This window comes from Elephas maximus, chromosome 6 (genome assembly GCF_024166365.1).
Source record: "Elephas maximus indicus isolate mEleMax1 chromosome 6, mEleMax1 primary haplotype, whole genome shotgun sequence".
NCBI classification, from domain to species: domain Eukaryota; kingdom Metazoa; phylum Chordata; class Mammalia; order Proboscidea; family Elephantidae; genus Elephas; species Elephas maximus.
In genome coordinates this window covers 78,962,934-79,035,022 of record NC_064824.1, presented here as the reverse complement: position 1 = coordinate 79,035,022, position 72,089 = coordinate 78,962,934, and the positions used below count along the sequence as shown (strand labels likewise).

General features: G+C 37.6%; 1 pseudogene; it reads right to left on the bottom strand.

Annotated features, from left to right (window-relative positions):
* Positions 1-32,037: 32,037 nt before the first annotated feature.
* LOC126077853 (60S ribosomal protein L15-like) lies at positions 32,038-32,653 on the bottom strand (annotated as a pseudogene).
* Positions 32,654-72,089: the final 39,436 nt, after the last annotated feature.

Genomic DNA, 72,089 nt, shown 5'->3' with positions numbered 1-72,089 from the left:
TGTTCCTATTGTGAATAAGAATTTTTATTTGTTTTGCTTTCTTATTATGGCTATTATATATACTAAAACTACCAGTTTTCATATGATTTACCAGATAAACTTTCTGTTTTCTCTTATTGATTCTAGTAGCATTTCAGTTGATTTTCTAAAACTTTTTGGCCTGTTAATATATAAGAATAATGATGCTCTTGTTTTCTCTTGCATCATCTCATTGATTCAGACAGGACTTCTGTGTTTTGTTTGTTAAATCATAGTGGTGATAAAAAGTATATTTATTGTTTTTCTGACTTGATTGATATTGAGCCTCCAGGGGTTCAGTATTAAGTGTGATGCTTTTGTTGATTTAAGATTGATATTATTTATCACCTTAATAAAGAATCCTAATATTACCAGGCTAATAATATTTATTTTAAATCAGCAATAGATCAGGTATTTTAAAATCAAATTTAATAGTTTTTTTTTTTTTAATGTCATATGATGACAATGCATACCAAACCAAACAAAACCAAACGCACTGCCATCAAGTCGATCCCAACTTACTGCGACCCTATAGGACAGAGAAAAACTGCCCCATAGAGTTTCCAAGGAGCACCTGGGGGATTCGAACTGCGACCTTTTGGTTAGCAGCCATAGCTCTTAACCACTATGCCAACAGGGTTTCCAACAATGCATACAGATCTGGAGAATTCAAGCTCAAGATAATATATTCAATGTACATGCCTGACTTTCTCCCTCGTACAGACATAAAATATTTACTTTCATAAAATAATAAAATTATTATAGCAGAGGAAGCCAAAAAAATTCTATCAACTTCAACAATTCCTGGAAAACATATGCCCAAGATTAGCCCAATAGAGAATGCAGAGCAGAAAAAACAAAAAACTGTAACCTGACACCCAAGTGTAATTGTCTGACAGTGAGGTTTTGGAGGACGTTTCTAACTCAGAATCAACTAGACAAAAAAAAAAAAAAAAGGGAAGTGGGCATGGAAAATAGTGATAACAATTCATTAAATTTTTTTTTTTGCAGATTAGGTACAGAGGCACACATGCAGGGGAAGACAAATGCCATGTGAGGATTTCCAAGGAACAAGGAACTACAAGTCACCAAGAGCACCCTAGGGCTACCAACAAGGAAGGAATCCATATAGCTGTGATCCTGATTTGGGCTTTTTAACCTTCAGAACTGTGAGAAAATAAGTTTCTGTTCTTTAAAGCTAACCATTTTTGGCACAAAATACCATTTTCTATTTCTGCTGCAGCAATGCTAGAAAACTAAGACACCTTATTGTCCTTTATATGTCTAGAGGGTCTGTGGTGATCTATCCCATTTCATTTCTGATACTGATAATTTGTGTCTTTTTTTTTTTTTTTTCCTTTGTCAGTCTTGGTAGAGGCATGTCAATTTTATTTATCTTTAAAAAAAAACTGTTATTTCATTAATTTTCTCTATTGTTTTCGTTTTCACATGATGCTTTTAATTTATTTTTTAACATTTCAAAATAATTCAAATGTGTAAACTAGAATAATAAAATGAACACCTGTAAATCCATCACCTAGGTTTAACTAATGTCGTTTTGTCAGATTTGCTGATCTTTGACATTTAATCAAATGTACAGGTAAAGTTTCATACCATTCCAATCAAATCCACTCCCTCCTTCTATAGAAATAAACAATTTCCTTAAGGTATCCTTCCTATTCATGTTTTTGCAATTTGTATAAATACTTACAAATAGTATGTTGCATTATTTTATGTGTTATATAACTTTATATGAAAATCCTACTCCATATATCTTTTGATGGAGGCATAGTTATAGAAAAATACTTGTGCACTATAAGAAAACATCAACCAAAATGACAAAAAAAATGGCAGCTTACATTTGGCCTTCATGTTGGAGACATAAAAGGGAGAGATGGAGACCAAAGTGAATTGTAGTGCATGTACATCTTCACATTTATTAGATATTTTAAAATTGCTCCCAAAGCGGTTTAACTAATTTATGTTTCCAATACCAGTATATGAGAGTTCTGTTTTCCTTAATCTTTGACACACTTGGTTATCATAGTCTGGGTTCTCTAGAGGAGCAAAACCAGTGAAGTGTATATATAAATATGAATACACATATACATATATAAATATACACAAATATATATATACAGAGAAAGAGAGAGAGAGAGATGTTTGCAGCTGTTTCTTCTCATTTTGTGCCACTTGAAAGCTTTACTCCATCTACACCATTAAGGTTGATTCTACTTTGAGGAGGCAGCTCCTTTCCAGTTGTATTTTGAGTGCCTTCCAACCCGAAGGGCTTATCTCTCAGCACTGTATCAGACAATGTTCTGCTGTTATTCATAAAGTTTTCACTGGCCAATTTTTTTAGAAGTAGATCATCAGGTCCTTCTTCCTAGTCTGTCTTAGTCTGGAAGCTCTGCTGAAACCTGTCCCCCATGGGTGACCCTGCTGGTATTTGAAATACCAGTGGCATAGCTTCCAGCATCACAGCAACACGCAAGCCACCACAGTATGACAAACTGATAGGTGAGTGGTGGTTCTCCAGAGTAGTAAAACCAGTGAAGTGTATATGTATATGGGTGTATATATACATACATATAGAGGGAGAGATTGATATTTATCTCAAGGAAATGGCTCAAGAGACCAGCAAGTCCCAAGTCCGTGGGTTGGGCATCAGGCTTCTCCTGACTCATGTAGCTGCAGGTACTGATGAATCCCAAGATCGGCAGGCCAGATGGCATGCTGCTGGCTCATAGACTGTGGAGGCTGATGGAATCCCAAGATCTGTCTTGGAAGAAGTACAGCCAGAGTGCTCTTTTGAAGCGAAGATGGTGAGACTTCCTCTCCCGTACTTTGGACATGTTATCAAAAAGGACCAGTCCCTGGAGAAGGACATCATGCTTTGTAGAGTAGAGGGTCAGCTAAAAACAGGAAGATACTCAACAAGATGGATTGACACAGTGGCTGCAACAATGGGCTCAAACATAGCAATGATTGTAAGGGTGGTGCAGGACCAGGCAATGTTTCGTTCTGTTGTACACAGGGTTGCTATGAATTGAAACCAACTCAGTGGCATCTAACAACAACAACAAATATTTATCTATGTCGGTAGTTCTGATCCACCAGCTGTTTCTTAGAAACCCTATGGGGAAGTTCTACTCTGTCCTACAGGATTGCTATGGGGAAGTGCTACTCTCTCCTATAGGGTTACTATGAGGTGGAATCAACTCAATGGCAACAGGTTTGGTGTGTTTGGCTTTGTATAGAGAGAATGAGAGAGAGAGAGACAGTCAGAGATTTACTTCAAGGAAATGGCTCATGCAGTTACAGAGGCTGACAAGTCCCAAATTCATGGGTCAGATGCAGGATGAAGGCTTCTGTTGGCTCACATTGTTGCAAGGGCTGACAAACTCAAAATCTGCAGGTCAGGCGGTAGGCTGAAGTCTTTTGCTGACTCATGTCCCAAGAACCAGAGATCAGATGAGGAGAAGCATACAGGATCAACTGGGAGAGAGAAGAGAGGGAAAAGGGAGGGAGGGAAGGGGGAGAAAGGGGCTAGAGGGAGGGAGAAAGCTTTGCCAGAACATCCATTGATATACTTGAGACAGGACCCACCCCCCAAGGAAACTGCCCTTTCAACTGATTGGCTGTTCTCATCAGATCACAAAACAGAAGGTAATTACATAGTGTCTGCGAAACCACTGAAAATCATAGCCTAGCCAAGTTGTCACATAACATTAACGATCACATTGGTATTGCAAGGCTTTTAAAATGTTGCCACTCTCATGGTTAGAAAATAGTATCTCATTGTTTTAATATGCATTTTGCTGATTACTACAGAGGGTGAACAACTCTTTGCATGTTTATAGGCCATTCAATCATTTGTTATTTTTTTATGATTTAAAGGAGCTATTTATGGGTTCTAGGCACTGATCCTTTATCAGATATGTGCACTGTAATATCTTCTTCCATACTGTGGCTTGTCTTTTAATGTACCCTATAATGTGGTTTGCTTTTATTAAAATTTGAATGTAGATAAATATACAAATATTTTCTGTTATGGTCGTGATCTTTGTGTCTTGTTTAACAAATTCCTTCTTATCCCGATGTCTTCCAAAAGTTTTAGTTTTATTTCTCACATTCAGGGTTTATTTTTGTTATGTTATAGGTTGGTACCTATTTTTTTTTTTTTCTCCCATATAATGTAGTCAGTTATCAATTTGGTCATAAGCCAAATTTCTGCATGTGTCTAGGTTTATTTTCTGGGCTTTCTATTCTGTTCACTAGATTATTTTTCTAGCCTTGCCTCAGTAAATAGCATGCTGTTTTCTATATTATACTTTTATAAATCTTCATATCTGACAAGGCAAGTTTTCTCTTTTAATTTTCTACAAAATTATTCTGTCAATTCTTGGAACTTTATTCTTCCATGTGAGTTTCAGTTTGTCTATGTACATATAAAATCCTGTGGAATTTTTATTTAAATTGCATTAAATTTCTGGATTAACCAGTAGAAAATTAATGTTGTTACAATATTGAGTCACTCCATCAATGAACTTAGTACATCTTGACATTTAATCAGGTCTTCTTTTCTACCCTTCAACAATGGTTGCAATTTTCTCTATAAAAGTCATGCTCATCTTTTGCTACTTCCCTTTTGACTGTTGCTGCTATTATATTTTCTAATTGGTTTCTGCTGGTGTACTGGAAAGCTATTAATTATTGAATGTCAGTTTGCATCCAAGAACACTGCTGAACTCTCTTATTAATAAAAGTTAATTCATGAACTTCTTTTGAGTTTTCTCTACATTCAAGCACATTGCCTGAAAGCAAAAATTTTGCTTCTTTTATTCTAATCCTTATACTTTTTTTTCTTTGTCTTGTTGTTTTTGAAGGACATCCAGTACTGGACCTAACTGTCATAGTTATCTTGCCCTTGACTCTGATAAGACTGCTTCTAAAATTTCAGTACATATTATGGCACTTACTGTAGGTTTTTGTTATATACACTATGTAAGATTAAGGAAGTCCCTTCTATTTCCTGTTTACTAAGACCTCATTTTTTAATCATGGCTGTTTATTTTATCAAATATATATATATTTGCATCTCATGAAATGATAGCACAATTTTGTTCTCTTAATCTGTTAATATAATTAATTACATTGATATATCTTCTGACGGTTAACCATTTTTTTGTTCCAACCCTAAATCTTTCTAGGTCATGTGTTTTGTTTTATATACATGGTTGGAAATTAGAATGCTTTTAACTCAAGATTATGTAACATTTGATGTATTCTACAAGAGATATATTCATTTTTCTCTTGGAACTTCACTTTTTGATTGCTACAATTAGGTAAGACTATAAAATTTTCACTGTTATATGAGTGATTTGAATGTAAAGTGGTTTATTTATACCAATATAATTTAATGAAAAAATATTTTAATTCTGGCTTAGAACCAATTTTTCCCCCATTGCTAATACTTGGTTTCAAAATTACTCAATTAGGCTCTCTTTACATAGAGATTACATTAAACATACACACATACACACACACACTATATTTAAGTATAATAGGTTGTCAATTTACCATGTATCTTATCTTCTAAAATGACATTTAAATAACCAGAATCTCCAGGTCAACACTTAAATCGCATGTAAAAATGGGGCTCTTCTTTCCTGGGAGGGATACGATTTCAGTAACATTCCTGTCTTCCTACATTGGTCTCAAACGGCACTGAGGTTTCTCTAAACTGCTTGAGAACTGGAAACAAAACAAAACAAAAAACAGTTCAGAGTTTATCTAGTTATTTTTTAATTTTAATACAAATCCTTGCTATTAAAATCCCAAACAATACCTTCTTAAAGGTCCAAAAAGGGAGACTGTCCTCAGAAATTTGAAGAAATTAAAAGGAGAAAATACTTGCATTCTTTCTTAAGTTGAATGAAAGTATAATTTGATCTAAAAATATTAAAACAGTATTAATGTTAAGAAGTGATAAATGTCATATAAAGTCTCTCGATGGAAAATAATATTCTATTTTACCTTTATTTTATATCAGGACTTATGTATATTAAAATGCTTTTAAACCAATCATTATTACCATCCGTATGTCTCACCTGCCTATCACCAGAATGGACAGGAAAAAAGATGATGGGACAATTGCTAATTTAAACTTTCATTCTTGCTGAGTTAGATTCCTGATGATAGTGTGTTTAATCAATACATGAGTAACAACTAATGAATTAGGTCCAAGAAATGGAAATCATATAGCATTAAAAGAAATGAGTAAATATTTTTTTTCAGTCTGGAAAGCAAGGCATCCTAAGGTAAATTATCCTATTCTGATTTTTGTTGGGCTTTTGTCATAATGGAATTAAATTTTGAATTGATGATTTACCATTTATTTTCTATGGCTGCTTTTTTTCTCTGATTTTTTTATTGGCTATTTATTAATTTTCATTAATATTATAAATGATTCTCACTCAAAATCAAAACAATTTTAAGAAATCTTGAAAACCAATAAGACCCATCTCACGTAGTTTAATCTAAGAAAAAGTAGAGAACATTTTATGTACTTAAAGGTAAATGTGGAGCAGATTGAAATTCTGCTCAATATATTAGGAATACCCAGTTTATTGTCTTTTATAATATATGTTCAATCTCATATTGCTTAAACTTTTCAAAAGATCAAATTTATGGTTAGCATTTGAAAAGAGAAAGAAGCATGACCAACACCTCGGAAGTCTAGAACATCACTGTCCAATAGAATTTTCTGCAGTGATGGAAATGTTCTGTATCTTCACAGTTCAACATGATTTCAATACAGTGGTCACCAGCATGAGGCTATTGAGCACCAGAAATGTGGCTAGTGTGATAGACTTACTAAATTTTAATTTAATTTAAAGTGCAAACATATACAAGTAGCTACCATATTGAACACTGCAGTTCAGAATCTTGGGTTGTTCAAACTTGCTATTAAAGCTATCAACTTTTATTAGAATTTTGACATAACTCTTGCATCTATAAAATGGATATATCAACCTTGAAGTTCTAATATGCATTATTAAAATCTGTCAGGTAACTATTTCACATATACGGATCAATTTAACCTTATAAACAGCAGATTGTCCTAAACTAGAAAGACTCTTGGTAGAGCAAATAGTCAAGATTTCTGTAATATGAAATGAGAGCAGATAAAGATCTAGTGTGTATGGCAAATATGCTTCTACCAGTTTCCATGCCAACAGAATTTTAATTATGATATTTGATGGTTATTAATATAATGAAATAAATATAGAATATCCATTGCAAAAGTATTTTTATTTTCTGATAATGTGAAAAATCTTCAACTAAGATTGCTTGCTAGTAACTTTCCCCAAGTAAAATTTCTCACAAGGCCTAGATATTATGGAACTCAGAGGAACAGAAAAATAACTTAATATCTGAGACATATTAATTTCTTTTTAATTTGGACCTTTCACCGAGGTTCATATTTTCAAGGGAAATTAAACTGTCCTATAAAATTACATGACAATGTATTACATTAACAGTTTAAAGACTTGAAATAATAAGAAACCACATTTTTACACTGCAAAATGTCTGTTATAAAAGCTTTTATGTAAATCTCTTTTCTGCTTAGTATTCAAATTATAAATTAAAAATTGATGAACAATTGTTATATACATTTTGGGGAATAAGAGAACAAGAAATAATGTACTCAGACCCCAAGCTTCAAAGCTAGATTCTACATTTAGGTTTATTTAAAAAAAAAAAAAAAACTTCAATAAGTCATTTTATTTCAGGATAAAAAACAGTACATTCCCTGGTGGTGCAATGGTTAAAACACTCAGCTGCTAACCAAAAGGTAGGTGGTTCGAACCCACCCAGTGGCTCCATAGGAGAAAAGACCTGGCGATCAGCTCCCATAAATATTACAGCCTTGGAAACCCTATGGGGCAGTTCTACTCTGTCCTACAGGGTTGCCATGAGTCAGAATTGACTCGATGGCACACACCACCACCACCACAATGTACTATGTTTAGCAGCTTTTTGGCAACTAAATTTCAGACATTTATCATTGCTTAGACTTTTTACAATACTTCCTAATATTCCAAATACATATATACACAAAATATATGTACATATATAAAAAAACATATAAATAAATCCAACACATAAACACTTTATAAATACTGCTTGTATAATAATATTTTTAGTCATTTCATGCACACACAGATCCACATACACAAATGCTAAAATATTTTGGAATGTCAAAATATAATTTATAAAAATGACTCTCATACAAATATAAAATGAACACATACATGTCAAAGACTATTTTGAGCCATTAAAGGGGAAATGAGCAAAACAATAAATCTGATTAAGAGGAGACTTTTAGGAATAGCAGTTTCTATCATCACTGAGGAATGAAATGCTGAAACAAGTCTGCTAAGTTAGACACAAAATTGGCTAATATCCTATAAACAAAACAAAACAAAAAAATCATTGCTGTCTAGTCGATTCCAACTTATAGCAACTCTATAGGACAAAGTAGAACTGCCCCATAAGGTTTCCAAGGAGCCACTGGTGGATTTGAACTACTGACCTTTTGGTTAGCAGCTGAGTTCTTAACCACTGTGCCACCATGGCACCTAATAAAACTATCATTTTTGGGGGGTATCTTTTCCCAGAAAAGAAATAATTAGCACCTCCATTGGGCAAAAATCTACAATATAACATGAAACTTACCGGAGTTTGGGCCCTAATCAGTAGTGAATAATGTCAAACAAAGTACATCCCCTACAGAATTTAGTAGTCCTTGAGAATCAGACACTCAAAATATGTGTACCCATTCTTTTTCTTATTTTCAAGTTTATGATCAATTTTTTTTTAACTGGAAGGAAGTATTATACTTCAGAATTTTTTTTTCACTACAATAGTTTTTTATGAGAACACTGTATGATAATAGAGAGCCATAGATTATTTCTTTAGAAGCCCTTGGGAGAAGAATAATTTATTTTATAATTTATAAGCCAAGTTTTTCCAATGCTGATTATTTTGGAAAACATAAATTTATATATTTCAACATGGTAACATAGGATTCAAGAATAGTTTCATTAATAATTGTTGATGAAACTAGTAGTCAAGTTTGTATCCATGAAAATATAGAATGTGATCCTTCTAGTTTTCTGCCAGTGAGATACAACTACAATCGTAGGGACCACGCTGCTGCCATGTGTCAGACTAAGACTCTCTAAAAACTATAATATTATATGGTAAATCTCTATTTCCTGGGTATAAAAACTAAAACTGTAATGTGGCCAGGATACTGGAAGATTTCTCCTTCTCTCTCCTTTTTTCCTTCCTCTTTCCCTTCCTTCTTTCTTCTCATCCTTCCTCACTGAACATTCACACTACAGGAATTCTGGTAAACGGCCAGTAAACACAGGTATATAATAACTCCCCTGTACCTCCTCTTCTATTCAGGAATCCCAGACAAATGACCCACAGAATAAAAAAAACTGGAGAAAATCTATGCATTAATTTCCTACTGCTGTCATAACAAATTATCTCAAGTGGCTTAAAAACAACAAATTTATTATCTACAGTTTTGTAGGTCAGAAGTCTGACACAGGTCTCACTGGACTACAAGAAAGGTATCAGCAGGCTACATTCTTTTCTGGAGGCTCTTTGGTCCAGTCCATTTCCTTTGGGCAAATCTTTTTCATTTTTTGGCTTGTGGGTCCCCTCCTCCATCTTCCAAGCATCTCTGACTCAAACCACAAGAAAGTGTAACATCTGGTCACCTCTCCCTCTGAACACAGTTGGGAAAGATTCCAACTCATAGTTTACCCTATAGGGCAGAATAGAACTGCCTAATAGGGTTTCCTAGGCTGTAATCTTTATGGGAGCAGATTGCTACATCTTTTCTCCAGCTGAGCAGCTGGTGGGCTTAACCACTGACCTTCTGTTTTGCAGGTAAGTGCCTAACCACTATGCGACCAGGGCTCTTATTATATCGAACATACCTGGATAATCCATTATAAACTCCCTACCTCAAGTCCCTTAACTAAATCACATCTGCAAAGTCCCTTTTACCATGCAAGGTAACATACTTACAAGTTCTGGGAATAAGGACATGGCCATCTTTGGAAAAAAAAAAAAAAAAGACAGTGCCATCGAGTCTTTTCTTTTGAAAATCTTTTCTTTGGAAAGGGGGGATTATTCTGCTCACCACAACCAGAGTACGTATTGTAAACTTTGAAAGTAACTCTCCACAGACCCCAAGCTTCATTGACATTCTGCTGGAACTACTACACACAGGACCTAGGTTAAACGTGTATGTTCTCCCTCCTGTGAAAGTGCGGGGAGCCTGGGAAGTAAGTGGAAGAAAACTGAATAGCTCAAATTTGGTGAGGTAATGGTAGGATCTTTGAGCAGGATATAGGGACCCATAATAAGCAATCCATGAATCAGGTAAAAAAATAAAACCCAATGGCAGGTTCTGCTCCAAGAAGAAAGCCTGCACAGGTTGAGGTTCTTTCTAAAGTGGGCAGCAGAGGCAACAGCACACCCAGGCTAAGCCTTTTTTCTGTATTGAATGGTGGCACAAAGTTCTTCTCCCAATTGCCCAGAGATGCAAGGCAATTCTATCAAATGTAATGAGAGGGTGTTTGCAATATTAGGTATTAAAACATATTGTAAATGTGCAATAGTGAAAACAACGGCACTGAGGAAAGAATAGGCAGAAGGTCTTATCACTGACAAGAATTCATCATAAAAGTGATATTTAAAAACAAAGCTAATACAATTAAGATTTTGGGTTATTTTTATTTTCTTCCTTTATGATTGTTTCTCTTTTTTAGATTTTTAAGAACAAATCTGAATTATATATAATAAAACATGTATAGCATATTTTATCAAAGTGCAAATCATATGGTAACCATATTACACACACTTGCTCACAGAAATACACATACGCAAACATTATGCCTCACACTTTTATTAAATTGAAGAATTTGGGTAGGGTTTTCTTTGATCTCACTTGTTGAAATTAAAGAATAACGAGGCATGTATAACAAAAAAGAAGGCAAGAAACAAAGTCTCCCATTGTTAAGAAGACTGGACTGTAGGAAGAGTGCTTTACCATATACTGCCCAACATTTTAGGTTTTTCTGTATTAAGTCAAAGCAGATCTGGCAGAGAAACACATGTTTTCATTTTGCTCCATGAAAAGATAATCTTCACTTTAGTATGCATTATGCACAATGTATGCAAAATGAAACGAGCCAACTGACTCACACTTTGGTGTCATGCAAATAAAACCTAAACACAAGAAAGTGTAACATTTAGTCAAATGTGCATAAAACCACAAAGGCTAAGATAAGAAAATGGATAGCTAAGAAATGCAATTAGCACATTCACTGAGGGCAACCAGTACGATCTGGAGATGAGCCATACAAATACAATTATGTGCTTTTGGCTAAGAATAATGTTACATTTATAGGCAAATATAGGCTTGTATTTGCAGAGCAGTTTCTGCATTCCAATTAAAAAAAAAAAAAAAGTGAAAGCTCTATGAAGATAGGTGGGAGGCAGGCACATCAAAAAACCAAAACCAAACCCAGTGCCTTCAAGTCGATTCCGACTCATAGTGACCCTATAGGACAGAGTAGAACTGCCCCATAGAGTTTCCAAGGAGCGCCTGGCAGATTCGAACTGCCAACACTTTGGTTAGAAGCCATAGCGCTTAACCGCTACACCACCGGGGTTTCCAAAAAAAATTTGATCTTCCAGAAAAAAGATGGGTGCATAAACTGCAATGCTGCTTGATTTTTCCTGATGCTACAAATGGTGTCCGTGTTCTTTTCTAACATTTGAGAAAATATTATGCACTCATTCAACATTTAATCATTTAGACAAGAAACAGGCTTTCTTCATAAAGATTTTTTCCCCCAGAAAGTTGGAAAAAATATATGTATATATAGTTACTTGTGAATTGATTATTTTTGTAGCATGGACGGGTAGGCTTCTTTCAATCAACAGCAGTATCTAAGCATACAATATCAGTTTGAATGTTTTGTTCATTTGACAATTTAGAATTGATTATGAAACCCATAAACCTCAGATATTTTTTAATACTATCAGACCAACACTCGTCTGTCAGTTTGCCATACTGTGGTGGCTGGCATGTTGCTGTAATGCTGGAAGCTATGTCACCAGTATTTTAAACACCAGCAGGGTCACCCATGGTGGACAGGTTTCAGCAGAGCTTCCAGACTAAGACAGACTAGGAAGAAGGACCCGATGATCTGCTTCAAAAAAACAAATCTGTATCGTGAGCAAATAATCTGAGAAACTGGACTATATGAAGAAGAATGTGGCATCAGGATTGGAGGACGACTCATTAACAACCTTCATGCGATATGCTGACACAGTCTTGCTTGCTGAAAACCAAGAGGACTTGAAGCACTTACTGATAAAGATCAAAGAGTACAGCCTTCAGTATGGATTATACCTCAACATAAAGGAAACAAAAATCCTCACAAGTGGACCAATAAGCAACATCATGATAAACGGAGAAAAGATTGACGTCAAGGATTTCATTTTACTTGGATCCATAATCATTGCCCATGGATGCATTAGTCAAGAAATCAAATGACATAATTGCATTGGGTAAATCTGCTGCAAAAGGACCTCTTTAAAGTGTTCAAAAAACAAAGATGTCACTTTGAAGACTAAGGTATGCCTGAACCAAGCCATGGTATTTTCAATTTCCTCATATGCATGTGAAAGCTCAAGCACGAATAGGAATATTGAAGAAGAATTGATGCCCTTGAATTATGGTGTTGGTGAAGCATATTGAATATACCATGAATCTCCAGAAGAACGAACAAATCTGTCTTGGAATAAATACAGCCAAAATGGTCCTTAGAAGCGAGGATGACGAGACTTTGTCTCATATACTTTGGACATGCTATCAGGAAGGACCAGTTCCCAGAGAAGGACATCATGTTTGGTAAAGTAGAAGGTCAGGGAAAAAGAGGAAGACCCTCAGGGAGATGGACTGACACTGTGGCTGCAACAATGGGCTCAAGCATAACGATTGTAAGCATGGCACAGGATGTGGCAGTGTTTTGTTCTGTTTGTAGGGTTGCTTTGAGTCAGAGCTGACTCAATGGCACCTAACAACAATAATGATATCAGACTATCAAGTAGTCAATTATTTCCAGTGTCAAGTTGTTTTGAGTTGTTGAGATACAGTTAGAAAATACTATGGCAACATACGATTACTATCCAATGGGTCAGACTGAAGTATGGTAAAATAGTGGGGCCATGGACAATTACGGAAAGAAGGCATGGTTATCCAGAATATAAGAAAGTCACTGGAAGAAAATGGATGGAAGAATTCACCCCCCCCCAAAACTCACCCCTATAAGCGAATTTCAAAAGTAGCCATTCTATTTCAATGGTTCCCGAATTTTCTGAATTTGAGTTACCACCTATATTGACTACCACATGCTCACATTAACAGTATGACAGCATCTCACAAAATCTATAACAGCAGCCATAATCATCCCTGGATTAAGCGGATGCCCTTTAGCACTGGGTCTCTGTTGAGAATAACTGATTATTTTCCAGCTAAATGCTTTCTTAAAGACTCATGAGTCAAAGAACCCTCCGTGTTACTTTGAAGCCAGCTTGAAAATACACCATCTAGCTTTTACTTCTTTCTCTGAGCAAGTGCTAACCTGCTCCAGAGTGAATCACAGGACCCCTTTTGCTCTGTATTCCATCTGACATGCATTGCAATGACCATATGTATCTTTAGTTGTAACCAAAATACATTTTACACATTGCTCGAAATTTGGCAGCACACCCAGAAAACATTTGTGGTATATCCCCATATGCCCCAGCATGCCAGTGGAGGGCAACCGATTCATTTGCTCATTTCAGTCATATAAAAGGCAAACAAAAATGCTTGACAAACATGACCTGCCACATAGTCAAAAACAAGTGAACGAGTAACCCCTAGTTGACACTGGTTTGGAGGAGGAAAAGGTGTTTGTGAGGAGAAGAATAGAAGATGATTTTGAATTGCAAATGCTCTTGTTGAGTTCTCTTTTCTGTATTTTCTTTTAATTGACACTGGAGCATATCCAAATGTTTGTTGTTGATGCGTGTTTATGTGGTAGAAGGGTGCAATCTGTGAGCTATGAGAGGATCGTGACAGCTGGTAATTTATTTCTAGTTTATTAATATTTTCTAAGTATATTCTTTGAAATTATCAGTTCAGGAGGAGTTGAGAAGTTGGATAAAATTTCCCATTTTTTAGCTTTGTAGTCAATATGAGTTTGAATTCCAATTCTTCAAGGGAGTAGTTTTACAGCCTTACACATGGTACTTAATCTAGGTCTTAGGTTTAATATTTGCAAAATGTAGATTAGTGATAAGGTTATTGAGAGGGTGAAGTAAAATAATAAGTATAAATATAGCACTTGGCACAGTGCCTACAAATAGGAAGTGTTCAATAAATGTAACTTGTCACTATGATTCAGCCTAGTTGACTACATCCAGGTATTTAAACACTCAGGGGTAAAGCAAATGTAAATATACCCCTGAGATCATACTATAACTAAAATCAGAAAATCACAGATCCTGAAAAGATTAAATTATCAGGATAATGGTGAATAACGTGCAGAAAACAGTCTGAAAAAAGGACATGTAAACAATAATCATTCTGTATAAAAGATACCTATCATGTTATCTAGGATTTATGAAAGCCTAGTCATATAATTTTTTTTCTTCAGTTCTTCTGTGAAATGTTTCCATACATTGTAAGCATTGAGCAGAGACACAAGGCCATGGGAGTCTCCTGATTACGTGAAAGAAAATGAAGAGTATCAGTTAGAATGATGAGTGCTTTTCATTATTGAGTAATGATTTCTGAATCCATTTGGGAAGCATCTATTTCCTGTATTTGGTATTCTACCAGAGGTATCCAGAAAGTAGATCCACAAGTGACACATTATACATGAAAGAGTTTGGGAACACAGGCTTATTCCCAAAGAAGAACAAAGAAGGTCAAGGGTTATTTTACTAAGAGATTGAAAAACAAACCAAGAATTTGTAATATTTAAGAATACAAATTAGGATGAACAGGTACTTGCTAAGAGAAGCGAGGCTAGGATCCAGAAAGCTGTAAGAGCAACACAACAGAGAGCAGTCTCTGCTAAAGCCATTGGATTTAGCAGGTGTCAGAGTGTTGGAAGGCCGAGCTTCCCTTAGGATCTAAGCTGAATTCTCTCTCAAGCTATTGAATGCTAGCTTGGGTTTGTTTTTTACTTATCCATCTTCTACTTACAGGTTATGGGAAAACATCAACCTCAAGGTTGTTTTCTGGGGGAAGATTGAAAGTTAGAAAATAAAAGGCCACAGTCTTCCATGATCAGTGACAACACCTTTCGAAAGATGAGTTCTCTTTAGCTGGGTAACGGCCTGCTGTGCTTGTAGCTTCCTAAATAGTGTGATTTTTTTTTTTTTTTTTGTGAATAAAATCAAAGTTCAGAAACCTGGAAGGCATAGTTCTCCTTCGTTTTAAAAATGAGTCTAATTTAAGAATAATAAAATTCATGTATTTCTGATTAATTTACATAAAGGGACTCAGAGCCATTTAAATTTTAAAGGTTTTTATGGGCCTTTTAATAATTTTCATACCCTTTTTTGTATTGTACAGGCCATTTCATCCTATAAATTAGTCCAATTTAACCTTAGCTATCCCCCCAAAGAGCTATCTTATCAACCAACTATGCTGTTTTCAGGTTCAGCTCCTTGCCCTCTAATAAATGAATAGTGATTCAACATAATTAGCAAGCTTCTTCAAGTTGAAACATGACTGTGTTCTTTCCTATATTAATATTACAAATCATTGTAGTAAATGCCCCAATATGGACATTTAAGTTAAAAACATAAAATAAAATAGATATAACATTCAGTCTTTCTGAATTTCCATCCTGTCCTAAGTGAGAAATTATCTTTAAAGCACCGTTACCTGAAAGTAGCCTAAAGGTAATCCAAATGCAAACAAAGAAATCGAAGAGTCAGGCGTATTCTAGCTTCTAGGATCCAGAAGCAAATCTTCTCCTGGGATTTTAATAGTAATACTAGTAACAGCTGTCAATAATTTTTGGTAGTTAGAATCACAGAAATCAAAATTTTGGAGTTAGATTCCTTAAAAAACACTCCCAAACTCACATCAACAACAACGAAAAACTGAAAATAAATAACTCTCTTAAGCTCCATCAGAGCATTGAGGTAACAGGGCACAGTCCTCCCCAAACTGGAGATATAGGCACATACAACAAATGACCACTTACCAGGAGCAGAACAGTCACAGAAGAAACCAGCATTGAGTAGGAATACATAAAGGTTAATTAAGTAATTGCTAGAGACTAAGTGTGTACTAGTTAGAGAGAAAAAAAATTTCTGGAGACTCATCCTTAGGTGGATCCCTACACTTACTGAGTTTTTCCTCCAGGAGCCCCATAAGGTTCTCAATGTGAAGACTGGAAAAAAAATCCCTTTGTGCTTCCATGCTCAAACAAAAAACGAAACCCGTTGCCGTGGAATCAATTCTGACTCACAGCGACCGTATAGGACAGAGCAGAACTGCCCCATTCAGTTTCCAAGGAGCAGCTGGTGGATTTGAACTGTCAACCTTTTGGTTATCAGCCATAGCTCTTAACCACTGCACCACCAGGGGTCCACCCAGAGTGCTCAGTTTTCCTTGAAAAACACTAAATGCAACCCTGCTCCCATTATAAGTGAGATAACAGAACTGTGGAGGGCCAAAGAAGACTCTAGGATCTCTCTATTCTGTCCATGCTGCTATCGTTTATTTACTTTTATTTCAAAATTTCCCAAAATGTAATTAATGATTAAGTATGAATAACATCATGAAAGTTATATTCTATTTAAAATAATGCACTACAATTAGAAATTGAAAAAAAAAAAAAATACATGGGAAACTTTATCCAAGACAAAGGAGAGGAAAAAGAGAGCTTGAGCTTTTCAGGGCTAAATTTATTTGATCATATTACCAACACTTTGGTAGCCAAGCTGTTTGGACCTTGTTATCTGACTTTCCTTCATGCCACAGTCAGTATGATCTACACCTGGACCAAACCGCAAGTAGAATATTGACTCATTTGTTTTTAAGAATGATTTTGCCAAGAAAGGTAGATTAGCAGACCCGTGCCATGGATTGATCAATAACATAAGAGTAAATTGAAAGCCTGTAGATATACAAGGCCAGGCGTAAGTAATTAAAATGATTTAAAATAAATTGATTTGTCAGGGGAAAAAAGAAAGCATTTCTGAATCTAGACCAGATTTCTAACTCAACCCTATAGTTACATGGTCTTAGGTTGGATTCCCCTGGAACTCTGAGACAAGCAATCATAGAAAGCACCAAGAAGGAAACAGAGAAGTGAGACAAGGAAAGGAAGACAATATATAATGTATTCAACAAGCAAATTAACACTGTGGGCAACTGTGCCTCAGTCCACTGGGAACCCCTGGGAGATGATGTAAAATAAACTTCAGGGCTGTCATATCTGGAGTCGCAAGGCTGGAGTTTGTCATTGGTTGCAGGCAGCTCCCAGAGGTGTTAATTCTCTAGCCTTCTGGTCTGACTTGTTTTTTGCTGTAGCTAGAAAAAAAATCCTTAGGCAGAGATTCACAGGTGCTTGTTGTAAGAAGCAACTCAGCTGCACAGGAATGGTAAATGCCTAAGGGATATGGGTGGGGCTTGCACAGCTGTAGTGCATGTGTACATGTGTGGTAGTGTCTAACTGATTAACTGACACCTCTAGACAAGTGGTGATGCAAGGGAAAAGGCGGAATTTACTGGATTCTACCTGTAGCCAGCAAAATAAAACAAAATATTCTGAAAATGTAAGAATCAGATGATTCTTAGAGAATTAAATTATGGAAAATAATTTTATAGATAGGCAATAATAGATTTCTCCAATCTATCTATTAGGGTGTAGCTTTAGGTGAAATCTGCCAGTAATATCATGTCTAACATTATATCTGTCTTAGTTTCCTACTGCTGCTGTAATAGAAATACCACAACGGGTGATTTTAAAGAACAGAAATTTATTTTCTCACAGTTCTGGAGGCTAAAGTCCAAATCGAGGTGCTGAAGTGTCAGTTGCTTCCTTGTTGGCAACTCCAGGTAGCCTTGGTTCTTATTGATCCCCTCATGATATGTCTTCCCCAGTATGCATGCCTCTGTGTCTAATCCGCTTTTTTTTAAAACTCAGAGGTGATTAGTTTAGGACACACCCTACGTTGGTATGACCTCATTAACATAACAAAGAAACAATATTTTGAAACAGGATTACATCCACTGGAATAGGGGTTACGGTTCCAACACACGCTTTGCAGGGGCACAGCACAGCTCAATTCATAACAATGTCTAAATCAGATTACACTGCATTACCATAGCTAAAGGAGAATGGATTTAGTCCAAAGGAGGTCTCTGGCAACAAACATGGAAGAACAGCATGAGAAGAGAAGCACTTGGCAGTGCTCATGTGACTCTCCACCATGGCCTAGGCTTGACTGCAAAAAGGCATGACCCTCTTTGGAGTTTGGTGGATCAGGCTCCCAGAACCTGATTTTGTTGTTGGTGTATACTGTGGAGTTGATTCTGACTCATAGTGGCCCTCTTGGACAGAGTAGAATTGCCTCATAGGGTTTCCAAGGCTGCGAGTTTTAGGAAAGTAGATTGCCACGTCTTTCTTCTAAGGAGCGGTTGGTGGGTTTGAACCACCGACCTTTTGATTAGCAGCCCAGCACTTAATCGCTTAACCACTGCACCACCAGGGCTCTTCAGAGCCTGATAGAATACCATTAATCACATAGGTCATGTTGCTAGTTTCTTTTGGTCAGATTCATGCTCACCAAATAACCTTTTGGTTTCTATTTGGCTTCCCAGTGAGACTGACCTATGAGGAAAAGATGTCCTAGGCACAGGATATGGATGTCTGGTCCACTTTGATAATTTTATTTTTCTTTGTAAATTAGTAAAAAATTTTAAACTAATCTGAGTTTATAACTGGGGAATTGATGTTATGATATGGGTCGTGATGAAGTCAAGATTTTACAAGGTTTTAGTCCTAGATCCTGGTGACTTCACCAATAAACTATGAGACCACATGATAATGTGTCTTTGTGACTATCTGGTCAACCTTTCTCTGGCACAACCCCTACAACCCTCAGCAACGGAAAGCTGAGTTTCAGGAACTGGAGTATAGCAGCATCTCTACTTGCATTTTGCTAGACCCTTTATTCACTTGTATAAAGTCAGATTTCAACAGTGGCCACTGTAGCAATGTCTGGTATAGAATGTGCAACTCAGTTTAAGTCTAAATCAGTTGGGAAGACATTCAGTTACCTCAGTGCTCCTCAGAACCCTTAGTCCCTCAATGTGTTTTGTGAAAGAGTTTCTAGGTTAAAAAACTCTGGAAAACTTTGCATCCTCTATTTCTATTTGGAGATTAAGAATGCATATTAGCTTTTAAAGATTTGAGACTTCTTGAGTGTATCTGTTTAACTTTTACTCAGCATTTTTCCTTCCTTCCCCACCCCCTCCCCTTTGTTTAACCAAACATTTATTAATATCCCTTAGAACACATTTGTGGGTTATCATTACCATCAATCTCTTATCCAGTTTCATATTTTCAAAGTCATCTAATATTATTAAGGTTTGTAATTGGGAAAACTAATCTGTTTTTACACATTTATAAAGGTTGAATGTATCATGATTATTTACTTTGCCTTGCAATAATATTCAAATCAATTTCTGCTTATCTCCCTTTTACATGAGGTTTGTCCCCTTAATAAGATTTAGTTTACCAAATACGGCAAAAATGCATTTTCCTTTTTCACGTACTAGAAAATCCTTGCAGTATCTGGGTAAATAATTTTCCTCCTGCATTTCCTAGTGTACATCTATTTGCACTGCTCTGTCAATATGCTTGAATTGCAAACGTAAACATTGAAATGATCCGAATTTTCCTCTAACGGAGAGGTTTCTACCACTGATATTCACTTCTTATTGTATGTTTTGCTGTGTGAACAATTCCTTTCTTTGTTCATACATTAAGGCTTTGCCAGTGGCAGACGTTTGTGGCGTTAATATATAGAATGCTATGTGTATCTCTTTCATTACCTAGAAGGAGAGCAGATAAAAAACAGCACTGAACTCTAAAGGCATAAGCACATATAAAAGATTTCAAAGACCGACTGCTAGCTGAGGTTTCCTTCGAGCTCAGCATATAGTTATCTAACATTGGGGTGGTGTGTGTGTGTTTATGTGTGTGTGTGGTGTGTGACAGAGAGGGAGAGAAAGAGTAAAAAGTTTGCCTCTCAGCCTTATTTCAAATGGTACCCTTCTCCCGGCCTTTAAAAAGAATTTTGTAACATATTTACTAATACATTATAGCTTTGAGATATCACAGTGAGTCCATCATTACAGATACAAGAGTTTTTAAAGTAAGGAGATAGTTTATATTTGAGGAAAAAATATGAAACCTTGAGTTGCATACAACTACCTTTGTGAAAATCCTAAATGAAATTTGAGGGCATGCTTAGAGGAAGCAGAGGAAACCGAAAGAGGCATCCCTATCATTTGACTCTCCCAGAGGCTGTATGATTGAGTGGATTAGGCACTTTCACTAATGAGACTCAAGCTTAATCTAGGCCTTGAAAGGGACTTGTGGAATTTGTAATAACTCTCCCTAATGTCCACAGCACTATCTTCCCCCATTTAGCTTTCTTTTCATTAGGCTTGACTATGATGAACATTGATACTTGCCACATAATTTTTATTTAGGCACATCTCTGAGGAGCTCAGGACTGGGTAGATATTTTCAGCCTCCATTATTAATCACATTTATCAGTAAGAAGTAGGGAGCAGCCAGGAAACATCCCCATTTTATAGACAGGAGAATAGAACTGGTTTGCTCAGGTTCACAAAAGGCACCTGGAGTCTATGCCTGGGGATAAACTAAATTCCCTGCCTTTATTTTTATTAGTCCAAAGCTAACTAGTGCATCTTGAAAGCCTGGAGGCTGGAAAGTAAGCCAATGTTGTGTCCTTGGGTACTAAAGGCAGAAAAAAGGGAATGTAAGGAGTAATCTCCCTCTGATACGGTAGCACTGCCACGCAGCAAGGTAGTCCCTGCGCATATCTTAACTATGCATTCTGGAAATGAAGTATATCGCAGAAGGACCGAGAGTGAATAAGCAGAGCCAACCCAACAAGCAGGTTGGCTTAACTTGGAAGATAATTTGCTTACCACACACTCCTCCTGAAACTAGGACAGACTTTCCCACCTGGTCATTAAATTATAGGATGATGGAAAGTCAGGAGGAGGCACAAGGATGCTTTCTGCTTCTCTATACCAAATGAAAGCTGTAAAGGGCAAAGAGGGAATTAGCTATTGCTACATTAAAACAAATGAGGTGCCCAGAAAAACTAGATGGTGCCCGGATACCACCACCTACCACTCTGTCAGGGATCACAGTAGAGGGTCCCAGACAAAGTGGGAGAAAACTGTAGAACAAAATCCAAATTCGCATGCATAAAAAAAAAGACCTGACTTACTGGTCTGACAGAGACTGGAGGAACCCCCGAGATTATGGTCCCTGGACACTCTGCTAACTCAGAACTAAAGCACTCCTGAAGTCTGCCTTTCAATCACAAAATAGATAGGCCTATAAAACAATGTCTTAATCCCTGAAACCTGTGAACATGTATGTTACACGGCAACAGGGAATTAAAGCTGTAGATGGAAATAAAGTTGCTAATCATCTGACCTTAAAACTAGGAGGTTAATCTGGATTTTCTGGGTGGGCACAATGTAACCACGAGGATCTTTAAAAATGTGAGGACCATGCTTCTTCGTTTAATCAAGCATATGAGACCAAATGGGCAGCGCCTGTCCAAACGCAAAGACGAGAAGGCAGGAAGGGACAGGAAAACTGGAGGAATAGACATGGGGAACCCTGGATAGAAAGGGGGAGAGTATTGACACATTGTGGGGATTGCAACCAATCTCAGAAAACAATTTGTGCATAAAATTCTGAATAAGGAACTAATTTGAGCTGTAAACTTTCACCTAAAGTACAATTGAAAAAAAAAGAAAATGAGGTGCCAAGTGAAAACCTCCTAATCTCATTTTTCCAACCGTAAGAAGCTTCAGTTCAGGGCTCAAGCTAACAAACAAATCGCACATCATGTAAAATTCGTGGCCCATGTCACAGAATAGCACCATTGATGCTCCTGAAACCACTGAGACAATCATAATCAGAGGAGTCTACATTTTATGAGTTTCTGTCCAGAGAATTCTCTGCTCTACAAGCAGTCAAATAGCCCAAACAAGGTAGCCAGAAAGACACCAGATATTAAGAAAAAGATTAAGTCCAGTTGTATTCCATTTTTGACATTTCTGTGAATTGTTGGGAGTCACTTTATCATATGACAGGGAATTTATTGCTTCTGTCTGCTAGTCAGCACTTGTATAAGCTTCCTATTGCTGCCGTAACAAATTACCACAGGCTTTATGGCTTAAACAACACAAACCTATTAATTTATAGTTGTGCAGGTCAAAGTTTTAAAATGAATCTCACTGGTCTAAAATCAAGGTGTCAGCAGGGCTTTGTTCCTTTCTGGAGGTTCTAGTGGTGAATCTGTTCCCTTGCTTTTTCCAGCATCTAGAGGCCACCTGCATTCCTTGGCAGCACTGTGAACAGTGGCAGTTTAAGTCCACGTGTCGCATCACCCTGACCCCTGCTTCAGTCCTCACATACCCTTCTCTGACTCTTCTGCCCCTTTCTTCCATTTTTTAAGATCCTTGTGGTTAGATTGGGCCCACCTAGAAAACCCAGATTAATCTCCTGATTTTAAGGTTAGGTGATTAGCAACTTTATTTCCATCTGCAATCTTAATTCCCCTTTGCCATGTAACATACATGTTCACAGGTTTCTAGGATTACAACATGGACAGCTTTGAGGAACCGTTATTGTGCCTAACACAGCTCTATTGCAGCCCGTAGCCTCACCCCTTACCATTCTGCCTCTATATAATTATGCTGTTTATACTATGTGCAAGTTAATTCATGCCTTGGTTTAGTCTTGCCTTTTCACACTTATCAATCATTTTCATACATATTGCCTGTCTGAATTCTTAAAAAAATATAACAAAGCCCCATTTTGCTGATGGAAAGCGATACAAAGAGGGGCTAAATGACTTTGCCATTATTGCATATGGAACTGGTGGGAGAGCTATTATTGAAGTCCAGTTTGAATGTCTCCAGGTTTGATGTTACTTTTGCTATGTAACTCTGCCTCTCATATATACATATACACACACACATATATATACACTCTCATATACATGTATATGTATGTGCACATATATAATAATCCATACTTGCAGAGTAGAACTGTGCTCCATAGAGTTTTCAATGGCTATGATCTTTCCGAATTGTATTGTCAGGCCTTTCTTCCAAGTTGCCGCTGGGTGGATTCAAACGGTCAACCATTCGGTTAGTAGCCCAGCACTTAACCATTTCCACCACCCAGAGACTCCTAAGGCTTACTATATAATTATGGTAATAAAAAGGCTGTACGACATTGGTGGAGGGATAGACATACAGATCAATGCAACAAAATAGAGAACCCAGAAATAAACTCACACAAATATGGCTAACTGATTTTAAACTTCTCAAGAACTTGTGCTGGGGCAATTGGACACTCATAGACAAAAAAAGTGAACCTCAACCTAAGTCTCACACTTTACACAAAATTAACTCAAAATGTATCAAGAATTGAAATATAAAAAATGAAACTGTGGAACTTTTAGAAAAAAAAATAAAACAAAGCTTTTGGCATCTAGGGCCAGGCAAAGAGTTCTTTAGACTTGACACCAACAGCATAATCCATAAAAGAAAAACTGATAAATTAAACCTCAGCAAAATTAAAAACTTTAGTTCTGTGAAAATCCATGTGAAGAGAATGAAAAGGCAAGCTGCAAACTGGGAGAAATTATTTGCAAACCACATAGCTAAGAAAGGACTAGTGTCTAGAATATATAAAGAAATATGAAAACTCAACATTGAAAAAGCAAACAATCCAATTAGTACATGGGCAAAAGACATGAATAGACTTACCAGCAAAGAGCATATACAGAAGGCAATCAAGCACATGAAAACATGGTCAACACCATTAGCCACCAGGGACATGTAAATTACAACTACAGTGAGATACTACTACAAACTTATCAGAATGGCTAAAATAAAAAATATTGGCAACACCAAATGTTGACAAGGATGCAGAGAAATCAGGTCACTAATGCATTGCTGGCGGGAATGTAATGTGGTGTAGCCACTCTGGAAAACAGTTTGGCAGTTACTTCTAAAACCAAACATGCTATTACCATAAGCCAAAACCAAACCCATTGCCATCCAGTGGATCCTGACTTGCAATTATCATACAACCCAGCAATTGCACTCTTGGGCATTTATCCCACAGGAATGAAAACTTATGTTCCTACAAAAACCGGTACACAGATGTTCATAGTCCGCAATGTAATAACTGAAATCAACCCAGATGTCCTTCAACATGTCAATAGTCAGACAAACCGTGGTACATATATACCAATGAACAGTAATCAGCTATAAAAAGGACAGCACTGCTGATACACACAACAATTTGGATGAATCTTCAGGGAATTATGCTGAATGAAAGCCAATCCTAGAAGGTTACATACTATATGACTCCATTTATATAACATTTTTAAAATGACAAAGTTTTAGAAATGGAGGACAGATCAGTATTTGCGAGGGTTAGGATGCGGCAGGATGGAGGTGGGTATAAAAGCTTATAAAAGGGTAATCTGAGGAATCCTTGTGGGGATGGAACTGTTCAGTATCTTGACTCTGGTTATGGACACATGAACCTACATGTGATAAAACCGCGCAGAACTAAATACACACCACATAACCACCCCCCCACATACATATGTACAAATGAGTACAAGTAAAACTGGGGAATTATGAATAAGATAGGTAGATTGTATCAATGGCAATATCCTGATAGCATACTATAGTTTTATTCACCTTTTACCACTGGAAGAAACTGGATCAAGTATAAATGGGATCTCTTACAACTGTATGTGAACCTATAACTATCTCAATAAAATTTGCAGACCTCATTTTAAACAAAAGAAACAAAAAGAATTTAGAAGAAAACATTTTAGGTGATAAACATCACTCTGGCCTCAGATTTTACTTTTCCAACTTAAATGCTGCAAGAGGAAGTCTTCTGTACTTAGTCAGGGAAGAAAAGAAAGTATGTTCCTAATCTGAATTCTTACAGAAAATACACATATTCATTCATGTGCTACACACACACACACACACACACACACACACACACCTACCCCTGTATGCAGAAGATGGAAAAATAAAAGGATATGCGTGAAAATCTAAATTAGTGGTGGTGTCTCTGGATAGTAGAATTATATATGGTCCTAGTCTCCTATTTTTAAATATATTTTCCACAATGTGCCTAAATTAATATTTAGATCCAGAAAAAAAGTAAAAGAAAGTAATCTGAAGGGAGATACATGCATTAGCACTTATCCTAAGTAATTTTACTCATCTCTTTTGTGTATCCTGTAAATTATGTCACATATCAATATAAACAATTTGATAATAACTCTCAGAAACATTAAACTATTCTTACAGGTCATTTCCCACAAATTTATGTCTTTTAAAAAGCATTCTAAAGGACAACGTGTGAGATGTTGGACTGAAACCGCTTTGTGACTGACCACCGAGCCATGCTTAACCAGATTGTAAAACGGATTGAAGTTGACATATTGAAAAAAAATGATACAATTTCACAACAGTGAACTATTGCGGTCAAGTCCTATGGAATTACCCTTTTAAAACATACCTTAAAAACGCCAACTTCCCATTATCACAAATTAGGTGCTTTCCGTAGATAGATGCTATTATGAAAATATAATGGCCAGGAATCAGATGTAATTACAGTGAAAGCCCCATGGCTTAGATCTGCTGCTGATTTCTTAAATAATCAATCTGAGAAACTGGACTATTGAGGGTCGGGGCATCTTTGCCAAACAGAAAATTACATTTCCATTAATAATGTATCAATTTCTATTTTAAACGGGCATTAATGAATCAAGCATGTATTTAATGTCATAGCACAGAGTCCCAGATCTCCTTCTTTGCTGGTTAGTGTTTTGTGTATTGTCAAACAACCCAAGTCCCCATTTTAAAACCTGGAGATGTGACTTGTATTCTTTGAATGAAAAAAAGAGAATACAGAGGCTAGTAGAACAATAACTCTGTCTTTCTTTTGTGGCTCTTACAGGAAGTACACACATCCACATCTGGAGTGTGGCATTAACGGTTATCTCCATTTATCCGCAACGGAGGGGAAGCTGGAGAAGCCGGGGTGCTCTAAGAGATCTGAGGGGTGGTAAATCAGGCACGATGTGGGAAAGACACCAAAAGTGCCAGGTTCCCAGAGACAGGAGGCACAGCATACCACGCCACAGGACCACACAGGGGTTGCCCTTGGGGACAAGGTACCAACAAACCAGAATTGTAGGAGAGAGCTTCTGTATGGCAGGCAAGGTAAGGCTAGCTAGGTTAGGCAGACTTCCTGGGGACTGGGAATTCTGAATGATTCCGCAGGCTCAAGGGGGCAGAGGGGCCTTCAAGGAGCAGAAGTCACAGGATTTAGTGACCTTTTTCAATCGGATTTAAAAACAGAGCCTTAATTTGTTGTTTTGAAGCTAATCTTTAAGAAACATTGGGCTAAGTGCTTTAAATAATTAGTTTCATTTAATCTTTACCTAAATCCTATCATATGGTGCTATTGTTAAGTTTTTCTACGGCCAATATGTTAATGAACAATATATAATTTTCTGCCTACACAAAACCAAAGCTCTTTTAAGGCAAGGAAAGGTTTGAATAAAAGCATCTGACTGATGTCTCAAAAATGACCCTCTGCCTCTAGGTAAGTTTTTATCACAACAAGCCTATAAGATTCCAATCTCTGTTACTTCTTCAGAGAACTGACTTCTTGGTTCTGGTTCTGGCGCCGTTCCTGTTCGGGTTATTCAACATTGCTTACTGCTCAACTCTCGTTCCATCTGTTTCTCCTGACTTTGTCTTTAACTCGGATTCCATTCTTATTACTCAGCTGAATTTAGTTTCTCAACACCTGTTCCAACCTTCCTCCTGTTTGTTACCACCCCATTCCAGTACGTGACCCGATTTCCCTATATTCCAGTTGCAACCTGGGCCAACTACCCTCAGATATTCTGGAATTTCCTTTGGTCAGTATTTACAAGGTGACGCCACCACAGCTCACAATCAGGCCCGAGTTAAACCCATTAGCCCTTCTGGGTCGTTAAGTATAAGTGGGATACTGCAGGATGAGAAGATGCAGCAAAGGCAAGAATCTTTAGACTCTAGGACCCACCAGTATAGTATTGGAGAATTTTTTTCCTCAATGTACGATAACTGTAGCTCTATGCTGTAACAGTGTATTAGGAAGATCAGATTGTGCTGAACCTCTGAAGTGATGAAGTTAAGTTAGAGAAAGCCTCCCAGCAATTTCAGGAAAGTAGCCATTTGTTTTAGACAGCCACAGGAGAGAGGTTATTTAGAGTACTTATGTTTGTTTTGGTAATGAAAATGTGCAGGACTCTTTTTTTAAAAAAAAGTAACCAAAATATCATTATTAAACCTAAAAAGGAAAATTCAGTAATCCAATATCCAGTTAGTATTCACATTGCTCTGATTATGATCTTATAAATGGCTTTTTTTGTTCTTTACATTTTGTTTATTTGAATTGAGATACAAGTAAGCCCATGTATTGCATTTTTGGACATATTTTTATAATGTCTTTAAATCTATAGATTCTGCCTCTTTTTTTTTTTTCTTAATATTTTTGTTTGTTTGTTTAAAAAAGCCAGGTAGTTTTTCTTACAGAATTCCCACAGTGTGGATTCTGCTGATTGTATCCCTGTGGTGTCCCCTAAATTTCCTGTATATTGGATGTTAGGTCTAAACCCATTACCAGGCTGGTTCCGTGGTGGTGGTGTGTACTTCAGGGGTTATATGATATCAGATGGTAACTACAGCCGCTGATGATCACTGCCCAAATCCGTTAATTCATTAGAGATTGCATAACGGTAATACTTTAACTGTAACAAAATTTCTTCATTCATTAGTTGGAACAGTCCCATAAAGAGAAGCTTCCCACCATGAACTAATTGCTTATCCTGAGATATACAGGTAATTTAGGAAAGGCAGGATAAATGCTTGATTTCCCCCTCACTGTTATTAATTTTCACAATAATAATTTGGTTTCCTAGCATTTTCCAAAGGCACAGAATGAGGTTTTTTTTTTTTTTTTTTTTTTGGTATCATTACAAACTCATAGATTTTAAACTTATTTGAATTGTTTCAATCAATCTCATCTATTGCTATTTTTATTTTTGACCAGTGGGAGCCAATTTTGGTTGTCTTCTGAGTCTGTTTGACAAGATCCTGGTAGACTTTGATAGCTTTTTTGCTTTCCGTTATAGCAAGAAATTCCAGGGTGGTTGTGGACTTTTCCTGCCCTAGACTTGGAGTCATCTATTTCTCTAAGTATTCCTGGCTCTTTTCATTTAGTGACCACAAAGTGAGCACTAGGGATGCCCATAGCTACTGAATTGTTCATTGTCCATCTTCAGTGGACAGAGTCAGGAAATATGTTTGTTTATTTGTAAAGATATAATACATCATGAGTTCATGCTGGCACTTCCAATTCAAATTCAGGGCTACTGAATATTTACTAAACCTATTGACCTTTTTCTTCTTTTCTCCTGGTTCTTAATGACGCCAATGTCATTATTTGTTTGCTTTACTCTGAAGTATACGCAAAACTATCTCAGAACGATAGCAACAGTACCAACAATAATATCATTAATGAAAACAGTTTAAGACATGTTTGTAGTTCTAGGGAAGTACAGTCAAATTATTGCATTTTTATTTTATTCAAAATAGCTTCTGTATGGTTATATACTGACTGAATACACATTTACGTTTATTTATACATTTTATTTCACCTCCGATTTTTAGGGATTGCTTTATTTGTTAATTTTTTAAACATTTAAAAAGTATTTACGTGTTTTCAAAGTTAGATTGACAAAACAAATATATTCAAATAAACTTCTATCTCAGGCTTTTCCACTTTTACTCATTTCTTCCTGCCTGTCCTCTCTACCTTTTTTCCCATCCATCCCCTATATGACCATATAATTTTGGCCCAACTTGGAACACTTTCAAGAGTGAAAGGGGAATCAATTAATAATTATACCCAGAAAATAGTAAACTAAGATTGTCAAAGGCAAAGTCAAGTTGTATATTAGCCCTACCTAGGAGACACCATGTAAAAATTTTATCCTTTCACTATTAAAAATGTAAAATAATACATGTACAGAAACACATGAAAATGCCAATATTGGACTGCTTTTTAGCCTAAAATTGTCAATTTCACATGCTCAATCTAAATATTCATGCCTGTTCCTTCTTAGATAAATGATAGCATACTATCCTCATTTTTCCCCACTTTGATTTTTCACTTAACTATGTACTGGAGGAGCCCTGGTGGCACAGTAGTTATGAGCTTGGCTGCCAACCAAAAGATTGGCGGTTCAAATCCACCAGCTGCTCCTTGGAAACCTTATGAGACAGCTCTACTCTTTCCTGTCACTATGAGTTGGAATCAACTTGATGGCAATGGGTTTTAAATTTTTTTTTTTAAGAATCTGAAGATATTCTATAGTAGTATATAAAGACAGCCCACCTTCTTTTTACAATGTAGAATCTATATTATATGGATGGATCAGACTTTATTCAGTCAGTTCCCATCTGATCAGAAGTTAGTTTTTTTTTTTCTCTTCATATTTTTGGCTTTAAAAATAGTGCTACAATCAATACTGTTGTACATAATGTCTTTCACATGGTCTATTTTAAGATAGATTCCTAGACATGGAGTCAAACAATAATGTGTACACAATTTTGCTATATATCACCAAATTCTCTATAGGGGCTGTACTTTATGTCCTCCCACTGACAATGTATAGAGGGTCAGTGAAAAAGAGGAAAACCCTCAATGAGTTGGATTGACACAGAGGCTGCAACAATGGGCTCAAAGACAGCAATGATTTTGAGGATGGTGCAGGACTGGGCAGTGTTTCATTCTGTTGCACACAGGGTCACTATGAGTCAGAACCATCTCGTCAGTACCTAATAACAACACCTGACCATGTGTAAGTATGCCTATATTCCCACAGCCTTGCCAACAGAGTTTGGATCAAACTTTGTTATTTGTTCATTTGATATACACCATGCTGTTTTATTTCCCTGAGACTCTGTACACGGTATGCTCTATTTTAGAGCACCTTCACCTTTTCTCTACACCTAACACATATGGGGTTGCCCTGAGTCGGGGGCTAACTCAAGGGCAGCTAACAACAAACTTCTACTCACTGGTGGACAAGATCTCTTGAGGGTGCTTCCCAGAAGGGTGGCCTGATTAAAGATGTGCACATGGAATTTGTATTGATATGCAACACCAGTAGGCCCAAATTTCTTTCTGGAACTTGGTCCAGCGACTTGTATTGGGTCTTACTTCTTGCCCCAACCTCATAAAACTATTCTTTAAGATTCTAATCAAAGATTTCTTCCTCTACAAAGCGCTCCCCAACTCTCTTCTCTGTTTCCATAGCATTTGAAGATACTTCTATTGTAAAAATTATCAAAATTTATTTAACCACCTGTAAGTCAGCCTTCCCTTATTATATGGATTTCTTGAAATTAGAAACCATATGTCTTTTATTTTCCTATCACTAGTGCTCAGCTAAATCTCTAGCACAAGTAAATATTTATTTTTGAAAGAAGAGAGAAGGTATTAGCTGCTGGAAGACTTTGACAGCTACAGTGAAAAGTTATTGATCTTGAGAGAAACAGGGATCCATGAGAATTTTTTTCTTTTATATGTTGATGGATATATGTGTTTTCGGATTGAGAGAATAAATTCTATTTGAGGTAGTATTTATTTTATGGCTGAATAAAGCATTTTCCAATTTTCATATTCATATTTTTCCCACTCACTGTTTCTCTATTGCTTTTATTGTTTTAATTTAAACAGCATGTTATAAAATATATGATCTTTCAAGATTTTGTTTTGTGTGTGTATGTGTACTTTGCATATGTAACTGCTCATGTCTATTGAAAACACTCTTAAATTGAATTATACTACATATAAGTGTCATATATTTAAGCTGACCATTATAGCTATATCTATATATCTATTTTTCAGGGGCAGTTCTACTCTGCCCTATAGGGTCGCTATGAGTCGGAATTGACTCGATGGCAGTGGGTTTTTATATATCTATATGCATATATGTATGTGTGTATATATATATATGCATCAGCTCTTCAGTCTTCCTTATTCATGGTCCAGTTTTCACATGCATTTGAGGCAACTGAAAACACCATGGCTTGGGTCAGGTGAACTTTAGTTCTCAAGGTGACATTTTTGTTTTTCAACACTTTCTTTTTTTTCCTCTTTTACACAATTTATTTTACACCTATTATACCACACACCTCATCTTAAACACCGACATGTAACTGCCTAACAAGATAAAGCAAAGACAAGTGTTTACCTTATTAGAAACAAGATAACACTATCACTTACTGTCTTCAAGCATTATTGCACTTTCGCTTTCAAAATTTGACAATGCATTCATGAAACAATCTGCAGACATCTACTGTTTTAACAGACAAATTAAAGAACACTTTTAAGTCGAGATTACTGTCCTAAATTGTTTATTAGGTATGAATTTTACAAACATGTGTTAGCGGTAACGGTGGAGCTGGAGAGTATTGCGCAGTCTCCAAGTGGCACGGTGAGAGCCACCAATAGTGCGGAGGAACTCGTGGCCCTTCCAGAGGCCACGGCTCTTCCGGCCTGCAGACGTCAGCCAGCACATCTCCCTGTGCTTGTGGACTGGCTTAGTGATCCACTGGGTGTCAGGGTTTCTTCAGATAGCTTTACGGAATGGATCGATGAGGATAACTTCCAAGAATTTGTATGTGGAATCTTCACCAACCCAGTAAGAATTCAGGACCCCCAGAGCCCCACAGTGGCGTCCAGCTCGCGCCTCTGCAACAGACTGAAGGCTTCTGGCAAACTTCAGCTGGTTGACACCATGATTGACAGGCTTGCCATAGGTTGCACCCTTAGGCACCGGGCGTTTGCGGCCACCCCGGCGTACATGAATCCGAGAGATGACATAACCTTGCTTGGCCTTGTACCCCAGTCTGCGCGCCTTATTGGGCCGGGTGGGGCGGGGGGGCCCTGTGCAGCCCAGAGAGCTGGCGGTACTGCCAGCAGCGGACTCGCAAGAGAAAGCGCATCACATTGGACTGCTTCTTCCTCCACAGCTCCTGGATATACCTGTATGCACCCATCTTGGCTTACCTGATGGGTGCCGCCAGACGGAAAAAAAAAAAAAAAAAAAAAAGCTGTTTTTCAACACTTTAAAGAGGGCTTTTGCGGCAGATTTGCCCAGTGCAGTGCATCTTTTGATTTCTTGACTGCTGCTTCCATGGGTATTGACTGTGGACCAAAATAAAACGAAATCCTTGACAACTTCAGTCTTTTCTCCTCTTGTCATGATGCTGTTTATTGGTCCACTTGTGAGGATTTTTGTTATCTTTATGTTGAAGTGTAATCCATACCAAAGGCTGTGGTCTTTGATTTTCATCAGTAAGTGCTTCAAGTCCTCTTCACATTCAGCAAAGTTTCATCATCTGCCTATCAAAGGTTGTTAACGAATCTTCCTCCAATCCTGATGCCCCATTCTTCATATAGTTCAGCTTCTTGGATTATTTGCTGAGCATACAAATTGATTAAGTATGGTGAAATGATACAGGCCTGATGCACACCTTTCCTGACTTTAAGCCATGCAGCATCCCCTTGTTCCATTTGAACAACTGCCTCTTGATCTATGTACAATTTCCTCATGAGCACAATTAAGTGTTCTGGAAATCCCATTCTTGATGTTACCTGTAATTCGTTATGACTCACACGGTTGAATGCCTTTGCATAGTCAATAAAACACAAGTAAACATCTTTCTGCTATTCTCTGCTTTCAGCCAGGATCCACCTGACATCAGCAACGATATCCCTGGTTCCACGTGCTCTTCTGAATCCAGCTTGAATTTCTGACAGTTCCCTGTTGATATACTGCTGTGGCTGCTTTCGAATGATCTTCAGCAAAATTTTACTTGCGTGTGATATTAATGATATTGTTTGATAATTTCTGGATCTGGTTGGATCACTTTTCTTGGGAGTAGGCATAAATAAGGATCTTTTCTAGTCGGTTCGCCAGGTAGCAGTCTCTCAAATTTCTTGGCATAGACGAGTGAGCACTTCCAGTGCTGCACCTATTTGTTGAAACATCTCAATTGGTATTCAATTCCTGGAGACTTGTTTTTTCCCAGTGCCTTCAGTGCAGCCTGGACTTCTTCCTTCATTACCACTGGTTCCTGATCATATGCTACCTCCTGAAATGGTTGAATGTCAACCAATTCTTTTTGGTAGAGTGACTCTGTATTCCTTCCATCTTCTTTTGATGCTTCCTGTGTTGTTTAATATTTTCCCCGTAGAATCCTTCACTAGTGCAACTGGACGCTTAATTTTTTTCTTCCGTTCTTTCAGGTTGAGAAATGCCGAGTGTGTTCTTCCCTTTTGGTTTTCTATCTCCAGGCCTTTCCACATGTCATTATAATACTTTATCTTCTCGACCCACCCTTTGAAATCTTCTGTTCATTTCTTTTACTTCATCATTTCTTCCCTTTGCTTTAGCTGCTTGACATTCAAGGCAAGTTTCAGAGTCTCTTCTGACATCCATTTTGGTCTTTTCCTTCTTTCTTGTCTTTTTAATGACCTCTCGCTTTCTTCATGGATGATGTCCTTGATGTCATTCCACAACTCGTCTGCTCTTCAGTCATTAGGGTTCAACACATTAAATCTATGCTTGAGATGGTCTCTAAATTCAGGTGGGATATACTCAAGGTTGTACTTTGGCTCTCATGGACTTCTAATTTTCTTCAGTTTCAACTTGAAGTTACATGTGAGCAATTGATGGTCTGTTCCACAGTCAGTTCCTGGCCTTGTTCTGACTGGTGAGCTTTTCCATTGTCTCCTTCCATAGATGTAGTCGATTTGATTCCTGTGTATTTCATCTAGTGAGATCCATGTGTATAGCCATCACTTATGTGGGTGAAAAAAGATATCCGCAATGAAGAAGTCGTTGGTCTTGCAAAATTCTATCATGCGATCTCTGGCTTCATTTCCATCACCAAGGTAATATTTCCCAACTATAAATCCTTCTTTGTCTCCAACTTTCACATTGCAATCACCAGTAATTATCAATGCATCCTGATTGCATGTTTTGATCAATTTCAGACTGCAAAAGTTGGTAAAAGTCTTCAACTTCTTCATCTTTGGCCTTAGTGGTTGGTTGGTAAATTTGAATAATAGTTGTATTAACAGGTCTTTCTTGTAGGCCTATGAATGTTACCCCATCACTGACAGCATTGTACTTCAGGATAGATTTTGAAATGTTCTTTTTGTTGATGAATGCAATGCCATCCCTCTTCAATTTGTCATTCTCAGTATGATAGGCCATATGATTGTCCGATTCAAAATGGTCAATGCCAGTTCACTTCTGCTCACTAATGCCTAGGATATTGATGTTTATGGGTTCCATTTCATTTTTCCACTGCAGGCTTTCTTTTTTTGTGCATTGTGTGTGTGCTTTAGGTGAATGTTTACAGCTCAAGTTAGTTTCTCATACAAAAATTTAGACACACATTGTTATGTGACCCTAATTGCTATCCCTATAACGTGACTACACATTTCTCCTTTCCATCCTGGATTCCTAGTATCCATTCAACCAGCTTCTATCCCTTTCTGCCTTCTCAACTCTCCTCCAGGCAGGAGCTGCCTGTTTAGTCTCATGTATCTACTTCAACTAGGAAATACACTCTTTGTTAGTATCATTTTATGTCTTATAGTCCAGTCTATTATTTGTCTGAAGAGTTGGCTTCAGGAATGATTTTAGTTCTGGGTTAACAGAGAGTCCAGGGCCCATGTCTTCTGGGGTTCCTTCAGTCTCATTCAGACCATTAAGTCTGGTCTTTTTATTACAACGTGAGTTCTGCATCCCACTTTTCTCCTGCTCTGTCAGGAACTTTCTGTTGTGTTCCCTGTCAGGGCAGTCATTGGTGGTAGCTGGGCACCAACTAGTTCTTCTGGTCTTAGGCTGACGGAGTCTCTGGTTTATGTGGCCCCTTTTCTCTCTTGGGCTAATATTTTCCTTGCGTCTTTGATGTTCTCCATTCTCCTTAGCTGCATATGGTTTAGAACCAATTGATGCATCTTGGATGGCTGGTTGCTAGCTTCTAAGATGCCAGATGCCTCTTACCAAAGTGGGATGCAGAACATTTTCTTAATAAACTTTGTTATGCCAATAGACCTATGTTGCCTGAAACCATGGTCCCCAGACCCCTGCCCCTGCTACACTATCCCTTTAAGTATTTGGTTGTGTTCAGGAAACTTCTTGGCTTTTGGTTTAGTCCAGTAGCACTCACTTCCCCTGTAATGTGTTGTTCTTCCCTTCACCTAAAATAACTCTTGTCTACTATCTAGTTAATGAATTCCCTTCCTACCCTCTTAATCATCAAAGAATGTTTTCTTCTGTGTTTAAACCTTTTCTTGAGTTCTTATAATAGTGGTCTCATTCAATATTTGTCCTTTTGCAACTAATTTCACTCAGCATAATACCTCCCAAATTCATCCACGTTATGAGATGTTTCGAGGATTCATCATTGTTCTTTATCATTGTGTAGTATTTGGTTGTGTTATGTGAATATACCATAATTTGTTTATCCATTTGTCCATTGATGGGCACCTAGGTGGTTTCCATGTTTTTTGTTATTGTGAACAGTGCTGCAATGAACATGGGTGTGCATGTATGTACTCATGTGAAGGCTCTAATGACTCTAGGTTATATTCCAAGGAGTGGGATTACTGGATCATATAGTACTTCTATTTGTAGTTTTTTAAGGAGTTACCAAATTGATTTCCAAAGTGGTTGTACCATTTGACATTCCCACCAGCAGCGTATAAGTGTTCCAGTCTCTCCACAAACTCTCCAACATTTATTATTTCGTGTTTTTTGGATTAATGCTAGCCTTGTTGGGGTGAGATGGAATCTCATTGTAGTTTTGATCTGCATTTCTCTAATGGCTAATGATAGTGAGCATTTTCTCATGTGCTTGTTCTAGTAGTTTTCTTGTGGGTTCTTTGGGGTTTTCTGAGTATAAGATCATATCATCTGCAAATAGGGATACTTTCATTTCTTCCTTACCATTTGGATGCCCTTTATTTCTTTTTCTAGCCTAATAGCTCTGGCTAGAACCTCCAGCACAGTGTTGAATAAGAGTGGTGATAGAGAGCATCTTTGTTTGGTTCCTGTTCTTAAGGGGAATACTTTCAGACTCTCTTCGTTTGGGACGATGTTGGCTGTTGGCTTTGTAGAAATGCCCTTTATTATGTCAAAGAATTTCCCTTCTATTGCTATTTTGCTAAGAGTTTTTTTTATCATGAATGCCTGTTGGACTTTGTCAAATGCCTTTTCTGCATGGATTGATAAGATCATGTGGTTCTTGTCTTTTGTTTTATTTATGTGATGGATTATATTGGGTGTTCACACCTGGTATGAATCCCACTTGGTCACGATGAATTATTTTTTTGATATGTTGTTGAATTCTATTGGCTAGAATTTTTGTTGAGGATTTTTGCATCTATGTTCATGAGGGATTTTGGTCTGTAATTTCCTTTTTTTGTGGTATCTTTACCTGGTTTTGGTATCAGGTTTATGCTGGCTTCATAGAATGTGTTTGGGGGTATTCCATTCTTTTCTAGTCTCTGAAATAAATACCTTTAGTAGTAGTGGTGTTAACTCTTCTGCGAAAGTTTGGTAGAATTCTCCAGCCACTCCTGTTCTTATCTGATTGTTGTTTGCTTGATATAATTTTTTCCATCCTTCGAGTTTTAGTTTGTTTGTGTTTTTAAGTCTAAGATGTGTCTTCTGTAGGCAGCATATAGATGGATTGTGTGTGTGTGTGTTTTTTATCCATTCTGCAACTCTCCGTCTCTTTATCAGTACATTCAGTCCATTTACATTTAGAGTAATTATTGATAGCTATGAGTTTTTTTTTTTTATGAGTTTAGTGCTGTGATTTTGATGTATTTTTTTGTGTTGTTGACAGCTATTTTGTTCCACTTAATTTTCTGCTGAGTCATTTTCTTTTCATCTTTTTCACCGTTGATTTTGTATTTGCTGGGTCTTATGTTTTTCTTGTTTTTTTATTTTGATGTGTAAGAGTGTTAGTTTCCTGCGTGGTTACCTGAATATTCCTATTTTTCTAAGTTTAAACTAATCTTTTATTTCTTTATATCACCTTGACTTTGTCTCCATATAAAAAAAATCTATGAATACATTTTTTAGTCCCTCTTTTTTGTTTTAATGTTGTCATCTTTTACATATTGATGTCTCTGTTTCCTTATTTTCAGTGTTTTAGCTTTGATTTATTTTTGTGACTTCCCTGTCTGTGTTGATATCTGGTTGCTCTGTCTTTTGTTCTAGTCTTGGGTTGTTATCTGATGTTATTGATTTTCTAACCAGAGGACTCCCTTTAGTGTTTCTTGTAATTTTGGTTTGGATTTTACAAATTCCCTAATCTTCTGTTTATCTGGAGATGTCCTAATTTTGCCATCATATTTCAGAGGCTGTTTTGCTGGATATATAATTCTTGGCTGGCAATATTTTTCCTTCAAGGCTTTGTATATGTCATCCCGTTGCCTTCTTGCCTGCATGGTTTCTGCTGAGTAGTCTGAGCTTATTCTTATTGACTCTCCTTTGTTGGTGACTTTTCTTTTATCCCTAATTGCTGTTTAAATTCTCTTTTTATCTTTAGTTTTGGCAAGTTTGATTATAATATGCCTTCGTGACTTTCTTTTGGGATCTACCGTGTGTGATGTTTGATGAGCCTCTTGGATAAATATCTTCTTGTGTGTCATGATATCAGGGAAGTTTTCTGCCAACAAATCTTCAACAATTCTCCCTGTATTCTCTGTTATTCCCCCCTGTTCTGGTACTCCAATCACTTGTAGGTTATTCCTCTTGATAGAAAAAGAGTCCCACATAATTCTTAGGGTTTCTTCCTTTTTAAAAAAATTCTTTTATCTGATTTTTCCTCAAATAATTTGGTGTCAATTGCTTTATCTTCAATCTCACTAATTCTGACTCTCATTGCCTCAATTCTGCTCCTATGACTTTCTAATGAGTTGTCTAATTCTGAAATTTTATTATTATTCTTTTGTATTTCTGTTTGCTGTCTCTCTATGGATTCTTGCCACCTGTTAAATTTGTCATGATGCTCTTGTATAATCTTCTTAAGTTCCTCTATTGCTTTGTCTGTGTGTTCCTTGGCTTGTTCCGTGTTTTGCCTGATTTCCTTCCTGTTCTCTTGAAGAGTTCTGTATATTGGTCTTTTGAATTCTACCTCTGGTAATTCCAAGAAGTTTTCCGCCTCTGGAAGGTTTCTTGTGTCTTTGTTTTGGTGGCTTGCTGAAGCCATGTTGATCTGCCTGTTTATGTGATTTGATATTGACTGTTGTCTCTAAGCCATCGATAAGTTATTGTATTTATTTATTTTATGTTTGCTTACTGTGTCTTAGCTTCGTGTTTTGTTTTGTTTTGATATGTCCAAATAGGCTGGTCATGTTAGCTAGTTTGATTATTGGCATTTTTGAAGATTTCACATCCTGTCTCCAGGTGGCTAGAGTTGTTACTAGGTATGTGAGCCCAGCAGTCCCTTCACTTTTCTTGTATCATTCAGTTCAGGTGTCCAGGTAGTCAGTCACCAAGTGTGTAGTGCCGGCTCTCACCTACAGTCCTAGATGATAAGGAGTGATTGGTGTAGGCACATGTATCTGGCTGCAGTAGGGGGTCATGCACTAATCAAGGCAGGGGGTTGACTGCTTGCTGCCCCTGAGTGTCTGTGTAGAAGGTATTTCCCTGTTCCCTACAGCACATAGGTAAGTGGGTTTTGCAGCTGGACTACAGGCACCCAATACTGTTGGCTGTAAGGACTGGGAGTTACCACTTATTCTTAGACCCCTGTTGCGGGTGGCTCTGTGGAGTGGGTAGAGCCACCAGTCCTAAGGCCCCTGGTGTGGGTAAGTGAGGGCCCCGCTTGATGGGCAGGGCAGTGTCAAATGTCACAAATCTGCCACTTCCCATTATAGCAGATACAAATGAGAACAGGCTTCAGTAATCTGAGTTGGGTAGAGGCCAGATTACTCCAGGTTTTGTAAACCAGAGTAAGAAGTTTCGATTTAACTTTAAATATAATATCAAGAGTTTTCAAATTTATTCTAAGTGAAACTGGGACATGGCATGAATAAATTATGTTGTAAAAGAATATTCTATTTGCTGTGTGGAGAATGGCTTAGGAGGACACTGTAAATGGAACCTGGGAGAGCAGTTAGGAAGCTGTAGGTGGTGGCTAGGGCAGGGGTAGAGACAGTGGATACAGAGAGAAGTGGATGGATTTAAAATATATATAAGGGATGGAACTATCAGAACTTGCTGACAGATTGAACGCGGAAAATGAAGACAAGGGAAAACTGAGGGATAATTCCTAGCTCTCTGGCTTAAACAGCTGGGTGGATAGTGATGGCATTTACTGAGATGGGGAAGAGGAAGAAGGGCAAATTTGAAGGGGAAATCAAGAGCTTCACTTTTGGATATGTGAAATCTGAGATGCTTTTGAGACATCTAATGTCAACGGTCTATAGGATTTTAAACTCAGAGAAGAGATGTGAGCCCGAGATAAAAATTGGAAGCTAGCTATTACCATGTAGAGAATAAATAAGGTGACCTAGGGAGACAATGTAGGTAGGGAAGAGAAGAGTGGGCAAGGAATAACATTTGTGCTACAAAAGGTCCCTATTACCTGAAATGTAATATTTCAGAAGACATCTGTGTCCATGCATTACATAATTATGTTATAATAAGCTTGATTGTATTAGCAAAATATTTAGTACTGGCAAATGAACAAGTAAAAATGTGAGCAGGAAAAGTATCTTTTAGATCATAATCAATGATGGAGAGATTGCAAGCTATAAAAAGTCAAAAACCTTTTTGTTTTGTTTCATTTAAAAAGACTAACTGAAATATGTTTTCATTTTAAAGTGAATTAGTGTGAGGATGGCCGGCATGATTCCTTTTTTGGATGTTTAAGTTTGAAGCCTATAATACTGCAGAATTTATTTTATCCCACCAATAAAATGACTAATATGGAGAATAAAACCGCAGTTCCTTGATAAAGGAGCCCTAGTGGCACAGTGGTTAAAGCACTCATTTCCTAACTAAAAGGTTGGCAGTTCGAGCCCACCAGTCATTCTGCAGAAGATAGTCAAGGCAGTCTGCTGTAAAGATTTACAACCTTGAAACCCTGGGTGGGGGGGGGGGGCGTGGTGCAATTCTGCTTTGTCCTATAGGGTTGCTATGAATTGGAATTGACTCGACAGCCGTGGGTTTTATAGTCAGATTAAAGAAAGTTTTGAACAACAGATAGGCTTTCCAATTGCAGAATCCAAGTTGTAATTTTATAGACATATAGGCTCTCAAATCTGCAAGGGGAAATGTAGAAAAATAAAAACTTACTGAAGTAAAGCAATGTGCATCCTACATTATTATGGCAACAAATCAATAATGGTATTACAATAAAATCTGGTATAATCACATTTTCCTTTTTAAGTATTGCAGCATTAATCTTTGCCTTGAAAAAAATTTTTTTTTTTTTTTTGGGAGATGGGATGGGTCACAGGCTATGTAATGGGATACAGAATATTTTGCCTGTTAACAGCCAAGGCAGTGGAACCAGTAATTACTGAAAGTTTTTATTACTAACAGTTGCTTGTTGCTCTTTTCAGCCTTTTTAATACCTTAACTATTCACACCTCAGAGTTCACTAGTCCCATACCACGGCTACTAATATTACACATTTTAAGAAAATTTTCTTCATTCTCTCCCTCCCCCTTCCCCCACTACTAACTAAAAGGCTTGGAACATACACGCATGGCTTTGAAGCTGAAAGAACAGCACAAACAAAAACTGGTACAGCCTGAGTGCCACACTGAGGGACAAAAAGTGAGCTGGGCATTACCTATTGTCACCTTGTTCAAAGTGTGGCAAACAGAAGCACAGACACTTGTTTTCCCCAGCCCTGTTTCTTCTACACCCAGGAAAGTATCCGTTAATCTGAAAAGGACTAAAGGGCACATAGCTTTTTTAAAAAGTTAAATTTTATTTTAATTTTCTACCTGCCCTGGATAAACTTAGTAGTTCATGTTATGATATTAAATTTATTATTCTCTATACAGTCTATTGGCTACTAACCAAAAGGTTGCCAGTTCAAATCCACCAGGCATTCCTTGGAAACCCTATGAGGCAGTTTTACTTTATAGTAGGAATGGACTTGATGGCAATGGGTTTAGGTTTTTTTTGGTTTTGGTTTACATATAGTCTATAGCATGAATTGCCCATTTCCTCTTGAAAAAAAAATTGTTGACTGAACTTGGCAGAGATAGTGGCCCTAAACATGCGAAGATCTTTATGAACAAATACTGCACCAGAAACAAATATACCTGAAAGGTACATATAATGCACTGTCACTGCACACACATTTATTTGTATTATGGGTATATTTCAATTCCATGTTCAAAAACACATTACTAAAATGAGGTTGCATAACCATGGAAGTAAACGATTACATGGTAATCAGCACAGACATCCACTATGGGGAAACATGCAAAGCATTTTGCAAATGAATTTTCAAGCTGAGAACTGACAAAAGGAGTTATACTGCTAGGCATTCAAGTAGTAGTCAGTTCTTACCAACAAACAATTTTGTGACTCTAGGAAAGAGTAAAGAATACCTGGAAAGAATTTAAACTGCCAAATGATACCAAATAATCACATGAATAATGATACCTTATTTCTGGAGAACCAGGTGAGCAGTTAGTATAACATCCACTCTAAGCCTTCTGTAAACAATATCTGTAATCTTTCCTGAACCTGCTTCCACAGCATTCATTAGTATTCTTTTGCTGTCAGGTACTTGGTGCCTCTGTGATAGATATTAAATATCTTAAGGGAGGCAGGCCCCACTAGTATGCAGCAAGCAGATGTGGTGGCTCACGGAAGCCAAAGCTCTGTTGAGAAGCCTGTGAGGCAAAGCCTCAAAGAGTGACGGATCACAGCTGCTAGTCCCAGGATAGACACTTGGTGAAGTAAGGCCCAGCATACAAGTCTTTTCATCCCCGCTCAAACACACTGGCCACACAATCCTTAAGATGACAAAGTTAGATCCTCAAAGTGCTTCTACTAACTCCAAACGGGAGTCAGAAGTTGTCAGTGCCTGGCACATTTTAAATGCTTAGGCTACTTTTTTTTTTTTTTTAATATCGAAGTAACCACATGCAGGGTGCTACAGATGATACATGAATGAAGGGACAGTATTCATTTGCCCACTCAAGAAATTTACTATTAGTTATTGAAATGCTACTATGTAACTCACCATCTCATTCCCAAATTACTGCACAGTCAATAGGACTTCCGAATTTTTAGGTTTTTAAACTTTGATTGGGTGGGGAGCTACAACTGCGATGGCATTCAAAGCCTTGCCATTGAATACAAAGCTAGAATAAACTACATTTTATAACCCTGGGAAAACTTTGGAAATTCTCAGCATACTAATAAGGAATATGCAGTTTTGGCTTCCTGGAAAAAAAGGTTTAGTCGTTTATCTGAGGATGAAAGGCGAGTTACCTCACATTTCTTTTAATTTATTCTAGGATGTTCTCTGTGAGACGCACAGTTGTGTGTGTGTGTTTTTGCTATCAAGAGTGCCTACTTTGAGCTCTTTACATGTGAAAGTTAATATTCAGGATGCTTTGATGGTGGTAAAACACCAAAGCAATTGTTCTGCTTGAGATGCAACTTGGGACTCTTGCATTAATCAAATCCTTTAAAGTATAATTTATATACTTGTGTATTAATAAATCAGTGTACTTGTATACTGACAAAGCATAAATTTTACATTAATAAGTTGTATATTATATTGTACATAACAGCTCCAAAGAATGCAGAAATTGAGCTACCTAGTGACCTGCTCCCATAAAGATTATGGCCTAGACAACTCTAAGGGGCAGTTCTACTTTATCCTATAGGGTCACCAGGAGTCAAAAAATTGACTCAATGGCACATGATAACAACAACCACCTTACAGCTGAAATAGAGCATGAAGGGAAGAGCCAGGGAAACTTGGCACAAACTGGCCTCAGGGTGTACCAGAAGCCATACGTAGAGAGGTACTTTATGAGGGGCACTTGGCTGTGAAACTGTCTGAGGGGGCTCTGGGGGAAGTTGCTATTCACTGGGTGCTGAGAAGGTGTGTTCACTGCAAGAGCCTGGCAAGAGTGGCACAGCAGAGGCAGGAAAAGAGAAACCCCTGCCTCCTTCAGTGCCCCTCCAGCTCCCTCTGTTGACAAAGTTTACCTTGTGTCATTTTGCAAAGGAAAAATATTTAAAGGATCCATCTTCATTTTCACAGAACAAGTGGCTTTGAAGCCAAGAGCCCATAACTTCATAAATATCACAAGCGCACTGAGAATCCCATGAGGTATTGTGTTGAAATGTATTGTGCTGAACATTTAACATGTTTAGCACAGTGACACATGGTGAGTGATTAATGCATATCCTACTATTATTTTATGTTCTCTTATATCCTTTTTTTTATATCCTGTTCCCTGGGAGGTGCACGTGGTTTGTGGTCATCTACTAACCGAAATTTGGCAGTTCAAACTCACCAAGAGGCAGCACAGAAGAAATGCCTGGTGATCTACTTCTGTAAAGATTACAGCCACGAAAACCCTGTGGAACTCAGTTCTACTCTGTAACACGTGAGGCCGCCATGAGTCGGAATCCACAATTTTTTTTTTAATAACCAATGTTCGAGTGGTGGTTTAATGGTAGAATTCTCCCCTTCCATGCCGGAGACCCTGGTTCAATTCCGGTCAATGCACCTCATGTGCAGTACCACCCATCTGTCAGTAGAAGCTTGTGTGTTGCTATGATGCTGAACAGGTTTCCAGACTAAGAGGAACTAAGAACGAAAGCTTGGAGATCTACTTTTGCAAATCAGGAAAACTCTGTGGATTGCAACAGTCTGGTCCGATCCTCACCTGATCATGGGAATGGTGCAGAACTGTGTAGCATTTTATTCCATTGTGTGTGCGGTTGCCATGAATCAGGGGCCTACTCCATGGCAGCTAACAAAGCAGCAGCAACAACAGTTTAATTATTAAATGAGGCAAGAACTTAAGGACTGTAGAGAATGTGAGACAATAGACACTATCGGTTTTCTACAGAGCCAAAAAAAAAAAACTTGGACAATTACCAGTCTGTCTCATGGAGTTTAGGGAACATCTTGACCTGTGATTATTTTCTAAAACAGAAGTGTACCATAAGTCCCCAAAACAACAGTGAGGCTATTTTGCTGAAATTCTAGAGCGGGAAATTCCAGGCTCAGAATGTTCAGTGCCCAAATGCAACATATTTCCTCGGTAATAAAGACAATTTTCCATTGAAACATCATCACGAGCCTTTTATATCAAATAAGTCCATGTTGTCATCTCATTAATCCTCAGTGCTCTTGGGAGGCAAGAACATAGAATTATCCTGTCCCGTTTTACATTACCTTAGCTTTTCTTCTCACAATTGATTCAATGTCATGTTCTTTAAAGCCAAGTTTCCTACACTTTTTTTCCCCTAACTTTTTTTCCTTGTTGCTTAATAGGCTGGAACCCTGGTGGCACAGTGGTTAAGACGGTGGCTGCTAAACAAAAGGTCAGCAGTTTGAATTCACCAGCCACTCCTTGGAAACCCTATGGGGGCGGTTCTACTCTGTCTTATAGGGTCACTATGAGTTGGAATTGACTCAAAGGCAACGGGATTTGTTTTTGGTTAAGAGACTAGTGCTTTTCAATCCTGAATCATTATATTTTGTTAATTTGGTGTATGACTTTTTTGTTTGTTTTGTTATTTTATTCATTCTTTTCATACCCATCATACCCAGTCAGCCTCCCAAATCACTGATTTAAAGGTTAAACATTTGGGTTTTATATTTGTTGCATTTGTCACATCTATTTTTTTTTATACCTTTATTCCTTTATTCCTTACTGTTCTCTGAATCCAATTGTCATTTATTGTAATCATTTATAAATTTATTGTAATAGTAAATAGATTTATTGTAATAAACTCCCACATAATGTTTATTTAATGTTTCCCCTCAGAACCAGCCTTTTATGCAAAGTTATATGCCTTGACCTCTCATTAAATTAGATTTACAGCCTCCCACATTTTTTCCTTTTAATGATTTCTTTTAAACTTTACCTGTTTTCTAGAACTTCTTTTGAGCCTATATAACGACTAAAAAAAAAAAAAAAAAAAAGACTACTTTAGGTTAAATATGTCATTAGCTTATTTTTTTCTTCTATAAGATATATTTTCTTGGATATTATAGTTATATAATACAAACTTTAAATGAAAACCTTTGTTAGATTTCTTGAACCTTGAGGATGATCTTCAAATCTTTTCTCTAACATTAGGCCAAGTCCATTTTATATAAATATTTCTTTTTATAGGAATTTTTATCACATCAATGAAGAGATTAAAAGATTGAGATAAAAAACCTGAAACTAGTAGTTCAGGGCAGATGAGATGTCAACTAAATTTACCCTTTCCTAAAATATACTGCTTCATTGCATTCCCTTCTTGTGTGAAACATCTATTAAATACAGTCCTATGGAGAGAGAGATTGGAGAAATAATTTGGTGTTTCATATTGTACTTTTTCATGACTGTTTTATTTATTGATGTTCTAAAATGTTATGAGGGGAAAGTAATAATAATAAATACCAGCAACAGTTTAGGGATGGACACTGGAATTCTGTAGAGTGTAATTTAAAACCTTTCTATATAATTTGCACAGCATTTTTTCTTAAGCCACCTGGTCTTAACTACACTTCTGGACTGTAAGAATTCTCCTCTCCTTCAGGGAGCTTTAGACCCAGCCCCATGGATGTATTTACCGCCCCTGGATCAGTTATTCTGCCTCTACTGCTGTTTGCTCTTTCCTGAAAAACCCCTTCATACTCTCTGGTTACTTCCCAGTCCCAACCATACTTATGGGCTAGCTCAAATCTTCTCCTTTCCTCAAAACCTTCTCTGATCTCCGTAGCTGACTGTCTCCTAAATTCCTTAAACAGCTTATTTTGGTTTCAGTTATATCAGAGATGACCTATTTTGTGCTGTACCTGTTAGGTATCATTTCAGAGTATACATACATTTTAGTATATATTCAGTATATACAAATGTGTGTGTGGGTATACATATATATGCCATTGAGTCGATTCCAACTCATAGCGATCCTGTAGGAGAGAGTAGAACTGCCCCATAGGGTTTCCAAGGTTTCTGTAATCTTTACGGAAGCAAACTGCCACATCTTTCTCCCACAGAGTGGCTGATGGTTTTGAACTGCCGTCCTTTCAGTTAGCAACTGAGTGCTTAGCCACTGCACCACCAGGGGGATATATATATATACACACACATATATGTATATCTTAAAATGGAAGCGGTAAGATCTATGACACTAAAACACTCATCATGAAACCTTGATGGTGGTTGATAATTGTATGGTGATTCATTCAAACTAATTTCTGTCGAATGGCTGCTACATACCAGGTGCTGTTTTGGTTTTCACGGAAAATAACCCCAAGTTGAAGAAAGTATTCTTCATGGAACTTCCGAGCTAGTACTGAGGCAGAGATGTAAATAAGTATTTGATTTGATAGCAGAGTGCCATCTAGACCCCATGCTTTGCAAAAGAGGGGAACTCCGCAGTGCAAATCAGAGGTTTGTCAGGGACTTAATATTTGAGTTGAATCCTGTCACAAGAAAAAAGGAAACAAATTCTAGGCAGAGGAAAAAGGGCACGTGAAGGTATTTGCCACCTCAAAGTCACTGCATTAATTATAACAGAGACTGAATCTTACCTGGAACCATAAGTTAAAGATTTTAGTATTCATAAAACTGAAACCTGAGAACCAGTAAAAATTTAGCATGTATTCATAGCTTTGGGAAACCCCAAGTATCCTCATCAGAAATGATCTTGGTTCATTTCTTTATTTGCTTCATATTAAAACTCCTAAAGACATGTAAAAATTGGCAAGATTCTTACAGGTATATGGTTACAATACAGTGGAAATGAGCTAATGCAGACTAATCTAAAATATCTTTCTTCAGGCAAATATGATAAATGTGTCCCTTCCATCATTTTGAAGGGCTTAACACTAGAAGGTTAATGTCAAAATATTTTAAGAGGCCTGTGAAGATCAAATCGGTTTTCAAAGTTTTTAAGCGTGAGTAAAAATGGAGTAAGGTTTTATTTTTTTAATAAACATTATAACTATGACTCTTAATCAACGCCACGAACACAAGTGGAAATTTGTGTTCGGCATCCCTAAACAACTTTCAACATAGGCACTCCTGCTGCAGTGTTTGCAAATGCCGCTGTACTTGTAAACGCGAGACTAGGCTGAAGGACGAATTTGAAACAAGTGGGTGCACTCGCAGTGGCCCAAATTAAACCTTGTTCAAAAGTTGCTATAGCAACACTATCTGTACCAAATGTCCTGCTCTAAAAAATAATTGGAAACATTTCTTGTTATTTAAGGAAAAAATAAAATCATTATTAATTTTTTATATCCTACTACACCAAATGTATGATGCTCATGCAATTTTTAAAAAAATTAGCAAAAGTCATGAATGTGTATATGTAGTTTTTATATAATTACAATGGAAAAATAAGGATAAAAGATAAAATTAGTTATGTAATACAAAGAGTTAAATGAAATATTTGAATGAAGATAACTTTCTTCTTTCTATGTGAATAACACTGAAGAGCAGAGAGCCACGATAATTCCTTTGGGCTTTGTACATATGAATTGCTACCTGTTGGATCATGAGCAAGTTTCTTCAATACTAGGAAAAAGTTGAGGAGCAGCCTAAGTGTTCAGGCTATTGATAAGACAGTAAGTGAACAAATTAGAATGACATAAAAACACATGACAAATCAAGAAGCAGGGAGGTCCAAAATGTTTTTATAAGCGGGACTTACGGAACCCAAAGGAATATACATCTAGAATTTGACCACCATAGCTACATGGTGTAATAGAATTCTAGGTTCAGAGATGCATTTCTTTCTGAAAACAATTTTGAATCAAATCTATCAATAAATGGTTCCCATAAGAAATTACTAGAAAAAATTGTATATAACATTTTAAAAAAGCGAAGATTCACATAAATTGGAAGACAATCCTCACAAACAATATAGTATTTATTAGCCAGTTTTCTATGAATGTGTGCTCTCTGTAGTTTTATTCAACATTTTGATACTATTTTATTTATTTATTTTTAGTTTTGAAAAGGTACTTTCTCTCAATATAATTTTAATTCTAAAGTGCCATTTCATCTTCATTATCTCTGAGTGGGAGTTGTAGTGGGTCCTCAGCTTCATTTGTGAATCATGGATTAGCCACGTATATATTTCTAGGCATTTGGTCCAAGTATAAAATACTTTTTTGCATATATCAGTTAGGCTTTCCTATTTAACAACACTAGACCTCAATATGAAAATGGCGTATTCTGAGAAACAAGGCGAAAAATATATAAGCAGCAACATTTGGAGAATACTTAAATCAATTTATTTGGAAAGTGAAACATTTTATTTGTCTAACCCTCCCCACACCTCAGTCCCCACTTCTCTTCCCACCAGGTATCAGCTACGCTGAGTGTTATGGTGCAGCTCAAAGCAAACCAGAATAAGGAGGAGGATTTCCAGTTGCTGAGTTACTGGTTTTGAATAACTTTCAGGCACTAGTAGGTAGCAGCCAGTAGCTTCTATCATGCCTCCTGTAACAGATGTTGAATATAAGTTTCAAAGTTGTAGCCTTGCCCACAAAAAACATTTTTTCTAAAAGTTTACACACACACCCTACATACACAGACAAATATACACAATCATCAAATTCAAACACAATTTTAAAACTGGCATGGAAATTGGTAGAGAATAGGGTTGAATTAAATTTTTCCACCAACAGGCTAGGTTTTATCTGTTTATTTACCAATTCTGTTAAAGTTATAATTCCAGTTATAGGAATGCTTTTCTTTCCATCCATCTTATAAATCCAACTTATTTCTAGTTCTCTGTGTTAATCTAGTTTGGAATGTTCTCTCTTAAGTTTCTGCATGTATCTAAATCCTTTACATCTTACCCAGGAAATCTTTCTTGATTGATGCTAACTTGTAATCCTTCACTATCTGCTGTTATCTTGCTTTAGATAAAATGTTAGCCAAGCAAGGTATTTTAGAGCTTGTATTCTGGAGTCAAGTTCAACTGAAGTTGAAATGACATGTAAAATCCTAATATGTTGTGCATAACCAAAAAGGTGTTATATACGAAAACCCCTTCTAAATATCAAAAACAATACTGTTGACTCACAATTTTCTTACCCACTCCAGTGAACACAGCCTAGGTGATGATAAAAACAAGAAGAGCAAAGATCTCTTTGATGCCACACCAAGTCACAGAGGCACCATTTCCATATGTATGGTCTCGTACACACAGTGATGTTGATTAAGAAGAATAAGTGAGAAAATATGGGTTTTTGAACTTGGATCTCAGGGAGAAATCAGGGCTAGTATTCAAATCTGGGCATCATCAGTATATTTGTAGTTAGTTACTACTGTCTACACTCTGAGTCATGGAAGCCTTATGTATAACAGAACAAAATGTTGCCTGGTCCTGTGCCATCTTCACAATTGTTGATATGCTTGAGTCCATTGTTGTGGTCATTGTGTAGTGCCTTCTTACCTGGGGGGGGTGGCGCTTATCTTTCAGCACTATATCAGATAATATTCTGTTGTGATCCATAAGATTCTCATTGGCCAATATTTGGAAGTTAGATTGCTAGGCCTTTTTCCTAGTCTGTCTTAGTTTGGAAGTTCCCCTGAAACCTGTCAGCCATGAGTGACCCTGCTGGTATTTGAAATGCCAGTGGCATAGCTTTCAGCATTATAGCTACATGCAAGCTGCCACAGTACAACAACTTAACAGATGAGTGTTGGCATCAGCATACAGATGTTTGCAAATCAAAGGGATGGGATCGCCTAAGGAGATAGTATAGATAGAGAATAGCAATGGGCTCCCAGGGGAGCCCTGGGTCATACCAACATTTCAAGGTAAGTTTGGGCAAAGGAACAGGTGCCTTCAATAGAGACTAACTAGGAGCAATAAGTAATTCAGGAGAAAAATCAGAAAGCAAGAGAAGAAAGTATTTGAAGAAAGAAGACATTATAAACTCTAACAAGGAATATTATAAATATGGAGACATGTTTGCTGGATTTGTTAAAATAAAGATACTTGTACACCTTAACAGAACCTTTTTGATGGAAAGGTTGGAAAACTCATAGATAGGTGGTGGAAGCGATGCTTAAATACTTTTAAACATACTTTCAATAGACAAGCTCTTCCCCATCATCAGAATACCTTCTGTTGCTGACAAGTACAAAAGCCCTCAAAGGTAGAGTTTATGCAGTGGGCAGAGGCAGGGACAGACATCATACAGGCAGTCTCCAAATTATAACCTCTAAGACTTACTAATGGATTCTCTCCTCCACCCACACTCGGGCTCACTTGTCTGCCATGGAGTTTTAATGAACAAATTAAAATTAAAATAAAAAAATGATGGATTAAAAGGATATATTTGCTCTCAAAGATACATAAGGAAAACTAATCTGGGCAAAACAGGGTAACTTAGGAATTCAGGAGCAGAGCCCTTGGCTAGCAAGTGATGACATGTCCTCAGCAGGAGGAGGGTTGGAGTGTGGTAGAGGTCAGGGAGAAAAGGGTATGAGAGAGAGAATTCTTTCACTTTTCTGTCTGAATGTTTCATCTTATTCTTCTGCTATTTTTATCTATAAAAATAGTTTTTCTCAAAGTTTAGTTTGCTGAACTGCTACATTACCAGCTTTGTTGAAAAAGCAAATTTCTTGCCCTACCCTGGACCTAATGGATCAGCACGTCTCTGGGTGGACCCCGGGAATTGGTGTTTTTTATAGTTTTGCCAAGTGATTCTTAAGCACAATAGTGTTGGAGAACCACTATATTAGAGTAATTCATTAGGTGTAGAGTAGGCTGGGACTTAAAGTATAAGTATTTTTAGGAAGATTCAGGGGTTACCAGTTCATAGATCTGTCAGTTTGTCATACTGGGATGACTTGCATGTTGCTATGATGCTAGAAGCTATGCTACCGGTATTGAAAATATCAGCAGGGTCACCATGGTGGACAAGTTTCAGTGCAGCTTCCAGGCTAAGACAGACTAGGAAGAAAGGCCTCGGGATCTACTTCTAAAAATTGTCCATAAAAGTTCTGTAGAGCACAACAAAATATTTTCCAATATAGTTCTGGGAGATAAGCTCCCCAGGTTGGCAGGCACTCAAAATGCACAGTGGCTGAAATAATAGACTCAGGGATACCAGTGATTGTGAAGATGATGCAGGACCAGGCAATGTTTTGTTCTGCTGTACATGGGGGTGACCATGAATTTGAGCCAACACAATGGCAACAAGAACAGTCCATGAATCAGTTATATTGGAGGAATGAAAGTTGTGTTTTTGAAGGGTGTGAGTTACTGAGCCCAGAATTATTGGGGTTCAGGTCAAGTCCAGGCAGGCTCCCATTTGAAACAGAATGGGGGTACAGTGTCCCTAGCGGTCTGGATAGAGAAGAACTAGCATGTGTTTGAGAAAATGAGGAAAAAAGAAAAACTTTGCCAAATCAAAATTTTCCATAAAACTAGTTTTGTGCCTAAGAAAGGATAATTTCTCCCTCATCCTAGGATGCTGGATATTAATGGTTAGGCTTCTGTGGAGTAATCTAGGAATTGAATTGTCATTAATAATTCCATTTCCAAATTAAAAAAAAAAGCTATTTTCAGCTTATGGAGTGCCTTGTTAGAGGGATTTGGTGAGGGGGCGGGGAGGGACACAATTTTTTTTTTTTTTTATGGTTGTACACTTACTGGTATCTTTCAAATATAAGATTGGGTTGCAAAGAAATAGCACAGCATTTATGTGGTCAATACCATCCTATAACATTTTTGCTAAACTGTGGAACTATTGTGTAGTCATTTTGAGAATGTGTAACTTACATCCAGTTACTTAGTATTTCATAAGAATGGCTATTTTTTAAAACTAATATTTGAAATATTTATCTGAGAAGCATGTTGATGTTGCTTCCACATGCATGGTGAGAGTGCCTTATAGGTTAAAAACAAAACCATTGTCATTTTCAGAGTATTGATGGTCAATGGAGACAAGGTACAGGGTATTTGAACTCTGAATGTTTTAGAAAAATCCAAAGAATTCACTTCCTGAGCCTCAGAAACAACAATGATAACTGAATAAGAATATAATATGGATTGTGTAAGAAAATATATTTGGTTTCCTAATATTTTTAGATAATTGATCAAGATCTGAAACTTCAGTGATTTTTTTTCTCCATTCAATTGAATTTCCCCCCTTCTTCTTCTAAAGGAATTGAATGTAAAGCTAATGAGAACGCAACTTTGCAAAGCCCCTATCTTCATCATTAATTTATTACATTTCTCTAATAAGAACTTGCTGTAACTCAGCTGAGGATTTCAGAAGATGTTTTTTCCCCTCTGGGAAAAAAGAGAAAAATTTGATATGTATTCAAAACCATGTGACGTTTTACTTCTTTGAAAATGTATTATGTTGGCATTTGATTGGTTTGAACTCCTAATTTTTAGCCTAGAAGAAAGAAAAGGTAAACTAGGATTGTATTTATCACCAAATAAAAAGAGCCAGGAGCGGAGCACATCCTTTGGATCTGGGTTCCCTGTGCTGAGAAGCTCCTAGACCAAGGGAAGATTGATGATGAGGACATATCCCCAGGCCTGACAGAGAGAAAGCCTTCCCCTGGAGCTGGTACCCAGAACTTAGGCTTATAGCCTCCTAACCTGTGAGAGACTAAATTTCTCTTTGTTAAAGACATTCACTTGTGGTATTTCTGTTATAGCAGCACTGTAACAGTCCACCACTCATCAGTCAGTTTGTTGTACTGTGGTGGCTTTCGTGTTGCTGTGATGCTGGAAGTTATGCCACCAGTATTTCAAATACCAGCAGGGTTGCCCATGCTGGATAGGTTTCAGCAGAGCTTCCAGACTAAGATAGACTAGAAAGAGGGACCTGGCAGCCTACTTTTGAAAAAATCGTCCAGTGAAAACCTTATGAATAGCAGCAGAATACTGTCTGTTGTAGGGCCAGAAGATGAGCCCTTCAGGTTGGAAGGATCGAAATAATATGACTGAGAAAGAGCTGCTGCCTCAAAGTAGAGTCAGCTTTAATAATGTGGATGGAGTCTAACTTTCAGGACCTTCATTCGCTGATGTGGTGTGACTCAAAATGAGAAGAAAGAGCTGCAAATATCCACTAATAATCGGAATGTGGAATGCAGAATATATGAATCCAGGAAAATTGGACGTCATCATTTCAGGACCGCATAAAGATCAATATCCTAGGCATTAGTGAGATGAAATGAATGGTATTGGCCGTTATGAACCCAAGAATCATATGGTTTACTATCCCAGGAATGACAAATTGAAGAGGAATAGCATCGAATTCATCGTCAAAAAGAACATTGGAAGATCACCCTGAAGTACAACGCTGTCAGTGATAGGATGATATCCATACACCTACAAGGAAGACCAATTGACATGACTATTATTCAAATTTATGCACCAACCACTAAGGCCAAAGATGAAGAAATTGAAGATTTTTACCAACTTCTACAGTCTGAAAGTAATCAAACATGCATTAAAGTGCGTTGTTAATTACTGGTGATTAGAATGTGAAAGTTGGAAACAAAGAATAAAGATCAGTTAGAAAATATGGCCTTGGTGGTAGAAACGACAGCAGAGATTGCGCGTGATAGAATTTTGCAAGGCCAATGACTCATTCATTTCAAATACCTTTTATCAACAACATAAATGGTGACTACACATGTGGACCTTACCAGGTGGAATACACAGGAACCAAATCAACTACATTTGGGGAAAAAGACAATGGAAAAGCTCAATATCATCAATCAGAACAAAGCCAGGAGCCCACTGTGTAATGGATCATCAGTTGCTCATATGCAAATTCAAGCTGAAGCTCAAGAAAATTAAAGCAAGTCCACTAGAGCCAAAATATGACCTTGAGTATATCCTACCTGAATTTAGAGACCATCTTAAAAATAGATTTTATGCATTGAACACTAATGACCAAAGACCAGACGAGTTGTGGAATGATGTCAAGGACATCATCCAGGAAGAAAGCAAGAGGACGTTAAAAAGACAGGAAAGAAAGAAAAGACCAAAGTGGATGTCAAAAGAGACTCTGAAACTTGCTTTTGAATGTAGAGTAGCTAAAGCAAGTGGAAGAAATGATGAAGTAAAATAGCTTAACAGAAGATTTCAAAGGGCAGCTCAAGAAGACATACACAAAGATCTGGAGTTAGAAAAGCAAAAGGGAAGAACACACTTGGCAATGGAAAAAAAAAAAAATAATTCAAGCCTAGAGTTACAACATTGAAGGATTTTATGGGCAAAATATTGAGCAATGCAGGAATACACAGTCACTGTACCAAAAAGAATTGGTCAATGTTCAACCATTTCAGGAGGTAGCATATGATCAAGAACTGATGGTATTGAAGGAAGAAGTCCAAGTCCATTGCAAAGAATGAAGGCACCGGTGAAAAACAAGGTTCAAGAAATTGACTGAATACCAGTTGAGATGTTTCAACAAATGGATGCCGTGCTGGAGGTGCTTACTCATCTATGCCAAGAAATTTGGAAGATAGCTACTTGGCTAACTGACTGGAAGAGATTCATATTTGCCCACTTACAAGAGAGCTGATTGAACAGAATGTGGAAATTATCTAACAATATCATTAATCTAACACATAAGTAAAATTTTGCTGAAGATCATTCAAAAGCAGCTGCAGCAGTACAACAGGGAACTGACAGAAATTCAAGCCGGGTTCAGAAGAGGACATGGAATGACGGATACCATTACTGCTATCAGATGGATCCTGGCTGAAAGCAGAGAATACCAGAAAGACGTTTACCTGTGTTTTATTGACTATGCAAAGTCATTCAACTGTGTGGATCATAACAAATCATGGATAACATTGCAAAGAATGAGAATTGCAGGACACTTAATCATGCTAATGTGGAATCTGTGCATAGATCAAAAGGCAGTTGTTCGAACAGAACAAGGGGCTGCCGCATGGTTTAAAGTCAGGAAAGGTCCAGGTTGTACAGGTTGTATTCTTTCACCATACTTATTCAATATGTATGCGGAGCAAATAATCCAAGAACCTGGGCTATATGAAGATGAGTGGGGCATCACCATAACACCTAACAACAACAACCAGACTGTATTTAAAAGAAGATACGTTTCTCGTTGTCATAATCAACTTTTTTTTTTTTTTAACTATTACAAGATTCATCAGTGTTTTTTCCCCAGTAAAATTGCATCACCCCTTCTTCACACTTGACAATTTCTTTCCTTTTTGGTTTTGAGCATTCATGTTCAAGTATACTGAGATTTTCACTAAAAAAGTCCATTCAGGTAGACTCAGCACCAGGTGAATAGTTTCCTTCTAGGATAAGGGCTTCACTTTCACAGGCAGTAACGCATGTGGATAAGCCCACAGGTTGTAAAGTCAATGGAGCCTGGACTTAAATTCAGGATCCTCCAATTTACTGGTGGAGTGACTCTGGGCCGAAAACTCTAAGCTTCAGAGTCCTCATCCATGTGATATAGCATTGTGGTTGAAATTTAGCAAAGTAATTTCTAAAATACGGCTGCGCATAATAGGCACTTAATAAACATATGTTCCTTTCCCTTCTTTTCAAGAGACAGCTTATTTCTGAAATTGACACTCCAGTCACCATGAGCGTCCCAAATGTTCTGAACACTACAAGGTGGCCGGAAGCAATTGGAGCCTATGCTGAGGGTAGCGAGGAGCTCATAGTGCAACGTCTCAACTGATCAGCAACAGCAACCAGATGATAGGAAAAGAAATCAGGTATCCAGTCATTTATGATTTAATATACAGATGGAAAAAAAAAGACAATATTTACAGTCTTGAGACTTTTGTTTACTTATTTAATTCCCATATTAATCTTGCAAAATGAAGTCAATAATATTCTTCCTATATAGAAGGGGAAACTGAGGTTCAGAAAGCCAATGTAACTTGCCTAAGGCCACATCAGAGTAGTGACACATTGATGTTTGATATGACTTTGCCTAACACAGTGACCTATACTACTGAACGTCAGTCAGTTGTCTGTTCTTCATGTCAAAGAACGGCAAGGATCAAATTCCTCCCTTCATGAACTCTATCCTTCAATCTATGGCAAGCACAGAAATCTGAAGAGATATAGGTATTGTATCAGAGTGATAACATTCACATTAGGGTTCAATAACCTAGGTTGGAATCCTGATTCTACCCCTTGCTAGCTATGTGTCATTGCACAGTTATTAAACTTTATAAACTTCACATTATCTTCCAAAAGTAGGTATACTAATGGAACTTTATAAACTTCACATTATCTTCCAAAAGTAGGTATACTAATGGTTCTTACTTCAGAGAGTCATTCAAGGCTTATTTGAAATAGTGCTTATAAAACATTTAGTGTAGTTTCTGGCATATCATTATATGTTTATTGTTAATGGTAATAAGACACTGTAGTTGCAAAATGTTTCACTAAGCTTGAATGAATGAATTCTTGCATCAGAATCCCTGCGGATCTTGTTAAATAGGAGGTTCCTGGTCCCAGCTCTATACCTAATGAATTAGAATATCTGAGTTGTAGAGAATGGGGATCAGCTTTTTAACAAGTTGCCCAAGTATATTTGAAATGTGCTGCTGATTCTATCTGTCATGGATTGAATTGTGTCCCCGAAAAATGTCAGATTGGCTAGGTCATGATTCCCCTGTATGATTGTCTACCATTTTATCTTCTGATGTGATTTCCCTATGTGCTGTAAATCCTATCACTATGACAAAATGAGATGGATTAGTGGCAGTTATATTTATTAGATATACAAGAGTAGACAGTGTCTTAAGTTAATCTCTTCGAGATATAAAAGAGAGAAGCAAGGAGAGACAGGGGAACCTCATACCACCAAGAAAGCAGCACCAGGAGCAGAGTGCATCCTTTGGACCTGAGGTTCCTGCTCTGAGATGCTCCCAGACCAAGGGAAGACTGATGACAAGGACCTTCCTCCAGAGCCGACAGAGAAAGCCTTCCCCTGGAGCTGACGCCCTGAATTTGGACTTGTAGCCCACTATACAGTGAGAGAATAAATTTCTCTTTGTTAAAGCCATCCACTTGTGGTATTTCTGTTATAGCAGCACTAGATGACTAAGTCACTATCCGTCATCTATTCATTCTATCCTGGAAGCCATATTTCTACCTGGGGGACACACCCCCACTTCTTCTGGTGGAGCACTTGACCTATCGATGTTGCTTGATTGGCACTCCCCTGTCCAAAGAGGCTGGTACTGACCTGTCCTAATCAGAGCTGATGTGACATAATTACACTTTTGTGGGAATGCCAGGACAAAGATAAGCACTCTCTCCTGCCAGATGTGGGCGCCTTGAGAATATTGTCAGACATCTTGTGACCACAAAAGTGAATATCTGTCTGAGAATGGAGTCAACTCAGAGAAAGCAGAGCCAAAAGATGGAGACACAAGTCACATGCAGATGGTGTCAACTGAAATTCTGGTCTAGCTATACCAAAAGCCAGACTGACTCCTCCACCTTTCAGTTATACAGCCAACTCATTTACTTTTTGCTTAGACCATTTTGGATTGTGTTTCTTTTTTGTTGCATGTCACCAAAAGCCCTAAAAAACCAGATAAGAAGTGTGAAATTATTTTATCAAATACGTACTAACTAGGTCTTAATTTCACATCCCCACAGTTTTCTACCTTGGCACATAAGGCTGGGCCACAGGTGGACCACCAGGATCAACAAGTTTTTTGCCTAGACTTGTTGTTAGCTGCCCTAGAGTCGGCTCCTGACTGATGGTGACCCCATACACAATAAAACAAAACGCTCCCGTCCTGTGCCATGCCTGTGATGGGATACGGATTGGACTGTTGTGATTCATAGGGTTTTCATTGGCTGATCTTTGGAAGTAGTTTGCCAGGCCTTTCTTCCTCATCCATTTTAGTCTAGAAGCCTCACAGAGACCTGTTGAGCATAATAGCAACACTAAAGCTTTCACTGACAGACAGGTGGTGGCTGCGCATGAGGTGTATTGGTTGGGAATGGAACCTGAGAATTTTACCACTGAACACTAATGCCTTTCAGCCAGGTAGGAAAACTAATGAGTTAAACAAACTGTGAGTTAGAAATATGACACTTGCTTCTCAAATCCAAGAAAACATCAGAGAAAATCTGATGTTAAATGCCCAGTCTCAGTGTTAGTGAGACAACAAGGATTACAGGAACTAGAGTTTTGGAGAGCTCTTGCCTCCTTTAAAGGGAGCAGCTGCTACTCAGCTCCAGCCAAAAGTCACCATGTGTGAATGCAGTCCCAGCATTATCAGAGCAGTCAGGCATCCTGAATTTCATATGAAACCCTGAATTTTAAACATTAACAACTAATTCAAATTTTTTAAATGTGCTGTCCAGGCCAACACAGTGTAGGCCAAACTGTATGAACACAGAATCCGTTTGTGACCTCCCAGGTAGACCTTCCAAGATGTGATAGAGGATAGAGTTAATGAGCGGCCTTTCACAAATAGAAAATTACCCCAGGTCATCTCCAGCCACATGGGAGAGAAGAAAGAGAAAAAATTCAAAGCTGAATATGCCAAGTAGAGAAGAAAATTTCTTCACCCACAGACTATCTTGGTGGCGGCATTTGAGGTTCTTAAGTATGTATTATGCTCTTGACTCATATAAGTTCTTCTGCTCACAGAGCCTGCAGGAAGCCTGTATCTCCTAGAAATTAGGGCATGCTGATAACAGTTTCTATTCACCTGTGTTTTTACGCTTCCCTTTGTAAATCCGGTAGGGACATGCTTTCTATGTGGACTCATCTAAATGATGGTAATCTCCTCCTGCCCAACATATATTCATTCATTTAGAGTTCCAGATATTGGGTAGGGCACAAAGAGCCATTAATGAAACTAAGAAAAGTTATGCCTTTCCAAGCCATTTCTACAAGACTGGGAGGCCAATGACAATAGATACCACATGACCTTCTCCTTCGCAACATTTGTGTATGGTTGGAAGCAGGCTAAAATGAACAGCAAAGGCAGTCAAGAAAGTCAAGATCCCAAGAAGGTTAACAGAAACCTTTGTGATGTGAGGTAGTGGTCCCCTTCTTTGCCTTCATACTAGTGAGAAAGAAGAGAGACATATCTTATGATTGCCCAGTTCCTGATAGACAATTTCTACCCTATCTCCTATCTCAGTCCTCTCGACATACTTAAAAGCATTCACGATCCTGGACTATTACTCTAATTTCTGGGTTATTGTCCTAATTTTCCTTTACTCCAGGAAAACTGGAAAAATTAGGGAACAAATATAGAACTATTGCTCAGTTGATCAGAGAAAGTACCTGCTCTTGAAGTAAAAATTTGCTATCTTCTTTACTAGCTAAGGCAGGGGAAAGGGGCTAAAAAAAATCTCAACATAAACTAAAGGTTCAAGAAAGATAGGAGTAGAACAAAGACAAGATTTTATTGAGTTGCTGGCCAAAAGTATATGAAATCAAAGACGGCTGAGTAAGACACCTCACCAACTAGATAAACAGGGTTTCTAATTCTTCACTGGCCGCAACAATGGGCTCAAGCATAACAATGATTATGAGGGTGGCGCAGGACCGGGGAGTGTTTTGTTCTGTGGTCCAGGGGAAAGAAATTAAAAGCAGGGAAGCAGCTAGTGTCCTCTTGTCTTCCTTTAATCCTTGATCTCCACACACAAAAAAATGGACCAATTCTCTTAATTTTTAGTTCTATATTTATTCATAAGCCAGCTTTACAAAATAAAAATAACTGGCATACATGTAAAGTACACAGCTTAGTCTTGTGCATAATTAAAAAAAATTATTTTATGTATTCAAACACATTCATGAAAGGAAACATTAGCATGAAAAGTTGATGAGAAGTTGGTTTCCAGTTCTTCTAGCCTTACTGTTCTCTACTGAATATCCTATTGGTAGCAAAAACCTATCCTCTTTTTTTCCTAAGATATCCCATGTCCTAGGGGATTTTCCCGCTCAATTAAAAACCCTGGTGGCATAATGGTTAAGAGCTATAGCTGCTAACCAAAAGGTCAGCAGTTCGAACCCACCAGGTGCTCCTTGGAAACTCTATGGAGCAGTTCTACTCTGTCCTACAGGGTTGCTATGAGTTGGAATCAACTTGATGGCAACAGGTTTTGGTTTTTATTAAAAACATATACTTGGAAAATACTGAATTAAATGAATTCATTCATTTAGTCTTTCAACACACATCTTCTGTGCAGCAGGCATTATGGCTGTATCTACCCTCAGGGGAGGTCCCAGGTTAATGGGAAGGTTAACGTGCAAATGAGTCCTGTACGTGAATTGTGCTGCAGTAGACATCTGCACAAGGAGCAGGGACTGGAAGAAGCAAGTGCATATGCTGTAGTGGTCTTGGGCTGTCAAGGAAAGATTTACTGAGGACTTGGCAACTTCTGCTGTTTAAAAGGTTATTCTGATGAAACTGATGGATGCTTGGAAAAGGGTGAGATTGGAGGCAGGGAACCACATTAGGCAAGAGGAGATGGAGTTATGAACTAGGAAAGTAGCAAGAGGGTTGGAGAGGACGGGGCATATGGTAGAGATATTGGGAGACAGGAACCAATTAGCATTTGAAGAGTGAAGAAGAGCAATGGTGGAATATTTTAGATCAGGGGTCAGCAAACTCTGTAAAGGGCTAGATTTAAATAAATACTTTAGGTTTTAGGGGCCACATGTATCTCTGTGGCATAGTCATCTTCTTTTTCTCCTTTTTTTACAACACTTTAAAAATGTAAAATTTGTTTTTAGCTCAGAGCAGGGATTTGACCCAATAGTGGTAGTTTGCCAATCCCTGTTCTAGACTAAAATATTTCAAGGGATTATGTCTTGAGTCAGATAAGAGAAAATTCCAAAGGACACAAAAGCTTGAGGTTTAGAAAGGAGGTTCATCCTGAAAAGCAAACTGAAAAGTATCAACCATTACTACTAATTTTTTTTTTTTTTTAACTATTTACCACAAATAGAAAAGCTTCCTTTCATTAAGACTGAAATTTTGGCGTATTGACCAAATTGCACTTTATCGTAAAATCTGTTTTTACAACATGCCCTTTGTTTAATAAAACAAACCTTTGATTCATTGTTCCTGTAGTGTTTTTAGTCTGAGTCCTACATGTCCAGTACATACTTACTGTGTTGCATTTGTCAGGTTTTGATTATGTATCTTAAATACTTGGGATTAAGAATATAAATTTCTTTTATAGTAGATGCATTTTGGTCTAGTGTGTAATAGGTGCATGTTAGTTGAGTTAATGAATAATGACAATATAATTTCAATAGGAAACATAAATTTACATTCTTTTAAAAAATAATCATCAGTTTCAGAAGGCTTAAACGTTTCTAATATTTGAGTGTATATAGCAGTTAGTAAGAATACTCTTCAATATTTGTAATTTTACATTTAGATTAGAGGATGAGGGCCAAGAAGTATTTTTTATTATATCCTAGATAGAATTTCTGGGCCTTCATGTATAGAAAATTGCACCTTTTTTCTAATTGTTATAGATTTAAACATGCACATACATGCATACAGTTAAGGCTTGATTATGTGAGATGTGGATTAACTGGTTTATGGATTAGTAGGTTTGTACATTAGACTGTTTTTAGATGGAGGTGGTTAAGGTGCAGCAGGGATTTGGGATTAGCTCAGCTGAACTACAGGGGCATATAATCAAGATGTAGGTTATTAGCCATGATTATCAGCTCCCCAGTGGTTACAGGATAGGGTTCCATATCTGGAGTCATGCAATCTAACATCCTTGATCTACTCCTTTAATAACCCTGCCCCTACCTGAAGTTTGGTCCTCAGCTCCTACAATTTGAAGAGCTATCCTTCAACTCAAATCTCATAATTACCTAATTTATCAGCCTCACTGGGAAATGAGATCTTCTTAGATCCCAAGTGTAGTTTATCCAGTTATTTGATTGATCTGCAAACTGGCTAATCTACTCTGAACTAATGACGAGTTGACTGCAGTTTTATTCGAACTGTGTGTGGTTTTGGGTTGTCTGTAATCTACTGTATTCCCACCCACTTCCAAAGTTATCCCTGATAATCAAGTACTGACTGCAATTGTATATTCCTCTCCCCAAATTTCCCTATAAATGAAATTCCATAGAACTCTGAACAATTCTGTTTCATGTTCTAAACAAATCCATTCCATTTCAAGGATTCTATGCTATAACCCAATTTATTTTCCATATAATGCTCATGTAATAGCATAAAATTGTCCAATTCACAAGTTTGGTTTTTGATATTAAACTCCAAATAACTGGGCTGAAATTGATGTCAACTTAGGGAATGATTTCTAAGATCTTAGAGCTATTTGAAAATTAGCAAACCAGCCGTTCTCTTCAGTTCTTTCCCCTGAGATGTGTTTGCTTGATGGCATCTTTAATATCTTTTAACTTTTTACTGAATTCTTTAATTTTAATATGTAACAAGGAAATACATGTAAAAGAGCTCAGGGACAGGAAAAAAAAAAAAAAAAAGCTCCAAGTAAAACTGTATTACTCTTACAAGCTGAAATCCACAGAGTGCTTTGTCATTTCAATACCAGAAGAAAAGTGAACCTAATGGGTTTCTCTGCCTGACAAGGAGGTATTTGAAATATAGAGGAAGAAGAACCAATTTATGAATCCAAGTGTGAAAGAAAAGTGAGTGAAGAGGAAAAAACAGTGAAAAAAACAAAAACATAACCTCTTGCTGGTCTCCTTCCAAACTGCATGCCTCCTCTTTCAACACCCTGTATAAAATGGAAGTAGGAAGAATATTGAAATTCGTAAGAAGGCTGGAGGCAGAGCACAAACAGCTACACAGAGCCTTAATATGTTTCTGAATGAAAGCTGTGGGTGTGAAAGTAGAGCAAGCTTTGTTCTCCTGAGTACTTCCATAAGTCACATCTTACAGCCTCTTCCTAGATCTCTGATAGAACACTCGGGTAAACGTTGGAGAATGTGTTTACTTAGAGGTTATAGCCATGATTTTGCGTGTACCATGTTATATCTGGTACCATGTTGCTCATTCAGATTGCTCAGTGTGCCTAGTTTCTCTCTGGAATATCTCTAACTCCCTTGTACACTGCTAAACATTTTTATTTTCTTACTCAAGCCTGTAAATTTCAATGTTTAAACAGTATAATAAAATGAAAGTGCCTGAGAGAGTGTAGGTAGTCAGTAAATGTAATCTCCCCTCCCTTTTCCCCTTTCTCGGTGTTTTATACTGCCAGGCTTCATCTCTGATGTCCAGGGCTCCAAGGGTTGGTTCTGTGGGGCCTAGGATGCTCACCACACTGAAGGTTTCTACCTACCTCCTCCTTGCTGTTCAGATATGTCCAATTTTCTGCCTCCTAGGCATCTGCCTCCTGTGGTTAAAAAATACGGTCAAATGACTAGCTCTGGTCCTTGAGTTGGAAGAAGTAAGGAATATCTCTTTCAGGTCAAAGCATTTAATTACTAGTGCAAGACCCTACAGAGTGCTTTATTATATGTTCTAGTGACTGGCCATGTTTGAGATAGTGGCTAATCTATTAGTCTGAATGCCAGAGTGAGATGTCGAGCAGAGCCCCAGCTAACCTGCAAAGGGCGTGTAGCAAAAGCTATAAACCATTGTTTTCAGAAGTCAGTATGTTTTGGTATATATTCTACCGTAGGATGACCTTGCCTACCCTGACTGACACACTGTCCAATATTTCTCCCCCTTATAAATATATATTAAAGTATGAATTCACTGAGGGCGGAGACCTTGTCTACTTTGTGATGTTCTCTTATGTATCTCTAGTGCCTGCATAGTCCAAGAGCAAGGGCAAAAGTCACTCATTAAGAATGGTTTACTGTAAAAATAAATGAAGACTGTACTTATTGTTCAGGTGACAACAGGTTGTAATGGGAGGGTAAACAATGAGTCACAGATCTATTAGCTAAAAATGTCATAAGTTTTTGTTCCTAATACTACTTAATGGTGATTGCAGATACACTGGCAGGCTGGCATATGAGATGATTTTAATTAGACCAATTATTTAGGCTCCTTCACAAAACATCGCTTGGGCAGCTACCTGTCTAGCCTTATGAACACAGAAGACTCTGAACCTGCATAAGAATAGATACAAATTATTGAAGGAGCTAACTGGCACAACTGAGAGAGAGAGCCTTGACAGTTGTATTAAGTAAGACCTAGTTAATTAACCTATCACTGTATTTGTAGTTATCAGACTTATAACAGCTTAGTTATAACTTAGCTGAATTTTAGGAGCAATTCTAGCTGTGAAATATTAAGGCCATTTCTTTTTTCCAAAAAGAAAAAATTTGATTTATGAGTTTTAAACAAATGAAAAAAGGTTCCTTTATTTTGTTATCTGGAATTTTCTTCTTCAGAATACTTTCTAAAATATATTCAAATGGGAAGATTTTATGTAATAGACACAGAACAGTGTGATTATAATCCTTGTATACTAAGAGCAATTACAATAAATATGTAAGTGTCTTCTGCTAAGAGGCACATTGGGAACTCAGTGGCAGGCTGAGGGAAACTAGAAATATGTGAGAACATTTCTCAGTGGCCTAATCAGGTTAAGAGATGAATCCTGAGAGCTGTCCAATTAAGGCATCTAAAAGGTCAGTGAAATGAGTTCCAGCCAAGTCATCTAGGGTGGGTGAGGGTAGCTTTAGTGTGTAGGGGTGATAATCAGTGCTCAGGCAGGTGGCAGTGTTGGGGTCCTAAGTGCTATCTCAGCTTTGTATTAACAGCTGCCAGAAGCTCTGATACGGAACACAGAAATGGGGCCAAGAAGGGAGATCAGGGACTTTGGGTCCCAGCAAAGCAAGGTGGGCTTCAGAGTAGAATTTCAGTTCAAGTGGGGGACTAAGCAAAAAGATCTGAGAGTGTTAGTCAGAAAATGAAAATAGGCCATAATCCCATGGGGAAAATTACAATAGATGATTTAGCCATTTATATTCTTGTAAAGACAAGACTGGCAGGAGGTGTGGGTGTGGGCATAGTTGGCAGATAGTGGGGAAGAAGATTTTTTTCCTGACATTGATTGTCTTCTGCGCTCACTTGAAACTATGGAAGTTATCAAGTCTTAACATTTTCTTCAGCTTTACATTTTTACTTGAGTATTATTAGTTCCCTCTTTTCTCAAAATACGGCCTCTTCATAAATTGGCAAAAATGAAGAGAATTCTAGATATTGTAAATATTCAACAATAGAGTAATTTTTTATAAAAAGGATATAAAATATTTAAAATTAAATCATCACAATTAACTATATCTCACTTTGTAACTAAAAATCATAGTTATTCATAATTAAATGTTTAAAAAATGCACTTTTAAATATATTATGAGTTATAAAATATTTAGTCCTTGACCAACTCATCTCCTTTCATCCTCATCCTGAGCAATATCATCTCCACTCATGATTTTTACTCTATGGTATTATACCTCAATAAGACAGTATAATATTTTGAGTTGGATTGCAGGTCTTGGGATCAAACTGCCTGGAGTTTGAATCCCGGCTCTTAAATGCGTGACTCAATTAACTTACTAACTGTAACACTTAAGCTTGAACTTCTACATCTGTAAAATTGATCATAACAGTTTCTGTCTCAAAAGGTCATTTTGGTCATTAAATGGAGTTACAAATGTAATGTTCCTTGACCTCATTAAACGATCTGTCAATAGCAGATATTATTCACTATCTATATATACGAGCATCAGATCTGTATATGTAGCTGTTTATTGGCAAAGTCCACAGGGAGGTTGAACGGGAATAACACATTCAGGCTTTTCAAAATAGAATTCATCATATTCACCTCTAAATTACCTTTCTCTCTGAAGTCTCTCCCTAATTCCTTTGACTTTTATCTTCTGGATCTAATCAATCACCAAGATCTGATTTTACTTCGTAAATATCTACCATTGCCTTTGGTCAGCCCTCCAACTTAGTCCCCTCCTCTCTCAACTACACTTTTGTATTGGTCTCCTGCCTTGTCTTCCTTTCTCTTTTCTAGTGCCCCATCTGTTGTAGCTCCCCTCCCACACCCTGTATCCATCTTCCGTAAGGCAGCTGGAGTGATCCATCAAAACCAGAAACCTAACTGCATGGTTCCCTTAGAAACTCCCAATGTCACAGCATGACTTACAAAGCTCTGCTCTACCTGGTCCCATCAACTATTTCAACATCATTTCCCATTACTCCCTGCTTTAAACTTTAGGTTTCATGTGATGCTGAACTTCCGATTATTCTTGTTTGGGGCACCCATGTTTTGACTTTTGTTATTCTCTGGGTGTTTTTGCATCCCAGGTTGTATTGAACACCATGCAATTTACTTAAATAGATGTCCATGTTTACCTCTCATTGATCACTTTCTGTATACTATTGAAATAATTCTTGGAACTGTATCCTCCACTAAACTATGTTGCTTTCGTTATTGTTAGTAGCTGTTGAGTTGGCTCCAATTCATAGAGACTTCATTCATGTATAGTAGAACTAAAAGTTGGTCTTTTACCATCCTCATGATCATTGGTATTATTGCTGCTATAGTGTAGTGCCTTCCACCCTAGGGGACTCATCTTCCAGCACTATATTGGGTAATATTCTGTTGTGATCCATAAGGTTTTTGTTGGCTAATTTTCAGAAGTAGACTGCCAGGCCTTTCTTCCTAGTCTGTCTTAGCCTAGAAGCTCTGCTGAAACCTGTCCATCATGGGTGATCCTGCTGAAATTTGAAATACTGGTGGCATAGCTTCCAGCATCATAACAACATGAAAGCCACCACAATAGGACAAACTGGCAGATGAGTGGTGGTCAATAAACTGTAAGTTTCTCAATTGTTGCAATTATAGTTTGCTCTTCTTGTGCCCTAAGGGTCTAGAACATAGTATATTCTTAATGTTGCCTGGAACTGTTGAACTTCATTTAAGTTAAAATTTTCCCAATAATTTTCACCTTTCCTCCACCCCCAGGAAAGAAAAGGAAAGTAGATTCCTTGCCCCTTATAGTTTCCACATTTCTGGAAATGCTACAGCTCTATTTCCATAATTTTCCAGTCTGAATTTTATTTCAAAAATTGGGGTTCTAGGGTAGAAAAAGTATACAACATTTCCATTATGCAAATATTTGTAAAAAAAAAAATTTGGTCAAGTCTGAGAACATTCTGAGGATACAGGACCAAATTTATAAAGAATTGAGCAAGCTCGGGAGATCTGGATTTGCCTGGCAAAAAAATCAAAACAAACAACAAAAACCTCACTACGGGTGGGGAGGAGAGCAAGATGTGGTCCTCTCTGAGGCAGACCAACTCAGAAGAACCCTGGAGCCACACCATATAATATGGTGGCCACTAGCCACATGCGCCTGATTCTGACCACTTGAAATGTGGCTAGTTTCGAAATGAAATGTGGTCTAACTGGAAAATGCACACCACATTCTGAAAACTTACTACAAACATGATGTAAAGAATCTCAGTAATATTTTAGTATTCATTACATGCTGAAATGATAATATTTTGGGTATATTAGATTAAATAAAAATATATTATTAAAGGTGGTTGTACCCATTTCTTTTTCCTTTTCTAATCTAAATATGACTAATAGAACATTTAAAATTGCACATGTGGCTCACGTATTTCTACCGGATGGCCCTAGAGGATGGAATAGCACCCTGTAATTACTTATTCTTTTCTAAAGGAATTTGGAACAGGGAATACGAATCTTCAGTTTGAACCCCAGAGATGCTCTGTTGGGGAATATTCTGTCTTGGCAGGGTCATTGCAGAGCCAATTTATATACTCAGGAGTTCCTAGGGCCAGCTGTGAACAAAAACAGACCCACAGAAGTCAGGTGTTAATTTGAATAGGTGTTCTTAGGCAGATATACTTCTAACCCCTACTCCTAAGAGACCTGGGATTCATTTGAAAAAGCCATGTGTTCCCCATGGCTGAGTCACTTCCAATGGGGCATGAACAATGGTTGGGCACCTACCAAATGTCTGCTGAGCCAGCGTGTGGCTAATTGGCCGTATGCCCAGATTGTTACAACCCCCTTTGGGTCAGTAGCAGTCCTGGTTCTTGGGTGAATAACTGCTCACCTCTCCAAGGTGAATTAACTCTTTCAGGGCACTAGGGCACCATTTAGTACACTGGAAAAAAAGTAATTTATTCAATGGTCCCCTAAGGACACCCTGGAGTGCAGAGAGGAAGCTCAGCAATTCTAAGCTCACATAGCAATGCTGCAAAGCCAATTAGGGGAACAAGACAAATTAGATGGAAGTTTGTTCTGTCCAATTGAGAAATAAAGACAGTTTATATGAGCAGGATATAATTGCCTAAGTGGGAATCTGGCTGGGAAAATGAGGCGTTTCTGAGAAGACTTTGGAAGGAAAGATTAAAGCATGGTTCGTAGGACCTCTGGTCTATACAAAAGCAGTTGTGTACTTATGCGGTTTAAATTTTTTCTGTTTTTTTCTGCTTTATTTTAACTATTGTATCCAATTTTTGAATGCAGGAGACTTGGCTGAGCCACAGTGCTACCACTAACTAACCGGGTGACCTTGGGCAGGTTTCTTTCCCTCTCTGGGTCTTAGTTTCCGCATTGGATAATGTTGTGGATTATTTGGAAGTTGAGATGCTTTTAGATGGGATAATGTAAAAGGTTCCAGGGATGCCCAAGTCTTTCCCCAGACAAGACCCAACTGGGAGAGAGATATACATGCAAGGAATGATAACACAAGGAAGCAGTCCTCACTCTACTGACAACTTGGGTCCCTGCCCAAGTTCAAGGACTGTCCTGGTAAACTGGGCTGGGACATATAGCCCCAGGGCCTTTTCTTCTCTCTCTGCCCAAAACCCTAAAGCAGGATTTCACCACACCCAGGTCTGCTGCAGGAAAGACAGGAGAAGGAAGTGCCCTGATTGGTTTTGCTTCAAGAAAATAGGCTCTGGGTCAGCTCCCTCCTTCTGCCACAAGAGGAATTCAGTGCACAATGACTGCTCCTCCCCTATTCCCCACTAATAAAGCTGCCTCATTAGTGTCCCTTTCTTGAGGAAGAATGGGGGGGAGGGGTGGGGAGGAGTAGATTACCTAAGGAAGGAGAGGAAAGGAGAGTTTTCCTTTTCAGCAGAACCTACCTCTTCTATTCCTATTATTGTTTCATTAGCTATCTACGTGGAAGTCGGAGACCTTTAGCATTGACTCAACTTAATTGATTTAACAGGCTTGCACTTTGCATCTCTAAGAGAGACAGAGAAAAAAAAATACATATAATAAATACATATGTATTTTCCTGTTGATTTCTTGCTTTGCCTACCTACATGTTCTTTGAGATGTTTTCAGAAAGCTTATTAAAGACCCCTTTCTTGATAACTTAGATTAATAGCTCCTTTGACAATCAAGCAATAATAATGATGATATTAATCACCATCACTCGCGCAGAGCTTATTATGTGTCAGGTTCAGTTCTAAGTGCCACGATATATCAATGCATTCAACCCTTACAACGAGTCTAGGAGGTGTTTTAATTACAATGGCCAATCCTATTTTACTGATATGAAAACTGAGGCACGGAGAGGGGAAACAACTTGTTCTAGGTGTGCTGATAGGTGGCTGAGCCAGGATGTGAGCCCTCGTTCAGGTTACATAGCTATTCAGCTTTAGTTCTATCCCTTTAACTATATCTTTCAACCACATAATAGCTTCCATTCAGTCACTTCTTTCTCCATTTATAGAAAGAGTAGGTTTAAAAATTTGAAATCCCACTTTCATATTAATTCACTTCATATAAAGCTCTTCTAGTTGTATGTCAACTACTTATACACAAGTGAACAGTGATTATTAAAGTGCTCTAATTAAGAAAACATGAACACATTTATATTTGTTGTAGTTAATTTTTTAAATGCGTAATAGAATTTTGCTAACACACTGTAGTAATTATGAAACATTGGAAAGTTTCACTCCATGTCATACAGAAATGTAATACAAACACAGAGATCTAATGATGTTTGATGCCTCTACTCTCATTGCCTTTTTATTCAGACAGGCAGAAATGTAACATGCAAATCAAACATTTAATTAAAATTAAGCATAATGTGTATCACTGACCTAAGCCATCATCTTGTCATTCGCTAATTTGCAAAATTTAGCAACTTACAATGAGCCTTACTGTTACTGTGCTGGTAGGTTAATATGATTTGTGAAAAATCATCCCTTAGGTGCCTAACAGGATGAGTACACACCTCAGAGACTAGTCTTGGAAAAGGATTTTCATTGATTATACCTCCTAAGGGGGAAATCCTGAAGCCCTTCATCAGTCAGGGAAGCTGGGTGCATAATAGGATAGTGGTCTGAGTTCCAGGTGTTCTAAATAATGCAGTAGGTAACTACCTTGTCAGCATTCTTAAATCCCCTAATGCTGGTTTGAATTTTTCTTTGCAAACATGTACCTAATAAATGCCTTCCAATTTTGTCAAAATTAATGCAAAGAGCTTGTGATTTGGGTTCTGAAATCAAACTCTCAACCTCCTACTTCTCTTCACCCTCATGGTCTTACAAACACTGAGCACTGTTTCCACCTTCTCTGACTTGAAAGATGATCTCCAACCGGCATAAATGTAAGGCCTCCGCTGGCCAAATTTCCCTTAATGGCTTTGGAAAAATATCTGCAATTCCTTTCCCAATGTGACTAGATTACATGCTATTTTGTCACCTAAGTCGAATATGCAGTTTAGGTGGAGAAATATGTGTCTTGGCATAAGAAAAAAGCTCATTTATCAAACACCATCTTTTCCTTATTTTCTGTGTAATATCTTTTTGTCAACCCTGGGTCTCTTTTTTGTCTTACCCTCTCCCCCGCTATCCTTGTTCTTTCCTGTCTCACCTTTTTTCTCTCTTAAAGATCTTTTTCTAGCTGTTCTTCTGTCTTCCCTTATTTCTGAAATTCATCACCCCAAATGAATACAAAGTGGGGTGGAGGGTTGAGAATGGGGGTGAGAGAGGAAGTTGTGACAGCTAGGCCAAGGGAGGCAGCTATATCATCCAATTGTCACTGCCTCAATGGGGCTTCACAGTCTCTTCCGGACTGTTGAAATGCCACAGAACCGAAAGCAATCCCAGCTGCAAAACGGCAGCTAAAACTACCACATCTATGCTGTCTTTCCTATCTGGGAACATTTCATAAATGCAATGATATAAGTGAAATTCCCGGCACATAACCCCCCCAAAAATTCAAACCCA